The sequence below is a fragment of the Aegilops tauschii genome, chromosome 2, assembly GCF_002575655.3.
Source record: "Aegilops tauschii subsp. strangulata cultivar AL8/78 chromosome 2, Aet v6.0, whole genome shotgun sequence".
Classification (NCBI taxonomy): domain Eukaryota; kingdom Viridiplantae; phylum Streptophyta; class Magnoliopsida; order Poales; family Poaceae; genus Aegilops; species Aegilops tauschii.
This window is the reverse complement of record NC_053036.3, coordinates 60,326,191-60,398,279: the sequence shown is the minus strand read 5'-3', so window position 1 is coordinate 60,398,279 and position 72,089 is coordinate 60,326,191.

Genomic DNA, 72,089 nt, shown 5'->3' with positions numbered 1-72,089 from the left:
TGGTTTCGTTACTTGCCACCTGTTTTGGCCCAACGGAGAAAGTCCATCTGGCGGCGCACTGAGACCCAGATCCGGAGAGCTGGCAAAAAATAACATTGCCGATGGGAGGATTCGATCTCATAACCTGCGAACCGGCCACGCACAGTTTTTCCAACTAACCCAGCTAGAGATATGAGAGGATTTTTTTCTCCCGTTGCAACGCACGGGCCTTTTTGCTAGGAATATAAAAGTGTATAATAAAGCCCATAAACATCCAAAACACATAATATAATAGCATGGAACAATAAAAAATTATAGATACATTGGAGACGTATCAGATGCCCAGTCCCATGCTTTACGCAAATGAAATCAAAATAATAGCAAACAAAACTCCCCCGGGACTGTTGTTAGTTGGAGGCACTCGTTGTTTCGAGCAAGCCATGGATTGATGCTTGTTGGTGGACGGGGAGTAAAAACTTTACCATTATGTTTGGGAACCGCCTATAATGTGTGTAGCATGGAAGATATCGCCATCTCTTGGTTGTTATGTTGACAATGAAAGTATGCCGCTCAAAATATTATTTATCTCTATTTCAAAATCGAGCTCTGGCACCTCTACAAATCCCTGCTTCCCTCTGCGAAGGGCCTATCTATTTACTTTTATGTTGAGTCATCACCCTCTTATTAAAAACACCAGCTGGAGAGCACCGCTGTCATTTGCATGCATTACTGTTAGTTTATATTGGGTACGACTATGACTGGATCTCTTTTACCATGAATTACAATGTCTAGTCAGTCCTTGATCTTTAAAGGTGCTCTGCATTTATGTTTTGCGGTTTCAGAAAGGGCTAGCGAGATACCATCTTGTTATATCATATCATGATTGTTTTGATAAAGCGTTGTCATCCGAGATTTATTATTATTGCTCGCTAGTTGATTATGCCATTGATATGAGTAAACATGAGACCTAAGAGTTATTGTGAACATGGTTAGTTCATAATCTTTGCTGAAAACTTGAATGCTGGCTTTACATATTTACAACAACAAGAGCAAACAGAGTTTGTAAAAGTTTTTCTTTATCACTTTCAGTTTGTCAACTGAATTGCTTGAGGACAAGCAAAGGTCTAAGCTTGGGGGAGTTGATACGTCTCTGTCGTATCTACTTTTCCAAACACTTTTGCCCTTGATTTGGACTCTAACTTGCATGATTTGAATGGAACTAACTCGGACTGACGTTGTTTCAGCAGAATTGCCATGGTGTTATTTATGTGAGAAACAAAAGTTCTCGGAATGACCTGAAACTCCACGGAGCTTATTTTTGGAAAATATTAAAAATATTGGCGAAAGAATCAAGGCCAGGGGGGCCACCACCTGTTCACGAGGGTGGGGGGCACGCCTGCCCCCCCTGGGCGCGCCCTCTGCCTCGTGGCCCCCCCTGGAGCTCCACCGACCTCAACTCCAACTCCATATATTTGTGTTCGGGGAGAAAAAAATCAGAGAGAAAGATTCATCGCGTTTTACGATACAGAGCCACCGCCAAGCCCTAAACTCTCTCGGGAGGGCTGATCTGGAGTCTGTTCGGGGCTCCGGAGAGGGGAATCTGTCGCCATCGTCATCATCAACCATCCTCCATCACCAATTTCATGATGCTCACCGCCGTGCATGAGTAAGGCTTGCTGGACGGTGATGGGTTGGATGAGATTTATCATGTAATCGAGTTAGATTTGTTAGGGTTTGATCCCTAGTATCCACTATGTTCTGAGATTGATGTTGCTATGACTTTGCTATGCTTAATGCTTGTCACTAGGGCCCGAGTGCCATGATTTCAGATCTGAACCTATTATGTTTTCATGAATATATGTGAGTTCTTGATCCTATCTTGCAAGTCTATAGTCACCTACTATGTGTTATGATCCGGCAACCCCGAAGTGACAATAATCGGGACCACTCCCGGTGATGACCATAGTTTGAGGAGTTCATGTATTCACTATGTGTTAATGCTTTGGTCTGGTACTCTATTAAAAGGAGGCCTTAATATCCCTTAGTTTCCATTAGGACCCCGCTGCCATGGGAGGGTAGGACAAAAGATGTCATGCAAGTTCTTTTCCATAAGCACGTATGACTATATTCGGAATACATGCCTACATTACATTGATGAATTGGAGCTAGTACTGTGTCACCCTATGTTATGATTGTTACATGATGAACCGCATCCAGCATAATTCTCCATCACCGATCCAATGCCTATGAGCTTTTCACATATTGTTCTCCACTTATTTACTTTTCCGTTGCTACTGTTACAATCACTACAAAACCCAAAAATATTACTTTTGTTACCGTTACCGTTACTCCCATATTACTTTGCTACTAAATACTTTGCTGCAGATACTAAGTTATCCAGGTGTGGTTGAATTGACAACTCAACTTCTAATACTTGAGAATATTCTTTGGCTCCCCTTGTGTCGAATCAATAAATTTGGGTTGAATACTCTACCCTCGAAAACTGTTGCGATCCCCTATACTTGTGGGTTATCACCTCTCTCTGGGCCGGAACGGGTGGAGAAGCTGCGGACGCTAGCCATCTGGAATGGTTTCTCTTGAGCGGTCCTCGGGGATTTTCTCTGCGTGGTGCCCAATGGATCTAGGATCCAATCTCTTTAATAGGCACTCTTCCTTGCATGGATGGGGTGTTATCCGCAAAAGTACCCTGACCTTCCACCTTCGCTCGACGCGTGGAAGACGAAATTATTCAATGCGCAGAAGCCGAGGGGAGCCACATTGGATCAATGGCCGAGTACTTTACTTGGAGATCATTAAAGGAGGAACCCGCCTTGCAATGCCGAAGACAATTTATGTGCCGAACACCTCGCTATTGAAGACTGGTTCGGGGGCTAGTGAGGGAGTCCTGGACTAAGGGGTCCTCGGGCGTCCGGCCTGTTATCCATGGGCCGGACTGATGGGCTGCGAAGACATGAAGGCCGAAGACCGTACCCGTGTCCGGATTGGACTCTACTTGGCGTGGAAGGCAAGCTCTTGGCGACCGATTATGAAGATTCCTTCTTATGTAAGCGACTCTATGTAAACCCTAGATCCCCCCGGTGTCTATATAAACCGGAGGGGTTAGTTCGGAAAGGACAGACATTACCATAGTCATACAGGCTAGACTTCTAGGGTTTAGCCATTACGATCTCGCGGTAGATCAACTCTTGTAATACTCATATTCATCAAGATCAATCAAGCAGGAAGTAGGGTATTACCTCCATAGAGAGGGCTCGAACCTGGGTAAACATCGTGTCCCCCGTCTCCTGTTACCATCGATCCTAGACGCACAGTTCGGGACCCCCTACCCGAGATCCGCCGGTTTTGACACCGACAAGGGGGGCACGCCTACCCCCCCCCCCCCCGGCGCGCCCTCCACCCTCGTGGGCCCCTCGTAGCTCTCCTGACCGGCCTCTTTCTCCTATATATACTCATATACCCTGGAAACATCATATACGGAGCCAAAACCCTATTTCCACCGACGCAACCTTCTGTACCCGTGAGATCCCATCTTGGGGCCTTTTCCGACGCTCCGCCGGAGGGGGCATTGATCACGGAGGGCTTCTACATCAACACCATAGGCTCTCCGATGATGTGTGAGTAGTTTACCTCAGACCTTCGGGTCCATAGTTATTAGCTAGATGGCTTCTTCTCTCTCTCTCTTTGGATCTCAATACAAAGTTCTCCTCGATTCTCTTGGAGATCTATTTGATGTAACTCTTCTTTTGCGGTGTGTTTGTCGAGATCCGATGAATTGTGGGTTTATGATCAAGATTATCTATGAACAATATTTGAATATCCTCTGAATTCTTTTATGTATGATTGGTTATCTTTGCAAGTCTCTTCGAATTATCAGTTTGGTTTGGCCTACTAGATTGACCTTTCTTGCAATGGGAGAAGTGCTTAGCTTTGGGTTCAATCTTGCGGTGCTCTCTCCCTGTGACAGTAGGGGAAACGACACGTATTGTATTGTTGCCATCAAGGATAAAAAGATGGGGTTTATATCATATTGCATGAGTTTATCCCTCTACATCATGTCATGTTGCTTAAAGTGTTACTCCGTTCTTATGAACTTAATACTCTAGATGCATGCTGGATAGCGGTCGATGTGTGGAGTAATAGTAGTAGATGCAGGCAAGAGTCGGTCTACTTGTCATGGACGTGATGCCTATATACCTGATCATACCTAGATATTCTCATAACTATGCTCAATTCTATCAATTGCTCGACAGTAATTCGTTTACCCAACGTAATACTTATGCTATCTTGAGAGAAGCCACTAGTGAAATCTATGGCCCTCGGGTCTATTTTCCATCATATTAATCTCTCGTCAACAAGCTATTTCTGGCGCCATTTATTTTGCTTTCTTTACTTTTAGTCTTTATCATAAAAATACCAAAATATTATCTTATCATCTCTATCAGATCTAACTTTTGCAAGTGGCCGTCAAGGGATTGGCAACCCCTTTATTGCGTTGGTTGCAAGGTTCTTATTTTTTGTGTAGGTGCGTGGGACTTGAGCATGGTCTCCTACTGGATTCATACCTTGGTTCTCAAAAACTGAGGGAAATACTTACGCTACTTTGCCGCATCACCCTTTCCTCTTCAAGGGAAAAACCAACGCATGCTCAAGAGGTAGCAAAAAGGATTTCTGGCGCAGTTGCCGGGGAGTCTACACACAAGTCAAGACATACCAAGTACCCATCACAAACTCTTATCCCTCGCATTACATTATTTGCCATTTGCCTCTCGTTTTCCTCTCCCCCACTTCACCCTTGCCGTTTTATTCACCCTCTTTTTCCGTTCGCCTCTTTTTCGCTTGCCTCTTGTTTGCTTGTGTGTTGGATTGCTTGTTTGTCACGATGGATCAAGACAATACTAAATTGTGTGACTTTACCAATACCAACAACAATGATTTTCTTAGCACTCCGATTGCTCCTCTTACCGATGCTGAATCTTGTGAAATTAATGATGCTTTGTTGAATCTTGTCATGAAAGATTAATTCGCCGGCCTTCCTAGTGAAGATGCCGCTACCCATGTAAATAGCTTTGTTGATTTGTGCGATATGCAAAAGAAGAAAGATGTGGACAATGATACTGTTAAATTGAAGCTATTTCCTTTTTCGCTTAGAGATCGTGCTAAAACTTGGTTTTCGTCTTTGCCTAAAAATAGTATTGATTCTTGGAACAAGTGCAAAGAGGCTTTTATCTCTAAGTATTTTCCTCCCGCTAAAATCATCTCCCTTAGAAACGATATTATGAATTTTAAGCAACTTGATCATGAACATGTTGCACAAGCTTGGGAGAGGATGAAACTAATGATACTAATTGCCCTACTCATGGTTTGAATTTGTGGATGATTATACAAAAAATTTATGCCGGATTGAATTTTGCTTCTAGAAATCTTTTAGATTCGGCCGCGGAAGGCACTTTTATGGTAATCACTTTAGGGGAAGCTACTAAACTCCTAGATAATATTATGGTTAATTATTCTCAATGGCACACCGAAAGATCTACTAGTAAAAAGGTGTTGGGGAACGTAGTAATTTCAAAATTTTCCTACGCACACACAGGATCAGGTGATGCATAGCAACGAGAAGGGAGAGTGTTGTCTACGTACCCTCGTAGACCGAAAGCGGAAGCGTTAGCACAACGCGGTTGATGTAGTCGTACGTCTTCACGATCCGACCGATCCAAGTACCGAACGTACGCCACCTTCGAGTTCAGCACACGTTCAGCTCGATGACGTCCCGTGAACTCCGATCCAGCAGAGCTTCACGGGAGAGTTCCGTCAGCACGACGGCGTGATGACGGTGATGATGTTGCTACCGACGCAGGGCTTCGCCTAAGCATCGCTACGATATGATCGAGGTGGAATATGGTGGAGGGGGGCACCGCACACGGCTAAGAGATCAAGAGATCAATTGTTGTGTTCAGAGGTGCCCCACTGCCCCCGTATATAAAGGACCAGGGGGAGGAGGCGGCCGGCCAGGGGAGGGCGGGCCAGGGAGGGGGAAAGGAAGGGAAGGAGAGAGAAAGGAAAGGGGGGCGCCCCCCTCCTTGTCCAATTCGGACTAGAGGGGGAGGGGGCGTGCAGCCTGCCCTAGCCGCCCCTCCTCTTCTCCACTAAGGCCCATCTTGGCCCATTAAACTCCCAGGGGGTTCCGGTAACCCCCCCGGTACTCCAGTATATGTCCGAAACTCCCCGAAACCATTCCGGTGTCCGAACATAGTCGTCCAGTATATCGATCTTTATGTCTCGACCATTTCGAGACTCCTCGTCATGTCCGTGATCACATCCGGGACTCCGAACTACCTTCGGTACATCAAAACACAAAAACTCATAATACAATCGTCACCAAAACTTTAAGCGTGCGGACCTACGGGTTCAAGAACTATGTAGACATGACCGAGACATGTCTCCGGTCAATAACCAATAGCGGAACCTGGATGCTCATATTGGCTCCTACATATTCTACGAAGATCTTTATCGGTCAAACCGCATAACAACATACGTTGTTCCCTTTGTCATCGGTATGTTACTTGCCCGAGATTCGATCGTCGGTATCTCAATACCTAGTTCAATCTCGTTACCGGCAAGTCTCTTTACTCGTTCCGTAATACATCATCCCGCAACTAACTCATTAGTTACAATGCTTGCAAGGCTTATAGTGATGTGCATTACCGAGTGGGCCCAGAGATACCTCTCCGACAATCGGAGTGACAAATCCTAATCTCGAAATACGCCAACCCAACAAGTACGTTCGGAGACACCTATAGAGCACCTTTATAATCACCCAGTTACGTTGTGACGTTTGGTAGCACACAAAGTGTTCCTCCGGTAAACGGGAGTTGCATAATCTCATAGTCATAGGAACATGTATAAGTCATGAAGAAAGCAATAGCAACATACTAAACGATCAAGTGCTAAGCTAACGGAATGGGTCAAGTCAATCACATCATTCTCCTAATGATGTGATCCCGTTAATCAAATGACAACTCATGTCTATGGCTAAGAAACATAACCATCTTTGGTTAACGAGCTAGTCAAGTAGAAGCATACTAGTGACACTCTGTTTGTCTATGTATTCACACATGTATCATGTTTCCGGTTAATACAATTCTAGCATGAATAATAAACATTTATCATGATATAAGGAAATAAATAATAACTTTATTATTGCCTCTAAGGCATATTTCCTTCAGTCTCCCACTTGCACTAGAGTCAATAATCTAGATTACACAGTAATGATTCTAACACCCATGGAGTCTTGGTGTTGATCATGTTTTGCTCGTGAGAGAGGCTTAGTCAACGGGTCTGCAACATTCAGATCAGTATGTATCTTGCAAATCTCTATGTCTCCCACCTGGACTTGATCCCGGATGGAGTTGAAGCGTCTCTTGATGTGCTTGGTTCTCTTGTGAAATCTGGATTCCTTTGCCAAGGCAATTGCACCAGTATTGTCACAAAAGATTTTCATTGGACCCGATGCACTAGGTATGACACCTAGATCGGATATGAACTCCTTCATCCAGACTCCTTCATTTGCTGCTTCCGAAGCAGCAATGTACTCCGCTTCACACGTAGATCCCGCCACGATGCTTTGTTTAGAACTGCTCCAACTGATAGCTCCACCGTTTAATATAAACACGTATCCGGTTTGTGATTTAGAATCGTCCGGATCAGTGTCAAAGCTTGCATCAACGTAACCATTTACAATGAGCTCTTTGTCACCTCCATAAACGAGAAACATATCCTTAGTCCTTTGCAGGTATTTCAGGATGTTCTTGACCGCTGTCCAGTGATCCACTCCTGGATTACTTTGGTACCTCCCTACTAAACTAATAGCAAGGCACACATCAGGTCTGGTACACAACATTGCATACATGATAGAGCCTATGGCTGAAGCATAGGGAACAATTTTCATTTTCTCTCTATCTTCTGCAGTGGTCGGGCATTGAGTCTTACTCAATTTCACACCTTGTAACACAGGAAAGAACCCTTTCTTTGCTTGATCCATTTTGAACTTCTTCAAAACTTTGTCAAGGTATGTGCTTTGTGAAAGTCCAATTAAGCGTCTTGATCTATCTCTATAGATCTTGATGCCCAATATGTAAGCAGCTTCACCGAGGTCCTTCATTGAAAAACTCTTATTCAAGTATCCTTTTATGCTATCCAGAAATTCTATATCATTTCCAATCAACAATATGTCATCCACATATAAGATTAGAAATGCTACAGAGCTCCCACTCACTTTCTTGTAAATACAGGCTTCTCCAAAAGTCTGTATAAAACCATATGCTTTGATCACACTATCAAAGCGTTTATTCCAACTCCGAGAGGCTTGCACCAGTCCATAAATGGATCGCTGGAGCTTGCACACTTTGTTAGCACCCTTTGGATCGATAAAACCTTAAGGTTGCATCATATACAACTCTTCTTCCAGAAATCCATTCAGGAATGCAGTCTTTACATCCATTTGCCAAATTTCATAATCATAAAATGCGGCAATTGCTAACATGATTCGGACGGACTTAAGCATCGCTACGGGTGAGAAGGTCTCATCGTAGTCAACTCTTTGAACTTGTCGAAAACCTTTTGCAACAAGTTGAGCTTTGTAGACAGTAACATTACCGTCAGCGTCTGTCTTCTTCTTGAAGATCCATTTATTCTCGATGGCTTGCCGATCATCGGGCAAGTCAACCAAAGTCCACACTTTGTTCTCATACATGGATCCCATCTCAGATTTCATGGCCTCAAGCCATTTTGCGGAATCTGGGCTCATCATCGCTTCCTCATAGTTCGTAGGTTCGTCATGGTCTAGTAACATGACCTCCAGAACAGGATTACCATACCACTCTGGTGCGGATCTCACTCTGGTTGACCTAGGAGGTTTGGTAGTAACTTGATCTGAAGTTTCATGATCATCATCATTAGCTTCCTCACTAATCGGTGTAGGTGTCACAAGAACCGGTTTCTGTGATGAACTACTTTCCAATAAGGGAGCGGGTACAGTTACCTCATCAAGTTCTACTTTCCTCCCACTCAGTTCTTTCGAGAGAAACTCCTTCTCTAGAAAGGATCCAAATTTAGCAACAAAAGTCTTGCCTTCAGATCTATGATAGAAGGTGTACCCAACAGTTTCCTTTGGGTATCCTATGAAGACACATTTCTTTGATTTGGATTCGAGCTTATCAGGTTGAAGCTTTTTCACATAAGCATCGCAGCCCCAAACTTTAAGAAACGACAACTTTGGTTTCTTGCCAAACCATAGTTCATAAGGCGTCGTCTCAATGGATTTCGATGGTGCCCTATTTAACGTGAATGCAGCCGTCTCTAAAGCATAACCCCAAAATGATAGCGGTAAATCAGTAAGAGACATCATAGATCGCACCATATCTAGTAAAGTACGATTACGATGTTCGGACACACCATTACGCTGTGGCATTCCGGGTGGCGTGAGTTGCGAAACTATTCCGCATTGTTCCAAATGTAGACCAAACTCGTAACTCAAATATTCTCCTCCATGATCAGATCGTAGAAACTTTATTTTCTTGTTATGATGATTTTCCACTTCACTCTGAAATTCTTTGAACTTTTCAAAAGTTTCAGACTTATGTTTCATTGAGTAGATATACCCATATCTGCTCAAATCATCTGTGAAGGTGAGAAAATAACGATACCTGCCGTGAGCCTCAATATTCATCGGACCACATACATCAGTATGTATGATCTCCAACAAATCTGTTGCTCGCTCCATTGTTCCGGAGAATGGTGTTTTAGTCATCTTGCCCATGAGGCATGGTTCGCAAGTACCAAGTGATTCATAATCAAGTGATTCCAAAAGTCCATCAGTGGAGTTTCTTCATGCGCATTATACCAATATGACCTAAACAGCAGTGCCACAAATAAGTTGCACTATCATTATCAACTCTGCATCTTTTGGCTTCAATATTATGAATATGTGTATCACTACTATCGAGATTTAATATAAATAGACCACTCTTCAAGGGTGCATGACCATAAAAGATATTACTCATATAAATAGAACAACCATTATTCTCTGATTTAAATGAATAACCGTCTCGCATCAAACAAGATCCAGATATAATGTTCATGCTCAACGCTGGCACCAAATAACAATTATTTAGGTCTAAAACTAATCCCGAAGGTAGATGTAGAGGTAGCGTGCCGACCGCGATCACATCGACTTTGGAACCATTTCCCACGCGCATCGTCACCTCATCCTTAGCCAATCTTCGCTTAATCGGTAGCCCCTGTTTCGAGTTGCAAATATTAGCAACAGAACCAGTATCAAATACCCAGGTGCTACTGCGAGCATTAGTAAGGTACACATCAATAACATGTATATCACATATACCTTTGTTCACCTTGGCATCCTTCTTATCCGCCAAATACTTGGGGCAGTTCCGCTTCCAGTGACCAGTCTGCTTGCAGTAGAAGCACTCAGTCTCAGGCTTAGGTCCAGACTTGGGTTTCTTCTCCTGAGCAGCAACTTGTTTTCTGTTCTTCTTGAAGTTCCCCTTCTTCATCCCTTTGCCCTTTTTCTTGAAACTAGTGGTCTTGTTGACCATCAACACTTGATGCTCCTTCTTGATTTCTACTTCGGCAGCCTTTAGCATTGCGAAGAGCTCAGGAATTGTCTTATCCATCCCTTGCATATTATAGTTCATCACGAAGCTCTTGTAGCTTGGTGGCAGTGATTGATGAATTCTGTCAATGACACTATCATCCGGAAGATTAACTCCCAGTTGAATCAAGTGATTGTTATACCCAGACATTTTGAGTATATGTTCACTGACAGAACTATTCTCCTCCATCTTGCAGCTGTAGAACTTATTGGAGACTTCATATCTCTCAATCCGGGCATTTGCTTGAAATATTAACTTCAACTCCTGGAACATCTCATATGCTCCATGACGTTCAAAACGTCGTTGAAGTCTCGGTTCTAAGCCGTAAAGCATGGCACACTAAACTATCGAGTAGTCATCAGCTTTGCTCTGCCAGACATTCATAACATCTGGTGTTGCTCCTGCAGCAGGTTTGGCACCTAGTGGTGCTTCCAGGACATAATTCTTCTGTGCATCAATGAGGATAATCCTCAAGTTACGGACCCAGCCGTGTAATTGCTACCATCATCTCTCAACTTTGCTTTCTCAAGGAACGCGTTAAAATTCAACGGAACAACAGCATGGGCCATCTATCTACAACAACATAGACATGAAAAATACTATCAGGTACTAAGTTCATGATAAATTAAAGTTCAGTTAATCAAATTATTTAAAGAACTCCCACTTAGATAGACATCCCTCTAATCTTCTAAGTGATCACTTCATCCATATCAACTAAACCATGTCCGATCATCACGTGAGATGGAGTAGTTTCAATGGTGAACATCACTATGTTGATCATATCTACTATATGATTCATGCTCGACCTTTGGGTCTCAGTGTTCCGAGGCCATATCTGCATATGCTAGGCTCGTCAAGTTTAACCTGAGTATTCCGCGTGTGCAGCTGTTTTGCACCCGTTGTATTTGAACGCAGAGCTTATCACACCCAATCATCACGTGGTGTCTCAGCACGAAGAACTTTCGTAATGGTGCATACTCAGGGAGAACACTTATACCTTGAAATTTAGTGAGAGATCATCTTATAATGCTACCGTCGATCTAAGCAAAATAAGATGCATAAAAGATAAACATCACATGCAATCAATATAAGTGATATGATATGGCCATCATCATCTTGTGCTTGTGATCTCCATCTTCGAAGCACCGTCATGATCACCATCGTCACCGGTGCGACACCTTGATCTCCATCGTAGCATCGTTGCTGTCTCGCCAACTATTGCTTCTACGACTATCGCTACCGCTTAGTGATAAAGTAAAGCAATTACAGGGCGATTGCATTGCATACAATAAAACGACAACCATAGGGCTCCTGCCAGTTGCCGATAACTCGGTTACAAAACATGATCATCTCATACAATAAAATTTAGCATCATGCCTTGACCATATCACATCACAACATGCCCTGCAAAAACAAGTTAGACGTCCTCTACTTTGTTGTTGCAAGTTTTACGTGGCTGCTACGGGCTGAGCAAGAACCGTTCTTATCTACGCATCAAAACAACAATGATAGTTCGTCAAGTTAGTGTTGTTTTAACCTTCTCAAGGACCGGGCGTAGCCACACTCGGTTCAACTAAAGTTGGAGAAACTGACACCCGCCAGCCACCTGTGTGCAAAGCACGTCGGTAGAACCAGTCTCGCGTAAGTGTACGCGTAATGTCGGTCCGGGCCGCTTCATCCAACAATACCGCCAAACCAAAGTATGACATGATGGTAAGCAGTATGACTTGTATCGCCCACAACTCACTTGTGTTCTACTCGTGCATATAACATCTACGCATAAAACCAGGCTCGGATGCCACTGTTGGGGAACGTAGTAATTTCAAAATTTTCCTACGCACACACAGGATCATGGTGATGCATAGCAATGAGAGGGGAGAGTGTTGTCTACGGACCCTCGTAGACCGAAAGCGGAAGCGTTAGCACAACGCGGTTGATGTAGTCGTACGTCTTCACGATCCGACCGATCCAAGTACCGAACGTACGGCACCTCCGAGTTCAGCACACGTTCAGCTCGATGACGTCCCGTGAACTCCGATCCAGCAGAGCTTCACAGGAGAGTTCCGTCAGCACGACAGCGTGATAACGGTGATGATGTTGCTACCGACGCAGGGCTTCGCCTAAGCACCGCTACAATATGATCGAGGTGGAATATGGTGGAGGGGGGCACCGCACACGGCTAAGAGATCAAGAGATCAATTTTTGTGTTTAGAGGTGCCCCCCTACCCCCGTATATAAAGGACCAGGGGGACGAGGCGGCCGGCCAGGGGAGGGCGTGCCAGGGAGTAGTCCTACTCCCACCGGGAGTAGGACTCCCTCTTTTCCTAGTTGGAGTAGGAGGGGGAAAGGAAGGGAAGGAGAGAGAGGAAGGAAAGGGGGGCGCCCCCCCTCCTTGTCCAATTCGGACTAGAGGGGGAGGGGGCGTGCGGCCTGCCCTAGCCGCCCCTCCTCTTCTCCACTAAGGCCCATCTGGGCCCATTAAACTCCCCAGGGGTTCCAGTAACCCCCCGGTACTCCGGTATATGTCCGAAACTCCCCGAAACCATTCCGGTGTCCGAACATAGTCGTCCAGTATATCGATCTTTATGTCTCGACCATTTCGAGACTCCTCATCATGTCCATGATCACATCCGGGACTCTGAACTACCTTCGGTACATCAAAACACAAAAACTCATAATACAATCGTCACTGAAACTTTAAGCGTGCTGACCCTACGGGTTCGAGAACTATGTAGACATGACCGAGACATGTCTCCGGTCAATAACCAATAGCGGAACCTGGATGCTCGTATTGGCTCCGACATATTCTACGAAGATCTTTATCGGTCAAACCGCATAACAACATACGTTGTTCCCTTTGTCATCGGTATGTTACTTGCCCGAGATTCGATCGTCGGTATCTCAATACCTAGTTCAATCTCGTTACCGGCAAGTCTCTTTACTCATTCCGTAATACATCATCCCGCAACTAACTCATTAGTTACAATGCTTGCAAGGCTTATAGTGATGTGCATTACCGAGTGGGCCCAGAGATACCTCTTCGACAATCGGAGTGACAAATCCTAATGTCGAAATACGCCAACCCAACAAGTACCTTCGGAGACACCTGTAGAGCACCTTTATAATCACCCAGTTATGTTGTGACGTTTGGTAGCACACAAAGTGTTCCTCTGGTAAACGGGAGTTGCATAATCTCATAGTCATAGGAACATGTATAAGTCATGAAGAAAGCAATAGCAACATACTAAACGATCAAGTGCTAAGCTAACGGAATGGGTCAAGTCAATCACATCATTCTCCTAATGACGTGATCCCGTTAATCAAATGACAACTCATGTATATGGCTAGGAAACATAACCATCTTTGATTAACGAGCTAGTCAAGTAGAGGCATACTAGTGACACTCTGTTTGTCTATGTATTCACACATGTATCATGTTTCCGGTTAATAAAATTCTAGCATGAATAATAAATATTTATCATGATATAAGGAAATACATAATAACTTTATTATTGCCTCTAGGGCATATTTCCTTCAAAAGGTTCATGCGATTGAAGAAATTAATGTTTTGAGTGGAAAGATGGATGAACTTATGAATTGTTTGCTAATAAGAGTGTTTCTTCGGATCCTAATGATATGCCTTTGTCTACCTTGATTGAGAATAATAATGATTCTATGGATGTGAATTTTGTTGGTAGGAATAATTTTGGTAACAACACATATAGAGGAAACTTTAATCCTAGGCCGTATCCTAGTAATTCCTCTAATAATTATGGTAATTCCTACAACAACGCTTATGCAAATTTTAATAAGATGCCCTCTGATTTTGAGACTAGTGTTAAAGAATTTATGATTTCTCAAAAGAATTTCAATGCTTTGCTTGAAGAAAAATTGCCTAAGATTGATGAATTGGCTAGAAACGTGGATAGAATTTCTCTTGATGTTGATTCTTTGAAAATTAGATCTAATCCACCTAAGCATGATATCAATGAGTCTCTCAAAGCCATGAGAATTTCCATTGATGAGTGCAAAGAAAGAACCGCTAGGATGTGTGCTAAGAAAGATTGCTTTGTAAAAGCGTGTTCTTCTAATTTTTATGAGAATAAAGATGAAGATCTAAAAATTATTGATGTGTCCCCTATTAAATCTTTGTTTTGCAATATGAATCTTTATAATGATGGGACTGGAGATGAGTCAACTTTAGTTAGAAGGCGTCCCAAAAATTCGGAGTTTTTAGATCTTGATGCAAAAATTGGTAAAAGTGGGATTGAAGAGGTCAAAACTTTAGATATCAATGAACCCACTATCTTGGATTTTAAGGAATTTAATTATGATAATTTCTCTTTAATAGATTGTATTTCCTTGTTGCAATCCGTGCTAAATTCTTCTCATGCTTATAGTCAAAATAAAGCTTTTACTAAACATATCGTTGATGCTTTAATGCAATCTTATGAAGAAAAACTTGAGTTGGAAGTTTCTATCCCTAGAAAACTTTATGATGAGTGGGAGCCTACTATTAAAATTAAAATTAAAGATCATGAATGCTATGTTTTGTGTGATTTGGGTGCTAGTGTTTCCACGATCCCAAAAACGTTGTGTGATTTGCTAGGCTTCCATGAATTTGATTATTGTTCTTTAAACTTGCATCTTGCGGATTCCACTGTTAAGAAACCTATGGAAAGAATTAATGATGTTCTTATTGTTGCAAATAGGAATTATGTGCCGGTAGATTTCATTGTTCTTGATATAGATTGCAATCCTTCATGTCCTATTATTCTTGGTAGACCTTTCCTTAGAACGATTGGTGCAATTATGGATATGAAGGAAGGAAATATTAGATTCCAATTTCCGTTAAGGAAAGGCATGGAACACTTTCCTAGAAAGAAAATAAAATTACCTTATGAATCTATTATGAGAGCCACTTATGGATTGCCTACCAAAGATGGCAATACCTATATCTATCCTTGCTTTTATGCCTAGCTAAGGGCGTTAAACGATAGCGCTTGTTGGGAGGCAACCCAATTTTATTTTAGTTTTTTGCTTTTTGCTCCTGTTTAGGAATAAATCTTTGATCTAGCCTATGATTAGATTTGTTTTTGTGTTTTAATTAGTGTTTGTGCCAAGTAAAACCTATAGGATCTTCTTGGATGATAGTTATTTGATCTTGCTGAAAATTCCAGAAACTTTCTGTTCACGAAAACAATTGTTACAAATCACCAGAACGTGATAAAATACTGATTCCAATTGCAGTAGATCAATAAACAAATTATCTAGGTCGTCCTATTTTCGTAGATTTTTCTGAGTTTCCGAAGTTTGCGTTAGATACAGATTACTACAGACTGTTCTGTTTTTGACAGATTCTGTTTTTCGTGTGTTGTTTGCTTATTTTGATGAGTCTATGGTTAGTAAAATAGTTTATAAACCATAGAGAAGTTGGAATACAGTAGGTTTAACACCAATATAAATAAATAATGAGTTCAATACAGTCCCTTGAAGTGGTGTTTTGTTTTCTTTCGCTAACGGAGCTGATGAGATTTTCTGTTGAGTTTTTTGTTGTGAAGTTTTCAAGTTTTGGGTAAAGATTTGATGGATTATGGAACAAGGAGTGGAAAGAGACTAAGCTTGGGGATGCCCAAGGCACCCCAAGGTAAATTCAAGGACACCAAAAAGCCAAAGCTTGGGGATGCCCCGGAAGGCATCCCCTCTTTCGTCTTCGTCCATCGGTAACTTTACTTGGAGCTATATTTTTATTCACCACATGATATGTGTTTTGCTTGGAGCGTCTTGTATGATTTGAGTCTTTGCCTTTTAGTTACCACAATCATCCTCGCTGAATACACTTTTGAGAGAGAGACACATGATTCGGAATTTATTAGAATACTCTATGTGCTTCACTTATATCTTTTGAGCTATATAGTTTTTGCTCTAGTGCTTCACTTATATCTTTTAGAGCACGGTGGTGGTTTTGTTTTATAGAAACTATTGTCTCTCATGCTTCACTTATATCATTTTGAGAGTCCTACAAAACAGCATGGTAATTTGCTTAAATTGTGAAATTAGTCCTAATATGATAGGCGTCCAAGATTAGTAAAAACTTTCTTATAAGTGCGTTGAATACTAAGAAAAGTTTGATGCTTGATGATTGTTTTGAGATATGGAGGTAGTAATATTAAAGTTGTGCTAGTTGAGTAATTGTGAATTTGAGAAATACTTGTGTTGAAGTTTGCAAGTCCCGTAGCATGCACGTATGGTAAACGTTATGTAACAAATTTGAAACATGGGGTGTTCTTTGATTGTCCTCCTTATGAGTGGCAGTCGGGGACAAGCGATGGTCTTTTCCTACCAATCTATCCCCCTAGGAGCATGCGCGTAGTGCTTGGTTTTTGATGACTTGTAGATTTTTGCAGTAAGTATGTGAGTTCTTTATGACTAATGTTGAGTCCATGGATTATACGCACTCTCACCCTTCCATCATTGCTAGCCTCTTCGGTACCGTGCATTGCCCTTTCTCACCTTGGGAGTTGGTGCAAACTTCGCCGGTGCATCCAAACCCCGTGATACGATGCGCCATATCACACATAAACATCCTTATATCTTCCTCAAAACAGCCACCATACCTACCTATTATGGCATTTCCATAGCCATTCCGAGATATATTGCCATGCAACTTTCCACCGTTCTGTTTATCATGACACGCTTCATCATTGTCATATTGCCTTCCATGATCATGTAGTTGACATCGTACTTGTGGCAAAGCCACCATGCATATTATTTCATACATGTCACTCTTGATTCATTGCCCATCCCGGTACACCGCCGGAGGCATTCATATAGAGTCATACTTTGTTCTAGTATCGAGTTGTAATCATTGAGTTGTAAATAAATAGAAGTGTGATGATCATCATTCATAGAGCATTGTCCGAAATAAAAAAATAAAAAAGAGAGAAAGGCCAAATAAAAAAAGGAGGCCCAAAAAAAAGAAGAAGAAAAAGGGGCAATGCTACTATCTTTTTTTTCAAACTCGTGCTTCAAAGTAGCACCATGATCTTTATGATAGAGAGTCTCTTGTTTTGTCACTTTCATATACTAGTGGGAATTTTCCATTATAGAACTTGGCTTGTATATTCCAACAATGGGCTTCCTCAAATGCCATAGGTCTTCGTGAGCAAGCAAGTTGGATGCACACCCACTTAGTTTCTTTTGTTGAGCTTTCATGCATTTATAGCTCTAGTGCATCCGTTGCATGGCAATCCCTACTCCTTGCATTGACATTAATCGATGGGCATCTCCCTAGCTCGTTGATTAGCCGCGTCAATGTGAGACTTTCTCCTTTTTGTCTGCTCCACATAGCCCCCATCATCATATTATATTCCACCCATAGTGCTATATCCATGGCTCACGCTCATATATTGCATGAAAGTTGAAAAAAGTTTGAGATTACTAAAGTATGAAACAATTGCTTGGCTTGTCATCGGGGTTGTGCATGATGAGAGCATTCTTGTGTGACGAAAATGGAGCATGACCAAACTATATGATTTTGTAGGGATGAACTTTCTTTGGCCATGTTATTTTGAGAAGACATAATTGCTTAGTTAGTATGCTTGAAGTATTATTACTTTTATGTCAATATTAAACTTTTATCTTGAATCTTTCGGATCTGAATATTCATGCCACAAATAAGAGAATTACATTAAAAATTATGCCAAGTAGCATTGTAACGCCCACGATGCGGCTATATCTCCCACGTGTCGAGGCACGACTTAGAGGAATAACCGCATAGTGGTTTTGTCGCAAGAAGGGTCATCTTCACACAATCCCATGTAATGAACAAGAATGGGATAAAGAGTTGGCTTACAATCGCCACTTCACACAATTCATAAATATAAATCATACATCATCCAAAATACATACATATAGACCGACTACGGTCAAAATCCAGATGAAAATAAGACAACCCCAAATGCTAGATCCCCGATCGTCCCAACTGGGCTCCACTACTGATCATCAGTAAAAGACACATAGTAACGACCACGTTCCTCGTCGAACTCCCACTTGAGATCGACCCCATCATCTGCACTGGCATCGTCGGCACCTCCAACTGTTTTGGTAGAATCTGTGAGTCACGGGGACTCAGCAATCTCACACCCGCGAGATCAAGACTATTTAAGCTTATAGGAAAGGATGGTGTAGTGAGGTGGAGCTGCAGCGGCAATAGAATATATGGTGGCTAAACATACGCAGAAGAGAGCGAGAAGAGAAGCAACGGAACGGTCGTCATCTAGCAATGACCAAGAAGTGATCCTGAACTCCTACTTACGTCATTCATAACTCAAACTGTGTTCGCTTCCCGGACTCCGCCGAGAAGAGACCATCACGGCTACACACGCAGTTGATGTATTTTAATTGGGTCAAGTGACAAGTTCTCTACAACTGGACATTAACAAATTCCCATCTGCCTCATAACCGCGGGCACGGCTTTCGAAAGATAAAACCCTGCAGGGGTGTCCCAACTTAGCCCATCATAAGCTCTCACGGTCAACGAAGGATAATCCTTCTCCCGGAAAGACCCGATCAGTCTCGGAATCCCGGTTTACAAGACATTTCGACAATGGTAAAACAAGACCAGCAAAGCCGCCCGAATGTGCCGACAAATCCCGATAGGAGCTGCACACATCACGTTCTCAGGGCACACCGGATGAGCAGTCCGTACAACTAAAACCAATCCTCAAGTTTCCCCAAGGTGGCGCTGCAAAGGGCTCTAGTTTGGACCAGCACTCAGAGGAACACTGGCCCGGGGGTTTAAAATAAAGATGACCCTCGGGCTCTAGAAAACCCCGGGGAAAAAGGCTTAGGTGGCAAAAGGTAAAACCAAGGTTGGGCCTTGCTGGAGGAGTTTTATTCAAGGCGAACTGTCAAGGGCGTCCCATTAATCACCCGACCGCGTAAGGAACGCAAACTCAAGGAACATAATACCGGTATAACAGAAACTAGGGCGGCAAGAGTGGAACAAAACACCAGGCATAAGGCCGAGCCTTCCACCCTTTACCAAATATATAGATGCATTAATTAAATAAGAGATATTGTGATATCCCAACATATCCATGTTCCAACATGGAACCAACTTCAACTTCACCTGCAACTAGCAACGCTATAACAAGGGCTGAGCAAAAGCGGTAACTTAGCCAAACAACGGTTTGCTAGGAAAAGGATGGTTAGAGGCTGACATGGCAATATGGGAGGCATGATATAGCAAGTGATAGGTAGCGCAGCATGGCAATAGAGCGAATAACTAGCAAAGCAAAGATAGAAGTGATTTCAAGGGGTGGTCATCTTGCCTGCAAGGTTCTCAGAGTTGTCGAAAGCTTGATCCTCGTAAGAGTACTCAACAGGTTCCTCGTTCACGAACTTGTCTCCCGGCTCTACCCAAGACAAGAACACAAGCAACGGAACCACAATCAATCACGAGAAATGCACAAGCAACATGATGCAATACATGAATGATATGCAAGATATGATATGCGATGCATATGCGTGCTCCGGAAGGAAAATGATGAACAAGGCAGTAACTTGGCAAACCAAGCATGCCACTGGAAAGATGAGATGATTTCGGTCGAAATCGATATAAAGATCACCAGAAACGGATGCACGGTTTGCAAATGGCAAGCAAAACAAGAATGACACGAATCTGCGATTAACAGCATGATAGCACTTAAAATGCAACAAGCAACAATGCTACAACACTCCAACATAGCAACAAAGCATGTGACAGTAATCTACAGGAGATTCTTGACAAAAGATGAACACTGAGCTACGGCTAGTTCACAACATATCAAGCTCAAACAAGCATGGCAAAAGTGCAAAAGATATCAGGTTCACAGACTTAGTGAAATTACTGGACATGCCTGAAACAGTATCAAGTAGCAATGTTCAGAGCACAAAATCAACATGCTACATGAACTTAACATGGCAAAACAAGGCATGGAAGTATTCTACTTAATGCAGATGATAAAAGTCCCTTACTGACCATAAGCCAAAAAGATCAGAAGATATGATGGCAAGCATGTAAACATAGCAAGTTTCGTTAACAGGTTTCAGACTTAGCAGAAAACGGAGCATGGCAGAAACAATAATATGAGGACATGTTGGTGAGCTTTATGCACTCACCACAAGGCAATGCATGACAAAACAAGCATACCTACAGCAAGATGGCATGTTTATGAAGCTAACCATGGCAAGAACAAAAGCATATCATGTATGGATCAACTACAATAAGCTTGGCAAAAATGAATATCATGTTAAGAATCTGCCAGAAATATTTTATAGCAAAAGTAGAGCAAGATTGAGTCATGCTATGGCACTCCATAATTGCAAACAAGGGCAGGAATGGATCAATTACATCTATATATACAAATCATCCTTACTGAACATCTCCAAAATATGCATGGATCTCTCTGTAGCATCAAGTTTACATGGCAACAAAATAACAGCAGACAAAGACAGAAATTACTCTCTGAAATCAGAAACATTACGGGGCCTAGTTTGCATGCTTGTGCTCGTCACCACAGAGATCACAAAAATACATGTAATACACCACTGGAAAGATGGCATGGCATACAACAAAACACATGTAGAGCTCATGCCCATAAGATGCACAGATTAAATGATACAAAAATGACAAATCTCCAAGTTCTGATAAGAACCAGCAGATAACAGCAACTAGCCCTCTTGCAACAGAGATTTGGGCATCAAGATGGCCTCTAATGAACATGGTGCAATTGAAAAAAATGTAGAGCATCACGAGACGAACAATTTGACATATTACACGCGCGAAACGGAGCTATGTACAGAGAGTTATGCAATGTTGAACAGGGGCATATCATGTGAAAATGCAAAGACGGGGAAAATCGAGGGGGGTCTTGGGTCAACCTTGTTGACTGGATCCAGATCGAGATCGGGGCCGGCTCGGGCTCCCGAGCGGCGGCGCGGGCGGCTCGCCGGAGATGGCGGCCGGCGACGGAGGAAGGAGAGGACGAGGCCGACGGGCGCGGGGGGAGAGGCGGCGCCGGCCGGGGACGGCGGGAGGAGACGGCCGCGGCGGCGGAGCTCGGCCCGGCGATGGCGGCAGCGGCGGCGGGCCTCGGCGACATGGGCGAGGAAGCGGGGACGGCCGGCGGCGAGGCGGCGATGCAGACGGCGGGGCACGGCGGAGGCCGGGCGGCGGCTCGGGGCCCGGTCGCGCGCGGGCGGGCCGGCCTCGGGCCCGGCGAGCCGCGGCGGCGCGGGGCGCGGTGGCGTGCCACGTGGCGGGCGCTGGTTTGCCGGGCGCGGCGGCGGGGAGATGTCCGGAGGGCGCCGGACACGTCCGGCGGCGGCGGGGGAAGTTAGGGTTTCGGGGACTGCGAATGTTTTTCGGGAGGGTCACATATAAATAGGTAGAGGGAGCTAGGAGAGTCCAAATGAGGTGCGGTTTTCGCCCACACGATCGTGATCGAACGACCTACAGCATGGAAGAGAGTTTGGTGGGTTTTGGGCTGGTTTAGAGAGGGGGTTTTGCTGCAACACACAGAAGGCATCTACGGTTACCCGGTTAACCGTTGGAGTACCAAACGACCTCCAAATGGAACGAAACTTGACCGGTGGTCTACCGGTGGTATACCAAGGCCACTTGACAAGCCTCGGTCCATTCCGAGAACGTTTGGCACCCGCTCACGAAGGAAAACAAAAGGGGTGCGCCGGAGGAGATGGGAGCGCTGGATGGCAAAACGGACAACAGGGAAAATGCTCGGATGCATGAGACAAACACGTATGCAAATGCAATGCACATGATGACATGATATGGAATGCATGACATGAACAAAATACAAAACGAAAGACAAAAACCCGACCACGGAGGGAATATCATAACACATAGCCGAAAATGGCAAGAGTCGGAGTTACAAATATGGAAAGTTACATCCGGGGTGTTACAAGCATTCCACATCAAAAATTCTGTTTTTATCATTTACCTACTCGAGGACGAGCAGGAATTAAGCTTGGGGATGGTTGATACGTCTCCAACATATCTATAATTTTTGATTGTTCCATGCTATTATATATTCTGTTTTGGATGTTTAATGGGCTTTATTATACACTTCTATATTATTTTTGGGACTAACCTATTAACCGGAGGCCCAGCCCGAATTGCTGTTTTTTTCCTATTTCAGTTTTCGAAGGAAAAGGATATCAAACGGAGTCCAAACGGAATGAAACCTTCTGGAACGTGATTTTCGGAACAAACGTGATCCAGAGGACTTGGAGTGGACGTCAAGCAATCAATGAGGAGGCCACGAGGCAGGGGGCGTGCCTACCCCCCTGGGCGCACCCTCCACCCTCGTGGGCCCCTCATAGCTCTCCTGACCGACCTCTTTCGCCTATATATACTCATATACCCTAGAAACATCATATACGGAGCCAAAACCCTATTTCCACCGCCGCAACCTTCTGTACCCGTGAGATCCCATCTTGGGGCCTTTTCCGGCGCTCCGCCGGAGGGGGCATTGATCACGGAGGGCTTCTACATCAACACCATAGGCTCTCTGATGATGTGTGAGTAGTTTACCTCAGACCTTCGGGTCCATAGTTATTAGCTAGATGGCTTCTTCTCTCTCTTTGGATCTCAATACAAAGTTCTCCTCGACTCTCTTGGACATCTATTTGATGTAACTCTTCTTTTGCGGTGTGTTTGTCGAGATCCGATGAATTGTGGGTTTATGATCAAGATTATCTAAGAACAATATTTGAATCTCCTCTGAAGATCTTGCAATGGGAGAAGTGCTTAGCTTTGGGTTCAATCTTGCGGTGCTCGATCCCGGTGACAGTAGGGGAAACGACACGTATTGTATTGTTGCCATCGAGGATAAAAAGATGGGGTTTATATCATATTGCATGAGTTTATCCCTCTACATCATGTCATCTTGCTTAAAGCGTTACTCCGTTCTTATGAACTTAATACTCTAGATGCATGCTGGATAGCAGTCGATGTGTGGAGTAATAGTAGTAGATGCAGGCAGGAGTCGGTCTACTTGTCACAGATGTGATGCCTATATACATGATCATACCTAGATATTCTCGTAACTATGCTCAATTCTATCAATTGCTCGACAGTAATTCGTTTACCCACCGTAATACTTATGCTATCTTGAGAGAAGCCACTAGTGAAACCTATGGCCCCCGGGTCTATTTTCCATCATATTAATCTCCCGTCAACAAGCTATTTCTGCGTCGTTTATTTTGCTTTCTTTACTTTTAGTCTTTATCATAAAAATACCAAAAATATTATCTTATCATCTCTATCAGATCTCACTTTTGCAAGTGGCTGTGAAGGGATTGACAACCCCTTTATCGCATTGGTTGCAAGGTTCTTATTTGTTTGTGTAGGTGTGTGGGACTTGAGCGTGGTCTCCTACTGGATTGATACCTTGGTTCTCAAAAACTGAGGGAAATACTTACGCTACTTTGCTGCATCACCCTTTCCTCTTCAAGGGAAAAACCAACGCATGCTCAAGAGGTAGCAGTTCTATGTCCTAAGACCTGAGCTGGCGCATGTACTCGGGATGGTGATAGACTTGCTTTGGGCCGTCCAAACGCTACTTCGTGATTGGGTAGTTACAAAGGTAGGTTTCGGGCTTGTCCAGACCCATGCTGCGAGACATGGTCGAGCAAGATGGGATTTGCCCCTCCGATTAAGAGAGATATACTCTGGGCCCCTCGTGTGCTCCGACCAGGAGAAGCATGGCCATGCGACAAGTATTATGAGATAATCTGGATAGTGGTCGGCATCACTGGAACAAGAAAGAGGTCGGGCTAGCACAAGGATGACAATCTCGCCTTGAGCCCGACAACATATATCATGTGGCAAAGGGAACAGAAGTATGACATGTTGTACAGGTTCGCCTAACCAGCTTCATAGTCTGCTTGGTGTTCGGCATGCCGTGCTAGAGGCCGCTGCCAACCGTGCAGTTTGGAGGTGATCCGAACTGCGACCAAGCCGGCTTGAACCTAAGGGGTCGCGCGCTTAAGGGAAGGAACCTACGAGGTTGGATCCGAGGACACTGGTTGGATGTGATCCGAGCTGTATTCGGATTGTGGCCGAGTAGACTTGTGGGCTTTAGGATCTGTGCGAGGCCCAAGAGTTGAGCCCGCGACAGATGCCTATATATAGTGGAGGTGCGGCATACTTATTCGATTGATCGCTTCGGTGTTGTCACTAGGGTTTGCATGTGTTGCGAATAGACACCTCCACTCGCCGCCGGTTGTGTGATCGGACCTAGCAGTCCGCCGCACGATGTTCCTCCTAAACGCGCGGATACCGTTAGAGGCGGTGCACTTGCGTCGCTCCGACGAACCTGTACGAGGGATCCGACTACCGGCTGTTCGAGGGAGATCGGACGAGGAGGAGACGATCCACGTGGACGCGCTGCCCCAACTCTTGTTCCGCTACACGGCACCGCACGTGTAGTGGTAACGATCTGTGATCCATTCCCGAAGCATGTTCCTGGATGTTCTACGCGTAGGAAATTTTAATTTGAAGTCGACACACCCTACCATAGAACCCAACACGCAAATACCCCCACATCCGGAAAACCCTAGACACTAGTCAATCTGAACTCCACTTCACTCCCGTCTCTGTCCACTCCACTTCCGATCCCCTCCCCTCCGATCCGATGGCCTATGATGGAACCAGCGGCGGATCTGCTTCATAATCCGAGTGGTCGGCCATTGATGTCTACTACACAACCTTCTTCTTGTAGACGTTGTTGGGCCTCCAAGTGCAGAGGTTCGTAGAATAGTAGCAAATTTCCCTCAAGTGGATGACCTAAGGTTTATCAATCCATGGGAGGCGTAGGATGAAGATGGTCTCTCTCAAACAACCCTACAACCAAATAACAAAGAGTCTCTTGTGTCCCCAACACATCCAATACAATGGTAAATTGTATAGGTGCACTAGTTCGGCGAAGAGATGGTGATACAAGTGCAATATGGATGGTAGATATGGATTTTTGTAATCTGAAATTATAAAAACAGCAAGGTAACAAGCGATAAAAGTGAGCGTAAACGGTATTGCAATGCGTGGAAACAAGGCCTAGGGTTCATACTTTCACTAGTGCAAGTTCTCTCAACAATAATAACATAATTGGATCTTATAACTATCCCTCAACATGCAACAAAGAGTCACTCCAAAGTCACTAATAGCGGAGAACAAACGAATAGATTATTGTAGGGTACGAAACCACCTCAAAGTTATTCTTTCGGATCGATCTATTCAAGAGTGATCCGTAATAAAATGACATGAAGCTATTCTTTCCGTTCAATCTATCATAGAGTTCGTACTAGAATAACACCTTAAGACACAAATCAACCAAAACCCTATGTCACCTAGATACTCCAATGTCACCTCAAGTATCCATGGGTATGATTATACGATATGCGTCACACAATCTCATATTCATCTATTCAACCAACACATAGAACTTCAAAGAGTTCCCCAAAGTTTCTACCGGAGAGTCAAGACGAAAACATGTGCCAACCCGTATGCATAAGTTCACGAGCGGAATCCGCAAGTTGATCACCAAAACATACATCAAGTGGATCACGTGAATATCCCATTGTCACCACAGATAAGCACATGCAAGACATACATCAAGTGTTCTCAAATCCTTAAAGACTCAATCTGATCAGATAACTTCAAAGGGAAAACTCAATCCATTACAAGAGAGTAGAGGGGGCGAAACATCATAAGATCCAACTATAATAGCAAAGCTCGCAATACATTAAGATCATACCGAATCAAGAACACGAGAGAGAGAGAGAGAGAGAGAGATCAAACACATAGCTACTGGTACATACCCTCAGCCCCGAGGGTGAACTACTCCCTCCTCATCATGGAGAGAGCCGGGATGATGAAGATGGCCACCGGTGAGGGATCCCCCCACCTGCAGGGTGCCGGAATGGGTCTAGATTGGTTTTCGGTGGATGCAGAGGCTTGCGGCGGCAGAACTCCCGATCTATTGTGTTCCCCGATGTTTTTAGGGTATATGGATATATATATATATATATATGCGAAAGAAGTCGGTCAGGGGTGCCACGAGGGACCCACGAGGGTGGGGGCGCGCCTAGGTGGGTAGGGCGCGCCTCCCTGCCTCGTGGCTTCCTCTAAGCTTCCCTGACGTCTACTCCAAGTCTCCTGGATTGCTTCCGTTCCAAAAATAACGCTCCCGAAGGTTTCATTCCGTTTGTACTCCGTTTGATATTCCTTTTCTTCGAAACACTGAAATAGGCAAGGAAATAGCAATTTGGGCTGGGCCTCCGGTTAATAGGTTAGTCCCAAAAATAATATAGAAGTGTTTAGTAAAGCCCATAAACATCCAAAACAGATAATATAATAGCATGAATGCTTCATAAATTATAGATACGTTGGAGATGTATCAGCATCCCCAAGCTTAATTCCTGCTCGTCCTCGAGTAGGTAAATGATAAAAGAAATAATTTATAAAGTATGAATGCTAGCAGGTGCACAAGTTTGATCAATGATAATTTCAAGCACCTTTTCTAGCATCATTATATATCATAACAGTAGCTCAACTCGTAGAACTTCTCATGATCAAGTAACAATCTATTCACATGTTAAAGTATAGATCATAAACTTTCTTGAAAACTAACAAACCGTGTTATTAGTCATCAAACCATTACAATTCATCTTATTTTCAGGAAGTGTCTATGTCAGAGCTTTGATTCAGCAAACTTCACATACTCAACTATCATTTAGTCTTTCACAATTGCTAACACTCACATGATATTTATGGGTTCAAAGTTTTAATCAGACACAGAGAAAGATAGGGGCTTATAGATTCGCCTCCCAACCTTTTACCTCAAGGGTAATGTCAACAATAATAGTTCATGATGCCTTAGAGCATCTCCAGCCGCGCCCCCAACAGGCCCTCCCCAGGCGTTTTTGCCGCGCCGGCGCCGAAAAAACGACCCAGTCCCCCCCCCCCTAGAAGCCCGTTTTTCGCCGGCTCGGCCCGAATCTAGTGCCAGCGGACCCAGGCAGAACCCGGCGCCCTGGGGGGCGCCTGGGGCGCCAGCACAAGCGAAAAGGCGCGCGTGGGTCCGCCCTGTCGGCGAGTCGAGCGCCTTTTCCCGCTGTTTTTCCCCGCTTTTCCCCCAGTTCCCTCCCATTTTCTCCTTTCCTCCCGCCATTCTCTCTCCCGCTCGCCTCCCAGCCGGCCGCCATGGCACCGAAGAAGTACGTCGTCCCCTGCGCCGCGGCAATCGCGACCGCCTCCGTCGCCCAGCCGAAGCAGAGGAAGCCAAGGGCGCCGCCGTCCAAGCCGCCGGGCATGACAAACGCCGATTGAAGGGTAGAAGTACAGCGACGGGAGGCCGTCACCGCCGACCGGCGAAACAGGCGCGATGGTCGGCATTGATGTCGACAAGCGCCGTGAAGCTCGACCTACTCCGGACCAACGTCGCCGCGAAGAAGAGGAACACCGACCTGGCTTTCCGGCTGGGCGGGGCAGACATGCTCCAGAGCACCGACGAGGCGGTCAAGGCGTGGTACAGGGCGCATGTCGGCCTCATCCTGGACCAGCTTCCCTTGACGACGACGCCCACGCCCACAACGACGCCGCCCACGCGCACGTCGACGCCGCCAACAAGCCCGACCGATGATGCCGCCGAGACTGCCCGCAGCGCAGAAGCCACGCCGCCAAGCACAAAGACCCCGTAAAGCCCGCGCACGCCGACTCCGCCGACGCCGGAGGCCGACCTCGCCGTCTGATGCGCGTTTCTGTTCTAATTTTTGTACGCCGAACTTTTCATCGATCGCCGATCACCGCTTGATCGCCGGATTGTGGCGTTTATTTTTGGGCGCGGGAATGAACTACGTTTGAATTTGCCAAGGCTGGGAGGGCGCCTGGGGCCGTGGCTGGGAGCTAGGCCGCCCCCAGGGGCCGAACTAGCGCCGGCTCGCCCCCAGGGCACAGTTTTTCGGCGCCTGGGGGGGCCGAACGGCTGGAGATGCTCTTACATCCAATTGGATATATATATCAGGATCTTTCCAACACAACGTGCTTGCCAAAGGATAAAATGTAAAAAAGGAAAGGTGAAGATCACCATGACTCTTGCATAAGGTATAAGACAAGAATAAAAGATAGGCCCTTCGCAGAGGGAAGCAGAGGTTGTCATGCGCTTTTATAGTTGGATGCACAAAATCTTAATGCGAAAGAACGTCGCTTTATATTGCCACTTGTGATAGGGACCTTTATTATGCAGTCCGTCACTTTTATTGCTTCCACATCACAAGATCGTATAAAGCTTATTTTCTCCACACTAATAGATCATACATATTTAGAGAGCAATTTTTATTGCATGCACCGATGACAACTTACTTGAAGGATCTTACTCAATCCATAGGTAGGTATGGTGGACTCTCATGGCAATACTGGTTTAAGGGATGTTTGGAAGCACAAGTAGTATCTCTACTTGGTGCAAAGAATTTGGCTAGCATGAGGGGGAAAGGCAAGCTCAGCATGTTGGATGATCCATGACAATATACTTTATTTCGGATATAAGAAGACACAACCCATTACGTTGTCTTCCTTGTCCAACATCAACCTTTTAGCATGTCATATTTTAATGAGTGCTCACAATTGCAAAATATGTCCAAGATAGTATATTTATATGTGAAATCTCTCTACCCTCAATATTCTTTCATGAATTGTTCAATTGACCAATACAATGTTTGCTAACCTTCAATAAATTTACCACCTCTACTTCTTATATGTGAAGTCATTACTCCCCATGGGATAAGCATATGAAACATATATAATTCCAGATTTATGATATTCAAATCATTCAACTATTTACTCATAGGATATAAGTGAAGCACACGAGTAAATGACAAACTACTCCAAAAAGATATAAGTGAAGATCAATGGGTAGTTGAATAATTATTTAGCTATGTGAAGACTCTCCCATTCAATAATTTTAGATCTTGATATTTTATTCAAACAGCAAGCAAAACAAAATAAAATGACATTCTAAGAATGGAAAACATCACATGAAGAAGCAAAAACTTAGGATCAACCGAAACTAACCGATAGTTGTTGAAGAAGAAAGGTGGGATGCCAACCGGGGCATCCCTAAGCTTAGACGCTTGAGACTTCTTGAAATATTATCTTGTGATGCCTTGGGCATCCCTAAGCTTGAGCTTTAGTGTCTCCTTAATTCCTCTCCTATCACGGTCTCCCTAAATCTCAAAAGCTTCATCCACACAAAACTCAACAAGGACTCGTTGTTAGGGAACGAAGCAATAATTCAAAATTTTCCCACGTGTCACCAAGATCAATCTAGGAGATGCTAGCAATGAGAGAGAGGGAGTGCATCTTCATACCCTTGAAGATCGCTAAGCGGAAGCGTTACAAGAACGCGGTTGATGGAGTCGTACTCGCGGCGATTCAAATCCCGGAAGATCCGATCTAGCGCCGGACGGACGGCGCCTCCGCGTTCAACACACGTACAGCCTAGGGACGTCTCCTCCTTCTTGATCCAGCAAGGGGATAGGAGAGGTTGAGGGAGAACTCCAGCAGCATGACGGCATGGTGGCGATGGAGCTCGTGGTTCTCTGGCAGAGCTTCGCTCAGCACTACGGAGGAGGAGGAGGTGTTGGAGGAGGGAGGGGCTGCGCCAGGCAAGGGGTGCGGCTGTGACGCCCCCGATTTGACCGTACACTAATCATGCACGCAAATGTGTACGATCAAGATCAGGGACTCACGGGAAGATATCACAACACAACTCTACAACATAAATAAGTCATACAAGCATCATAATACAAGCCAGGGGCCTCGAGGGCTCGAATACAAGTGCTCGATCATAGACGAGTCAGCGGAAGCAACAATATCTGAGTACAGACATAAGTTAAACAAGTTTGCCTTAAGAAGGCTAGCACAAAAGTAGCAACGATCGAAAAGGCAAGGCCTCCTGCCTGGGACCTCCTAACTACTCCTCGAAGCCGAACTCCATGTAGAATCATCCTCGGGATCTCTAGCTCCTAGACTCCAGCATCTGGTTGCGACAATTAGGTATAGAAAGGGGAAAAGAGGGAGAAAAGCAACCGTGAGTACTCATCCAAAGTACTCGCAAGCAAGGAGCTACACTACATATGCATGGGTATATGTGTAAAGGGGCATATCAGTGGGCTGAACTGTAGAATGCCAGAATAAGAGGGGGATAGCTAATCCTGTCGAAGACTACGCTTCTGGCAGCCTCCATCTTGCAGCATGTAGAAGAGAGTAGATTGAAGTCCTCCAAGTAGCGTCACATAGCATAATCCTACCCGGCGATCCCCTCCTCGTCGCCCTGTTAGAGAGTGATCACCGGGTTATATCTGGCACTTGTAAGGGTGTGTTTTATTAAGTATCCAGTTCTAGTTGTCATAAGGTCAAGGTACAACTCCGGGTCGTCCTTTTACCGAGGGACACGGCTATTCGAATAGATAAACTTCCCTGCAGGGGTGCACCACATAACCCAACACGCTCGATCCCCTTTGGCCGGACACACTTTTCTGGGTCATGCCCGGCCTCGGAAGATCAACATGTCGCAGCCCCACCTAAGCACAACAAAAAGGTCAGCACGCCGGTCTAACCCTATGCGCGCAGGGGTCTGGGCCCATCGCCCTATGGACACCTGCACGTTGCGTACGCGGCCGGAAGCAGACCGAGCCTAGTGGCGTTCCAGTCCAATCCGGCGCGCGCCACTCAGTCGCTGACGTCACGAAGGCTTCGGCTGATACCACGACGCCGAGATACCCATAACTACTCCCGCGTAGATGGTTAGTGCGTATAGACCAAATGGCCAGACTCAGATCAAATACCAAGAACTCGTTAAGCGTGTTATGTCGAAGTAACCGCGGACGCCGTCCAGGGCCAGGCCCACCTCTCACCTAGGCGGTCTCAACCTGCCCTGTCGCTCCGCCAGAAAGATCCACTTGCGGGTACTCCTATGAGCCGACCCGACTTTATTTACCACATGTGTCATGTATAGAGTATATAAGTATATACCCGTGATCACCGCCCAGGTGATCACGGCCCGATAGTATAGCACAGCAGACGGACAAGAATGTAGGGCCACTGATGGAAAACTAGCATCCTATACTAAGCATGTAGGATTGCAGGTAAAGGTAACAATAGTAGAAGCAAGGGCAGGCTATGCATCAGTATAGGATTAACGGAAAGCAGTAACATGCTACACTACTCTAATGCAAGCAGTATAGAGAAGAATAGGCGATATCTGGTGATCAAGGGGGGGCCTTGTCTGGTTGCTCTGGCAAGTAGGAGGGGTCGTCAACTCCGTAGTCGAACTGGGCAGCAGCAGTGTCGGTCTCGTAGTCTACCAGAGAGAAGAGGGGGGAAGAAACAGTAAATACAATGCAAACATAAGCATGACGATGCGTGACATGACAATGAGCGGTGCTAGGTGTGTCCTAACGCGGCAGTAGATGATACCGACGAAGGGGGGAAACATCCGGGAAAGTATTCCCGATGTTTCGTGTTTTCAGACAGACGGACCGGAGGGGGAAAGTTCCATGTTCGCTATGCTAGGAACGTGTGGCTGACAAACGGACTGCGTATTCGGATTCGTCTCGTCGTTCTGAGCAACTTTCATGTACAAAGTTTTTTCATCCGAGCTACGGTTTATTTTCTACGATTTTTCAAAGGTTCAGCAATATTCTGAAATTTGTTTTAATTACTAAATTCGTCAGAAAATGAATTGTGACGTCATCCTGGCGTCAGCCCTGCATCAGCGGTCAACAGACCAGTTGACTGGTCAACAGGGCCCACGCAGGGCCCACATGCAGTGACTGGGCGCTGCCCAGTCAGCATCTGACTGGGTCAACGGGACCCATGGGACCCACAGGCAGTGGCTCTGGGGTGGCCCCAGGCCAGCCACGTCGGCGGCCGGCGCCGGAGTTGGCTCCGGCGAGCCAAAACGCGGCGGAGGGTGCGGCCGTGTGTCGGGATTCGCCGTTCGGCGGCCAAAATGGACGCGGCCGACGCCGTTCGAACGGGAGCGGCGAGCCGCAGCTAACCGCGGTGGTGGCCGGCCCCGGGGCGGCCGGAAACGGCGTCGGCGTGGAGCACGGGCGGTGGTGGCCTTCGGGCGCTCGACGGCGATGGGGCTTCGGGACACGGCTTGCCGCGCGGAGCGGCTCTACGGGCGGCTGGTGCTCGCGCGCATCCACTGCCGCAGTCGACAGTAGGCGGGAGGTGACGAGCTCACCGGAGACGAGCTCGCGGCGGCCGAAGCACTGGCCCGTCGAGGACGGCGCCAGGGGGAGCGGGAGGAGTAGCGGGCGCGTGCAGTGGGTGCGGGCGGAGGTGCTGAGCACGGCGGGGTGGTCGGCCGCGAGCTCTGCGAGCCGTGGCCATGGCGGCGAGCACCACCGCGGCGACGAGCTCGGGCACGAGGGTGGGAGAAGCTACGGGGCAAGAAGAGAAGCGCGAGGAGAGGGGGAAAGGGGGCGGGGCTCACAGTGCTCCTGCAGAGGTGCTCAAGCGTGCTCGAGGAGGGCTCGGTGCGGCGGAATCGGCGGCCAAGCTCGTCGGAGCAGAGGAGGAAGACGGCGACGTCGGGGGGGGCATTGTGGTGGCTCCGGTCTCCAACGGGCTGCACCAGTCGAAGCAGCGGGCGACGGCGGGCCTTGGAGACACCGTGGGGCGGCGAGGTGGGCACGGTGGCCGTGGCTAGGCCGGAGGCATGGCGCCGGTGGCGTTCGGATGCGAAGGGGAAGGAGAGGGCGAGGTGGATCCGAGGGAGGAGGGAGAGGCGCAGGAACCGAGGGCGAGAGTGGGGGCGAGTGGGAGGCGTGATCGAGGAGGCGGGGCGTGGCGGCCTTATCCTCCCCCGTCGCCGGCGAGGGGGTGCGGCGGGGACGTGCCCCTGTTCCGACCCTGGTCGGGGGAACAGGGAAGGGGAGGGAGCGACCGAGCGAGGTGGGCCAGGCCGGCTGGCCTGGGGGTTGGCCCAGTTGGGCCAGGGTCCAGTGGGGGGCTCCTTTTCCCTTTTTCTGTTCATTTTCTCTTTTGTATTTTCTTTCTTTATTTATTTTCTTTTCTGTTTTATTTCAATTTAAATTATTTAGGCATTTTATAAAAATGTGTTTACTACACCATATTTACTTATGCAAAATATGGCATCTCCCGAACATTTTTGTTTTAAATTTTGAAAAACTTTTATCATTGACATTAATTTGAATTTGAATTTTTAAACGGTTTGACCTAATGGTAGATTAGCAAAGTAACCGTGGTGACGTGGCACCGTTAGCATGGGATTACTGTAGCTTGATTATCCGGGCGTTACAAAACTCCTCCACTACAAGAATTCTCGCCCCGAGATTTAAGAGGGAAGTAAACGGGGAAGGTTCGGGTTACGAAATTCTAGGGAGTGTTCTTGGTCTTGGTTGTTCTTCTCGAAGAGGTTGATCCATTACATTGATGTCTTCATTCTGCTGTTTCAGGTCATCATGATAAAGTTGTCGTCCTTTCTTCGGGAACTCCATCGTACTTAGACAGAGTAAGGGGGGTATTCTGGAAGAACGGACCTCTGCAAGGTTTACTATCTGGTCAATATCATCGGGGAAGGTGGCGGAAAGTAACTCTCGAACTAAATCTTAAGAAAAGCCGAGAGCAAGTAAGAAAGTACCATGAGAAGTTTCAAACGGGTAGGCAATCGTTCGAAGCCTGAAACAAAGTGTGAAAGGGGTTCAAAGCAATCGGAATAAGTATTATGTCTGATGCCAGTATAGATCAGTAGGACGGTGGTCCGTGAATTACATACGAGGCCACGCGCGATGAATAAATTTGGGAACAGGGGGTGCACAGGAGAGTCAGGTTTCGATCCTGTGGAACTGTGGGTTATGGGCCCACCATGTGGGTTAAAAGTAGGAAGGGCGGTGACATCTTGCACGATCATGATAGCAAGGCATGTCAGAGGGTAGCCTGTCAGTTATATGTCAGCAACATCGTCGGTACCAAGGGCGAGGGACGAAGAGAACCATTTTCCTGCTCGTTGAAACGAGGCGGACCATTAGGCAAAGTTCTCGTCCATCGGTGGTTACCGAAATGTCACCAACAATAGTAACAGGGTCTTACTGACAGAGTTGTACACCGAGGTGTTTACATAAGCAGGAGAATATTACTGCTTAGATCATATAGATCACCAGAAAGGTTAAACCAAACAATGGAAAGGAAAATATGATTATCAGATTAAACAGAAGAATGGAAAGGAAAATGTGTTTAAACACATATTTCAAGGGTATATCCTTCCCAAGGACAAGCAGAGCATGATATCCATGACATGATATAATGTAGAAAAATCTTTAGGTACGGGAGAGAATTCATGACATTACCCATACAGCGGTGTTTGGATAATTGCGCAGGAAATATTTAGCATTGTGCTTCAAATGTTCCCGTTGAAAATCGGAGTACCATAGACATGCTTCGAGATAGCATTGACATGGTCAACAGGTGAAGATCAGACTTTGGAAACAAAAAGGATCCATCAGGAACAACTTATAGAATAAGTCTTACAATTTCCTCATGGAAGAATAGCTAACCTTGCTAAAAGGGAAAACTTATAACAATAGGTCCTCCGGCCAGGTGTGCTAGGCATGTCATCACCCTACCGGGCCATATAAAGACCAATGTTGTGACTCTTGGAAAATGTTCCAACCATCATATCTAACCGAGATTCAGATCTGATTGGTGTCAGGATACCTCAGACTTAGGATGCCTGAGAAGAAAAAGGTGCGGCACAATTTGATGAGATGACATTGTAAGATTCTCGGGAAATGAACTATGGAAGCGAGTTCGGAAACAAGAGTCCCTCAGTAAACCAATGAGAGGATGAGGAGGTGGCTGATGGAACCAGCGACAATTCATCGAGATTAACAAAAGATGGATTTCCACAACTATGTGAACAAGGAGATAACATTTGTCAGATCAAATGGTATAATGATGTATGCTCGAGGAAAACATACACAATTAAACATTGGTTGAAAGGGGCACCCGAAATATGGGCTGGGTTGCACGACCAACGTCGGAATGGAAATTTAGCAACCAGCACACTACATTGGAATTATTATCCATTAACTCTGAAGTAACAAGGTTGCTAGAGATATTAAATTCTCATAACAGAGTTCACTCAACACGGGGACCAAGAGAAGAATGATGATGGTGAGAAGCATCACTGTATCAAGAATTTCTTAAGAGGTGGTGAAACTCTCACGACATTCTTGACATAAAAGATGGTAATACTCCAGTGTAAAGAAGAACAATTGCTGGATTACAAGGAACTCAAGGTATAACACAAAACAAGAACAAGTTTGTGTTGGAGGAAAGGTAGTAGAGTGGTCGATGATAATACTAATCATCGAGGGCAAGGATGGTCTTTCTCATCATGAATTCCATTGATATCCTGGAAGAGCTCGGAATGCTGATGATGATCACGACACATTTGTCGAGAGAATTCATGAAGATGTAATCGATTGGCGATGACATCAAGTCAAGGGAATGATGAAGCAAAAAGTTATTGGAACCAGGGGTACGACACAAACTCGAAATCAAGTTTGTTGTTCAAGGCTAAATGATATGGCAAGGAAAATCGACGTAAGATTAGCTCACTGTCAAAATTTGTGCGCTGGGAAGGACCAGGTAGCACAGTTAAAATCGGCACGATAATGACATAGCTGAGCAGGCTAGGGATGACGTGATTGAGTATGAACTCATAAGCAAAGGAGATTACTAAGAGTTGTTTAATCGTGTTGTGGACTCGATTCAGTTATCGATGTCCTTGAGTGTTTAATAACTCGGAGTCCGTGAACAATTGGAATCAATGAGAATGTAATACTTGATGGAGAACTCATAAGAAGTTATGCAGTTCCGTGATAATCTCGAGATACCAGGGGGTAATACTCGACGACAGATTAAAATAGAGGTTGGATTGGGTATTGCTCTACAGAAGTCAAGTGCTTAAAATTGCACGAGAAATGGTGTTTAAAGGAGAACATGGTCGGAACCACGATTGCAAAAGGCCAGATCCCAGATATAAGATGAACTTATACCAAGGTAATAATTAATTTAAGAGAAGCTTTTAATGATAAGAACTACATCGTGCCCATGGGCATGCACACAAAGTTCAAGGTCGACTCCCACTTCTGCAATGCATAACCTTTCATTCACTGCTCTATTAAAAATAATTTGAGTGCGAAGACCTACCTGGTGAATTACTAGAGGAGTATGAACCTTGGAAAACTTTCGGGTTCACACAGATTAAGAAAGGCATAGGTTCAACCCATTAGGGCATCTTAGGAACATATACCACAAACTTCGGAGTAAATATTACAAGCTCGAAAGAAGATCATTGTTCAAAAGCAGATGATACAATTTACCAAAGGCATTATATACCCATGGAAAGGCTCACAAGGTTATTCAATAGGAAGGACACTGTCGGATAAAATCCAACAAAGGAACCGATGGTCCACAAGGGATCTGATGTGAGCATCGGTACTCAACCAGAGGAAGAAGAATGCCAGGAGATCTGATTATAGAAACAACTGACTAACTCAAAGTTCAAATGCAAAAGAATTATGATTTCCAAATCAGGGGGTCAGAAGCAACGCTCTGATCAAGGATGGATAAGTTGAGTAGGCTTAGGGGTACAATCGATGGCAATTTGATAGGTCGAGATCCAGCTCATGTTTAAAACGACGTCTGAGCCGGAAGGATGAATTCTAGGATATGATTGAGGATTGCGAGCATTCGCAACAAATTGAATCAAGGGACTCAAAATGATAATGACAAGAGACGCCAATAAGATTACGAGACTTATGGGATTAACTATAATGAAAGCAAACAAGAATTTTAAGAGCAATAGGCTCCTCAGGATTTTCGGAAGATCGAATAGTATTTTGAAGACTATTGTGAAATACTTGAATCAACTGGGGATGAGCGGATACTCGGTAAGTGCGAGAATTATCCGTAGGGGTATTCAGGTGACAAAGAACAGCAAGGCAGTAAGCTCAAAGGATTCTCGTAACAACAGAGAGAATTACGGGGTATCTTGTAGTAACAAGATCAACCGGGAAACGTTGTATGAATAGCGAGTATACGTGGTTATCCATAGGGGTTTACCGATGAAAGGGAATTGCAAAAGTGATGAACACAAGTTCTCGGGTTATCAGCGGAGAGTATCTTCAGGGTCTTCACGTGCAGCAGACGATCATCAGCAATAAGGGGCTCTCCGGGTGAAAGTGATAACGAGACCCTAATGTTAGATTTAGCAAAAATTCACTTACCCGAATAGAAGAGAGATCAGAGTCCCAGAGTAAAGGTCGAGGAGTAAAAGATCCTAGTACCACCCAATGGCGACGTGGGCCCGTAAGCCACACAGCCATGTTAGTAAAACAGTTTTCACTGACTAGACTCGACTTCGGCCAAGGAGTGTGGAAGGGGGATTCCTACAGGCAGTCGGCTCTGATACCAACTTGTGACGCCCCCGATTTGACCGTACACTAATCATGCACGCAAATGTGTACGATCAAGATCAGGGACTCACGGGAAGATATCACAACACAACTCTACAACATAAATAAGTCATACAAGCATCATAATACAAGCCAGGGGCCTCGAGGGCTCGAATACAAGTGCTCGATCATAGACGAGTCAGCGGAAGCAACAATATCTGAGTACAGACATAAGTTAAACAAGTTTGCCTTAAGAAGGCTAGCACAAAAGTAGCAACGATCGAAAAGGCAAGGCCTCCTGCCTGGGACCTCCTAACTACTCCTCGAAGCCGAACTCCATGTAGAATCATCCTCGGGATCTCTAGCTCCTGGACTCCAGCATCTGGTTGCGACAATTAGGTATAGAAAGGGGAAAAGAGGGAGAAAAGCAACCGTGAGTACTCATCCAAAGTACTCGCAAGCAAGGAGCTACACTACATATGCATGGGTATATGTGTAAAGGGGCATATCAGTGGGCTGAACTGCAGAATGCCAGAATAAGAGGGGGATAGCTAATCCTGTCGAAGACTACGCTTCTGGCAGCCTCCATCTTGCAGCATGTAGAAGAGAGTAGATTGAAGTCCTCCAAGTAGCATCGCATAGCATAATCCTACCCGGCGATCCCCTCCTCGTCGCCCTGTTAGAGAGCGATCACCGGGTTATATCTGGCACTTGTAAGGGTGTGTTTTATTAAGTATCCAGTTCTAGTTGTCATAAGGTCAAGGTACAACTCCGGGTCGTCCTTTTACCGAGGGACACGGCTATTCGAATAGATAAACTTCCCTGCAGGGGTGCACCACATAACCCAACACGCTCGATCCCCTTTGGCCGGACACACTTTTCTGGGTCATGCCCGGCCTCGGAAGATCAACACGTCGCAGCCCCACCTAAGCACAACAGAGAGGTCAGCATGCCGCTCTAACCCTATGCGCGCAGGGGTCTGGGCCCATCGCCCTATGCACACCTGCACGTTGTGTACGCGGCAGGAAGTAGACCTAGCCTAGTGGCGTTCCAGTCCAATCCGGCGCGCGCCACTCAGTCGCTGACGTCACGAAGGCTTCGGCTGATACCACGACGCCGGGATACCCATAACTACTCCCGCGTAGATGGTTAGTGCATATAGACCAAATGGCCAGACTCAGATCAAATACCAAGAACTCGTTAAGCATGTTATGTCGAAGTAACCGCGGACGCCGTCCAGGGCCAGGCCCACCTCTCACCTAGGCGGTCTCAACCTGCCCTGTCGCTCCGCCAGAAAGATCCACTTGCGGGTACTCCTACGAGCCGACCCGACTTTATTTACCACATGTGTCATGTATAGAGTATATAAGTATATACCCGTGATCACCGCCCAGGTGATCACGGCCCGATAGTATAGCACAGCAGACGGACAAGAATGTAGGGCCACTGATGGAAAACTAGCATCCTATACTAAGCATGTAGGATTGCAGGTAAAGGTAACAATAGTAGAAGCAAGGGCAGGCTATGCATCAGTATAGGATTAACGGAAAGCAGTAACATGCTACACTACTCTAATGCAAGCAGTATAGAGAAGAATAGGCGATATCTAGTGATCAAGGGGGGGTCTTGCCATGTTGCTCTAGCAAGTAGGAGGGGTCGTCAACTCCGTAGTCGAACTGGGCAGCAACAGTGTCGGTCTCGTAGTCTACCGGAGAGAAGAGGGGGGAAGAAACAGTAAATACAATGCAAACATAGGCATGACGATGCATGACATGACAATGAGCGGTGCTAGGTGTGTCCTAACGCGGTAGTAGATGATACCGACGAAGGGGGGAAACATCCGGGAAAGTATTCCCGATGTTTCGCGTTTTCGGACAGACGGACCGGAGGGGGAAAGTTCCATGTTCGCTATGCTAGGAACGTGTGGCTGACAAACGGACTGCGTATTCGGACTCGTCTCGTCGTTCTGAGCAACTTTCATGTACAAAGTTTTTTCATCCGAGCTACGGTTTATTTTCTATGATTTTTCAAAGGTTCAGCAATATTCTGAAATTTGTTTTAATTACTAAATTCGTCAGAACATGAATTGTGACGTCATCCTGGCGTCAGCCCTGCATCAGCGGTCAACAGACCAGTTGACTGGTCAACAGGGCCCATGCGGGGCCCACATGCAGTGACTGGGCGCTGCCTAGTCAGCATCTGACTGGGTCAACGGGACCCATGGGGCCCACTGGCAGTGGCTCGGGGGTGGCCCCAGGCCAGCCACGTCGGCGGCCGGCGCCGGAGTTGGCTCCGGCGAGCCAAAACGCGGCGGAGGGTGCGGCCGTGCGTCGGGATTCGCCGTTCGGCGGCCAAAATGGACGCGGCCGACGCCGTTCGAACAGGAGCGGCGAGCCGCAGCTAACCGCGGTGGTGGCCGGCCCCGGGGCGGCCGGAAACGGCGTCGACGTGGAGCACGGGCGGCAGTGGCCTTCGGGCGCTCGACGGCGATGGGGCTTCGGGACACGGCTTGCCGCGCGGAGCGGCTCTACGGGCGGCTGGTGCTCGCGCGCATCCACTGCCACAGTCGACAGTAGGCGGGAGGCGACGAGCTCACCGGAGACGAGCTCGCGGCGGCAGCCGAAGCACTGGCCCGTCGAGGACGGCGCCAGGGGGAGCGGGAGGAGTAGCGGGCGCGTGCAGTGGGTCCGGGCGGAGGTGCTGAGCACGGCGGGGTGGTCGGCCGCGAGCTCTGCGAGCCGTGGCCATGGCGGCGAGCACCACCGCGGCGACGAGCTCGGGCACGACGGTGGGAGAAGCTACGGGGAAGAAGAGAAGCGCGAGGAGAGGGGGAAAGGGGGCGGGGCTCACAGTGCTCCAGCATAGGTGCTCAAGCGTGCTCGAGGAGGGCTCAGTGCGGCGGAATCGGCGGCGAAGCTCGTCAGAGCAGAGGAGGAAGACGGCGGCGTCGAAGGGGGGGGCGTTGCGGCGGCTCCGGTCTCCAACGGGCTGCACCAGTCGAAGCAGCGGGCGACGGCGGGCCTTGGAGACACCGTGGGGCGGCGAGGTGGGCACGGTGGCCGTGGCTAGGTCGGAGGCATGGCGGCGGTGGCGTTCGGATGCGAAGGGGAAGGAGAGGGCGAGGTGGATCCGAGGGAGGAGGGAGAGGCGCAGGAACTGAGGGCGAGAGTGGGGGCGAGTGGGAGGCGTGATCGAGGAGGCGGGGCGTGGCGGCCTTATCCTCCCCCGTCGCCGGCGAGGGGGTGCGGCGGGGACGTGCCCCTGGTCGGGGGAACAGGGAAGGGGAGGGAGCGACCGAGCAAGGTGGGCCAGGCCGGCTGGGCCTGGGGGTTGGCCCAGTTGGGCCAGGGTCCAGTGGGGGCTCCTTTTCCCTTTTTTCTGTTCGTTTTCTCTTTTGTATTTTCTTTCTTTTATTTATTTCCTTTTCTGTTTTATTTCAATTTAAATTATTTAGGCATTTTATAAAAATGTGTTTACTACACCATATTTACTTATGCAAAATATGGCATCTCCCGAACATTTTTGTTTTAAATTTTGAAAAACTTTTATCATTGACATTAATTTGAATTTGAATTTTTAAACGGTTTGACCTAACGGTAGATTAGCAAAGTAACCGTGGTGACGTGGCACCGTTAGCGTGGGATTACTGTAGCTTGATTATCCGGGCGTTACAGCGGCTGCCCTCTCTCTCCCTCACTATATATAGGGGGAAGGGGTGGAGGAGGCGCCCTAGGGTTCCCTAGGGGAGGGGTGGCGGCCACAGGGGAAACCCTAGATGGGTTTGGGCGCCCCCACCCCTAGGAAACTTGCCCCCCAAGCCGGGAGGGGCGGCTGCCCTAGGGGAGGCGCCCCCACCTCTCCACGTTATGTGAGATGGGGTGGGAGGGGCGCACAGCCCCTTAGTGGGCTGATGGGCCCCCTCCCCTTGGCCCATAAGGCCCCCCAACACTTGTCGGGGCCTCCGAAACACCTTTCGGTCACGCTGGTCGTCACCCGGTACTCCCAGAACAATTCCGGACTCCAATACCCTTCGTCCAATATATCGATCTTCACCTCCGGACCATTCCGGAGTTCCTTGTCACGTCCGGATCTCATCCGGGACTCCGAACAACCTTTGGTAACCACATACTATTTCCCATAACAACTCTAGCGTCACCGAACCTTAAGTGTGTAGACCCTACGGGTTCGGGAACCATGCAGACATGACAGAGACACCTCTCCAGCCAATAACCAATAGCGGGATCTGGATACCCATATTGGCTCCCACATGTTCCACGATGATCTCATCGGATGAACCACGATGTCAGGGATTCAATCAATCCCGTATTCAATTCCCTTTGTCTATCGGTATGTTACTTGCCCGAGATTCAATCGTCGGTATCCCCATACCTCATTCAATCTCGTTACCGGCAAGTCTCTTTACTCGTTCTGTAATGCATGGTCCCGTGGCTAACTCCTTAGTCACATTGAGCTCATTATGATGATGCATTACCGAGTGGGCCCAGAGATACCTCTCCGTCATACAGAGTGACAAATCCCAGTCTCGATTCGTGCCAACCCAACAGACACTTTCGGAGATACCTGTAGTGCACCTTTATAGCCACCCAGTTACGTTGTGACGTTTGGTACACCCAAAGCATTCCTATGGTATCCGGGAGTTGCACAATCTCATGGTCTAAGGAAACGATACTTGACATTAGAAAAGCTCTAGCAAACGAACTACACGATCTTGTGCTATGCTTAGGATTGGGTCTTGTCCATCACATCATTCTCCTAATGATGTGATCCCGTTATCAATGACATCCAATGTCCATGGTCAGGAAACCATAACCATCTATTGATCAACGAGCTAGTCAACTAGAGGCTTACTAGGGACATGTTGTGGTCTATGTATTCACAAATGTATTACGGTTTCCAGTTAATACAATTATAGCATGAACAATAGACAATTATCATGAACAATGAAATACAATAATAACCATTTTATTATTGCCTCTAGGGCATATTTCCAACAGTCTCCCACTTGCACTAGAGTCAATAATCTAGTTCACATCACTATGTGATTGTAATGAATCCAACACCCATGGGGTTTGTTCATATCTCGCTTGTGAGAGAGGTTATTAGTCAACGGGTCTGAACCTTTCAGATCCGTGTGTGCTTTACAAATCTCTATGTCATCTTGTAGATGCAGCTACCACGCGCTACTTGGAGCTATTCCAAATAACTGCTCTACTATACGAATCCAGATTACTACTCAGAGTCATCCGGATTAGTGTCAAAGTTTGCATCGACGTAACCCTTTACGACGATCTCCATAATCGAGAAAATTCCTTAGTCCACTAGTTACTAAGGACAAGTTCGACCGCTGTCATGTGATCCATTCCTGGATCACTCTTGTACCCCTTGACTAACTCATGGCAAGGCACACTTCAGGTGCGGTACACAGCATAGCATACTGTAGAGCCTACGTCTAAAGCATAGGGGACGACCTTCGTCCTTTCTCTCTCTTCTGCCGTGGTCAGGTCTTGAGTCTTACTCAATACTCACACCTTCTAACACAGCCAAGAACTCCTTCTTTGCTGATCTATTTTGAACTCCTTCAAAATCTTGTCACGGTATGTATTCATTTGAAAGTACTATTAAGCGTTTTTGATCTATCCTTATAGATCTTGATGCTCAATGTTCAAGTAGCTTAATCCAGGTTTTCCATTGAAAAACACTTTTCAAATAACCCTGTATGCTTTCCAGGAATTCTACATCATTTCTGATCAACAATATGTTAACAACATATACTCATCAAAAATTCTATAGTGCTCCCACTCACTTCTTTGGAAATACAAGTTTCTCATAAACTTTGTATAAACCCAAAATCTTTGATCATCTCATCAAAGCGTACATTCCAACTCCGAGATGCTTACTCCAGTCCTCAGAAGGATTGCTGGAGCTTTGCATACTTGTTAGCATATTTCAGGATTGCAAAACCTTCTGGTTGTATCACATACAACCTTTCCTCAAGAAAATCGTCGAGGAAACAATGTTTTGACATCCTATCTGCAAGATTTCATAAATAATGCAGTAACTGCTAATATAATTCCAACAGACTCTTAGCATCGCTACGAGTGAGAAAGTCTCATCGTAGTCAACTCCTTGAACTTGTCGGAAAACATCTTAACGACAAGTTGAGCTTTCTTAATGGTGACATTTACCATCATTGTCCGTCTTCCTTTTAAATCCATCTGCACCCAACAGCCTTACGACCATCAAGTAGTTCTTCCAAAGTCTATACTTTGCTTTTATACATGGATCCTCTCTCGGATTTTATGGCCTTGAGCCATTCGTCGGAATCCGGGCCCACCATCGCTTCTTCATAGCTCGTAGGTTCATTGTTGTCTAGCAACATGACTTCCAAGACAGGATTACCGTACCACTCTGAAGTAGTACGCATCCTTGTCAACCTACGAGGTTTGGTAGTGACTTGATCCGAAGTTTCATGATCACTATCATAAGCTTCCACTTCAATTGGTGAAGGTGCCACAGGAACAACTTCATGTGCCCTGCTACACACTAGTTGAAGTGACGGTTCAATAACCTCGTCAAGTCTCCACCATCCTCCCACTCAATTTTTTCGAGAGAAACTTTTCCTCGAGAAAGGACCCGTTTCTAGAAACAATCACTTTTGCTTCCGGATCTGAAATAGGAGGTATACCCAACTGTTTTGGGTATTCTATGAAGATGCATTTATCCTCTTTGGGTTCGAGCTTATCAGCCTGAAACTTTTTCACATAAGCGTCGCAGCCCCAAACTTTTAAGAAACGACAGCTTAGGTTTCTCTAAACCATAGTTCATACGGTGTCATCTCAACGGAATTGCGTGGTGCCCTATTTAAAGTGAATGCGGTTGTCTCTAATGCCTAACCCATACACGATAGTCGTAATTCGATAAGAGACATCATGGTATGCACCATATCCAATAGGGTCCAGTTATGATGTTCGGACACACCATCACACTATGGTGTTCCAGGCGGTATTAGTTGTGAAACAATTTCCACAATGTCTTAACTGTGTGCCAAACTCGTAACTCAGATATTCATCTCTATGATCATATCATAGACATTTTATCCTCTTGTCACGACGATCTTCAACTTCACTATGAAATTACTTGAACCTTTCAATAATCAGACTTGTGTTTCATCAAGTAAATATACTCAGCATCTACTCAAATCATCTGTGAAGTAAGAACATAACGATATCCACAGCGTGCCTCAGCACTCATTGGACTGCACACATCAAAATGTATTACTTCCAACAAGTTGCTTTCTTGTTCCATCTTACTGAAAACGATGCCTTTCAGTCATCTTGCCCATGTGGTATGATTTGCATGTCTCAAGTGATTCAAAATCAAGTGAGTCCAAACGATCCATCTGTATGGAGTTTCTTCATGCATATATACCAATAGACATGGTTCGCATGTCTCAATCTTTTCAAAAACGAGTGAATCCAAAGATCCATCAACATGGAGCTTCTTCATGCGTTTTATACCAATATGACACAAATGGCAGTGCCACAAGTATGTGGTACTATCATTACTAACTTATATCTTTTGGCATGAACATGTGTATCACTACGATCGAGATTCAATAAACCATTCATTTTAGGTGCAAGACCATTGAAGGTATTATTCAAATAAACAGAGTAACCATTATTCTCCTTAAATGAATAACCGTATTGCGATAAACATAATCCAATCATGTCTATGCTCAACGCAAACACCAAATAAAAATTATTTAGGTTTAACACCAATCCCGATGGTAGAGGGAGCGTGCGATGTTTGATCACATCAACTTTGGAAACACTTCCAACACTTATCGTCATCTCACCTTTAGCTAGTTTCCGTAGCCTTTTATTTCGAGTTACTAACACTTAGCAACCGAACCAGTATTTATTACCCTAGTGCTACTAGGAGTACTAGTAAAGTACACATTAATATAACGTATATCCAAAATACTTCTGTCGACCTTGCCAGCCTTCTCATCTACCAAGTATCTAGGGTAGTTCTGCTTCAGTGACCGTTCCCCTCAATACAGAAGCACTTAGTCTCGGGTTTGGGTTCAACCTTGGGTTTCTTCACTAGAGCAGCAACTGATTTGCCGTTTCATGATGTATCCCTTCTTTCCCTTGCCCTTCTTGAAACTAGTGGTTTTACTAACCATCAACAATTGATGCTCCTACTTGATTTCTACTTTCGCGGTGTCAAACATCGCGAATTTCTCAAGGATCATCATGTCTATCCCTGATATGTTATAGTTCATCACGAAGCTCTAATAGCTTGGTGGCAGTGACTATGGAGAACCATCACTATCTCATCTGGAAGATTAACTCCCACTTGATTCAAGCGATTGTAGTACTCAGACAATCTGAGCACATGCTCAACGATTGAGCTTTTCTCCCTTAGTTTGCAGGCTTAAGAAACTTGTCAGAGGTCTCATACCTCTTGACGTGGGCACTAGTCTGAAATCCCAATTTCGGTCTTTGGAACATCTCATATGTTCTGCGACGTTTCAAAAACGTCTTTGGTGCCTCAATTCTAAACCGTTAGCATTACGCACTGAACTATCACGTAGTCATCAAAACGTGTATGTCAGATGTTCGCCGCATCCACAGACGACGCTCGAGGTTCAGCACACCGAGCGGTGCATTAAGGACATAAGCCTTCTGCGCAGCAATCAGGATAATCCTCAGTGTACGGACCCAGTCCGCATAATTTCTACTATCAACTTTCAACTACATTTTCTCTAGGAACATATCTTAAACAGTAGAACCAAAGCGTAAGATATGACATAATTTGCAAAGACCTTTTGACTACGTTCATGATAATTAAGTTCATCTGATTATTTAATGAACTCCCACTTAGATAGACATCCCTCTAGTCATCTAAGTGATACATGATCCGAGTCAACTAGGCCGTGTCCGATCATCACGTGAGACGGACTAGTCATCATCGGTGAACATCTTCATGTTGATCGTATCTACTATACGACTCATGTTCGACCTTTCAGTCTCTTGTGTTCCGAGGCCATGTCTGTACATGCTAGGCTCGTCAAGTCAACCTAAGTGTTTCGCATGTGTAAATCTGGCTTACACCCGTTGTATGCGAACGTTAGAATCTATCACACCTGATCATCACGTGGTGCTTCGAAACAACGAGCCTTCGCAACGGTGCACAGTTAGGGGGAACACTTTCTTGAAATTTTAGTGAGGGATCATCTTTATTTATGCTACCGTCCTTCTAAGAAAATAAGATGTAAACATGACAAACATCACATGCAAATCATAAAGTGACATGATATGGCCAATATCATCTTGCGCCTTTTGATCTCCATCTTCGAGGCGCGGCATGATCACCTTCGTCACCGGCATGACACCATGATCTCCATCATCATGATCTCCATCGTCGTGTCTCCATGAAGTTGTCTCGCCAACTATTACTTCTACTACTATGGCTAACGGTTAGCAATAAAGTAAAGTAATTACATGGCGTTTTTCATTGACACGCAGGTCATACAATAAATTAAGACAACTCCTATGGCTCCTGCCAGTTGTCATACTCATCGACATGCAAGTCGTGATTCCTATTACAAGAACATGATCAATCTCATACATCACTTATATATAATTCATCACATCCTTTTGGCCATATCACATCACATAGCATACCCTGCAAAAACAATTTAGACGTCCTCTAATTGTTGTTGCATGTTTTACGTGGCTGCTATGGGTTTCTAGCAAGAACGTTTCTTACCTACGCAAAAGCCACAACGGTGATATGCCAATTGCTATTTACCCTTCATAAGGACCCTCTTCATCGAATCCGATCCGACTAAAGTGGGAGAGACAGACACCCGCTAGCCACCTTATGCATCAAGTGCATGTCAGTCGGTGGAACCTGTCTCACGTAAGTGTACGTGTAAGGTCGGTCCGGTCTGCTTCATACCACAATGCCGCCGAATCAAGATAAGACTAGTAACGACAAGCAAATTGAACAAATCATCGCCCACAACTACTTTGTGTTCTACTCGTGCATAGAATCTACGCATAAACCTGGCTCATGATGCCACTGTTAGGGAACGTAGGAATAGTTCAAAATTTTCCTACTTGTCACCAAGATCAATCTAGGAGATGCTACCAATGAGAGAGAGAGGGAGTGCATCTTCATACCCTTGAAGATCGCTAAGCGGAAGCGTTACAAGAATGCAGTTGATGGAGTCGTACTCGCGGCGATTCAAATTGCGGAAGATCCGATCTAGCGCCGAACGGACGGCGCCTCCGCGTTCAACACACGTACAGCCCGGGGATGTCTCCTCCTTCTTGATCCAGAAGGGGATAGGAGAAGTAGAGGGAGAACTCTAGCAGCACGATGGCATGGTGGCGATGGAGCTCGTGGTTCTCTGGCAGAGCTTCGCTAAGCACTACGGAGGAGGAGGAGGTGTTGGAGGAGGGAGGGGCTGCGCCAGGCAAGGGGTGCGGCTGCCCTCTCTCTCCCTCACTATATATAGGGGGAAGGGGGTGGAGGAGGCGCCCTAGGGTTCCCTAGGGGAGGGGTGGCGGCCACAGGGGAAACCCTAGATGGGTTTGGGCGCCCCCACCCCTAGGAAACTTGCCCCCCAAGCCGGAAGGGGCGGCTGCCCTAGGGGAGGCGCCCCCACCTCTCCACGTTACGTGAGATGGGGTGGGAGGGGCGCACAGCCCCTTAGTGGGCTGATGTGCCCCCTCCCCTTGGCCCATAAGGCCCCCCAACACTTGCCCGGGCCTCCGAAACACCTTTCGGTCACGCTGGTCATCACCCGGTACTCCCAGAAAATTCCGGACTCCAATACCCTTCGTCCAATATATCGATCTTCACCTCCGGACCATTCCGGAGTTCCTTGTCACGTACGGGATCTCATCCGGGACTCCGAACAACCTTCGGTAACCACATACTATTTCCCATAACAACTCTAGCATCACCGAACCTTAAGTGCGTAGACCCTATGGGTTCGGGAACCATGCAGACATGATAGAGACACCTCTCCGGCCAATAACCAATAGCGGGATCTGGATACCCATATTGGCTCCCACATGTTCCACGATGATCTCATCGGATGAACCACGATGTCGGGGATTCAATCAATCCCGTATTCAATTCCCTTTGTTTATCGGTATGTTACTTGCCCGAGATTCAATCGCCGGTATCCCCATACCTCGTCAATCTCGTTACCGGCAAGTCTCTTTACTCGTTCCGTAACGCATGATCCCGTGGCTAACTCCTTAGTCACATTGAGCTCATTATGATGATGCATTACCAAGTGGGCCCAGAGATACCTCTCCGTCATACGGAGTGACAAATCCCAGTCTCGATTTGTGCCAACCCAACAGACACTTTCAGAGATACCTATAGTGCACCTTTATAGCCACCCAGTTACGTTGTGACATTTGGTACACCCAAAGCATTCCTACGGTATCCGGGAGTTGTACAATCTCATGGTCTAAGGAAACGATACTTGACATTAGAAAAGCTCTAGCAAAACGAATTACACGATCTTGTGCTATGCTTAGGATTGGGTCTTGTCCATCACATCATTCTCCTAATGATGTGATCCCGTTATCAATGACATCCAATGTCCATGGTCAGGAAACCATAACCATCTATTGATCAACGAGCTAGTCAACTAGAGGCTTGCTAGGGACTTGTTGTGGTCTATGTATTCACACATGTATTATGGTTTCCAGTTAATACAATTATAGCATGAAAAATAGACAATTATCATGAACAATGAAATACAATAATAACCATTTTATTATTGCCTCTAGGGCATATTTCCAACACTCGTGAGATAAGTTAGTATAAACCAATGCAAAAACCTTATCATACTCTACTGTAGCAAATCACTAAAATTATTATTCAACATTGCATACTAAATGCCTCTGCATATTTAATAGTCCTATCCTCAAATAGAATCATTAAAGAAGCAAACATATGCAAACAATGCAAACATAACAGCAATCTGCCTAAACAGGACAGTCTGTAAAGAATGCAGCAAGATCCATACTTCCCTAGCTCCAAAAATTATGAAAGAGAATTCCCACTTTAGTAAATTTATCAGAGCTTATTATGCAAAAGGTTTCAACATTTTATCACATTTTGACTTTTCTAGGGAATTTTTGCAACAGTGGTAAACTTTCTGTTTTCAAACAGCAACATGTAGACTTGTAAAATAGGCATAGTAAAGGCTATCAATGCCACTTTTATTGAAATAAAAGATGCAAAACATTGTTCTAAATAACAGCAAGCAAATACTAACAAAATAAATTGACGCTCCAAGCAAAACACATATCATGTGGTGAATAAAAATATAGCTCCAAGTAAAGTTACCGATGAACGAAGGTGAAAGAGGGGATGCCTTCCGGGGCATCCCCAAGCTTAGGATCTTGGTTTTCCTTGAATATTACCTTGGGGTGCCTTTGGCATCCCCAAGCTTAGGCTCTTGCCACTCCTTATTCCATAGTCCATCGAATCTTTACCCAAAACTTGAAAACTTCACAACACAAAACTTAACAGAAAACTCGTAAGCTCCGTTAGTATAAGAAAATAAATCACCACTTAGGTACTGTTGTGAACTCATTCTAAATTCTTATTGGTGTAAATCTACTGTATTCCAACTTCTCTATGGTTCATACCCTCCGATACTACTCAAGACTCATCAAAATAAGCAAACAACACATAGAAAACAGAATCTGTCAAAAACAGAACAGTCTGTAGTAATCAATATCAAACGTATACTTATGGAACTCCAAAAATTCTAAAATAAGTTGGTTGGCCTGAGCAATTTGTCTATTAATCATCTGCAAAAAGAATCAACCTAAAAGCACTCTCCAGTAAAACAATGGCAGCACATCTCGTGAGCGCTAAAGTTTCTGTTTTTTTACAGCATTATCATAAAGACTTCACCCAAGTCTTCCCAAAGGTTCTACTTGGCACAAACACTAATTAAAACATAAAACCAAATCTAACCAGAGGCTAGATGATTTATTTATTACTAAACAGGAGCAAGAAGCAAAGAACAAAAATAAGACTGGGTTGTCTCCCAACAAGCGCTAACGTTTAACGCCCCTAGCTAGGCATGATGCTTTCAATGATGCTCACATAAAAGATAAGAATTGAAACATAAAGGGAGCATCATGAAGAATATGACTAGCACATTTAAGTATAGCCCACTTCCTATGCATAGGGATTTTGTGAGCAAACAAATTATGGGAACAATAATCAACTAGCATAGAAAGCCAAAACAAGCATAACTTCAAAACTTTAAGCATGTAGAGAGGAAACTTGGTATTATTGCAATTCCTACAATCATATATTCCTCCCTCATAATAATTTTCAGTAGAATCATGAATGAATTCAACAATATAACCAGCACCTAAAGCATTCTTTTCATGATCTACAAGCATAGAAATTTTATTACTCTCCACATAAGCAAAATTCTTCTCATTCAGAATAGTGGGAGTATCATAAGAAACTCGAATACTATAAATTTTTTCCACATTAAAAGAGTAATGTTCAGAAAAAGGGTAATCATAATCATGACAAGTTTTTTAAATATTATCATCACTACTTTTTATAGCATAAGTGTCATCACAATAATCATCATAAGTAGCAACTTTGTTCTCATCATAATCAATTGAAACCTCTTCCAAGATAGTGGAATCATTACTAAATAAAGTCATGACCTCTCCAGATCCACTTTCATAATTATCACAATAAGATTCAACACCCTCCAAAATAGTGGGATCATTACTTCCTAAAGTTGACACTCTTCCAAACCCACTTTCATCAATATAACCATCATAAATAGGAGGCATGCTATCATCATAATAAATTTTCTCATCAAAACTTGGGAGGCTAAAAATGTCATCTTCATTAAACATAGCATCCCCAAGCTTGGGACAAACATTAATTGCAGCAAATAAATTCTCAAACATGTCATTCTCATCAAACATAGCATCCCCAAGCTTGGGCCTTTTCATATCATAAGCATAATCACTCTCATCATTAATAGTATGGATAGCACCAATAGTATAGCAGTTATCATCATCACAATGAGTAATAGGAGCAACATCATTTGGGAGGGATACCTTTCTACCTTTGCTTCTCCATCTTTTCTTTTTCTTCTTCACATCATGTGTGGGTTTAACCCTCTTTTTTGAGCTCCTTATTAATGAGATTGGTTGAATAGAAAGCTCCTCCTCGTTACCTGATTCATCGTAAGAAATAATAGGAGGATATTGGGAAGTCTCTTCCCTTTCATTAATATTCTCTTCATCTTCTATTTGTTTTCTTTTCTTTATGTAATTGGCAATATAAGGATTTTCAATGCAATTCACCGCACAATACATAAAAATTTCTTCTAGATCAAAATCAAGAACTTTATCAAGATTAAATTTTGGAATACCCTCAGTTATACGTTTCATTTCTTCATACCCCAAAAGAAGACTAAACACTTTATGATGCTCAAGGGTAATCAAGTTATCACAATTTTTGGACACGATTTGATCATGAAACAAATAGCATTGGAGCTTTAAATGACCATGTTCATTGCAAAGTTCACAAGGATCGTGATAAATATTGAATCTTTCAGCACAATCATCTAGCCTTTCTTGCAACCATTTAGTTTCCAAATACTTATGCCTCTTGCAAAATCTATTTTCCCTAATTGGTGTGTACTTGCAAACTCTATGCACTCCACAAAAGTTGACATGCTTATAAGAGACATTTTCATCATGACTAGTGCAATCATCATTAGTACTATGGATATTCAAGGAGCTCATACTAACAACATTGCAATCATGCTCATCATTCAAAGATTTAGTGCCAAACATTCTAATGCATTCTTCCTCTAGCAATTGAGCACAATTATCGGAATCCTTATTTTCATGAAAGATATTAAAAAGATGAAGCATATGAGGCACCCTCAATTCCATTTTTTGTAGTTTTTTTTATAAATTAAACTAGTGATAAAAGAAGAAACTAAAAGATTCGATTGCAAGATCTAAAGATATACCTTCAAGCACTCACCTCCCCGGCAACGGCGCCAGAAACTGCTTGATGTCTACTACACAACCTTCTTCTTGTAGACGTTGTTGGGCCTCCAAGTGCAGAGGTTCGTAGGACAGTAGCAAATTTCCCTCAAGTGGATGACCTAAGGTTTATCAATCTGTGGGAGGTGTAGGATGAAGATGGTCTCTCTCAAACAACCCTGCAACCAAATAACAAAGAGTCTCTTGTGTCCCCAACACATCCAATACAATGGTAAATTGTATAGGTGCACTAGTTCGGCGAAGATATGGTGATACAAGTGCAATATGGATGGTAGATATAGATTTTTGTAATATGAAATTATAAAAACAGCAAGGTAACAAGGGATAAAAGTGAGCGTAAACGGCATTGCAATGCGTGGAAACAAGGCCTAGAGTTCATACTTTCACTAGTGCAAGTTCTCTCAACAATAATAACATAATTGGATCTTATAACTATCCCTCAACATGCAACAAAGAGTCACTCCAAAGTCACTAATAGCGGAGAACAAACGAAGAGATTATTGTAGGGTACGAACCCACCTCAAAGTTATTCTTTCGGATCGATCTATTCAAGAGTCTGTAATAAAATAACACGAAGCTATTCTTTCCGTTCAATCTATCATAGAGTTCGTACTAGAATAAAACCTTAAGACACAAATCAACCAAAACCCTATGTCACCTAGATACTCCAATGTCACCTCAAGTATCCGTGGGTATGATTATACGATATGCGTCACACAATCTCAGATTCATCTATTCAACCAACACATAGAACTTCAAAGAGTGCCCAAAAGTTTCTACCGGAGAGTCAAGATGAGAACGTGTGCCAACCCCTATGCATAAGTTCACGAGCGGAACCCGCAAGTTGATCACCAAAACATACATCAAGTGGATCACGTGAATATCCCATTGTCACCACAGATAAGCACATGCAAGACATACATCAAGTGTTCTCAAATCCTTAAAGACACAATCCGATAAGATAACTTCAAAGGGAAAACTCAATCCATTACAAGAGAGTAGAGGGGGAGAAACATCATAAGATCCAACTATAATAGCAAAGCTCGCGATACATCAAGATCATGCCGAATCAAGAACACGAGAGAGAGAGAGAGAGAGAGAGAGAGAGAGAGATCAAACACATAGCTACTGGTACATACCCTCAGCCCCGAGGGTGAACTACTCCCTCCTCGTCATGGAGAGCGCCGAGATGATGAATATGGCCACCGATGAGGGATCCCCCCTCCGGCAGGGTGCCGGAACGGGTCTAGATTGGTTTTCGGTGGATACAGAGGCTTGCGGCGGCGGAACTCCCGATCTATTGTGTTCCCCGATGTTTTTATGGTATATGGATATATATAGGCGAAAGAAGTCGGTCAGGGGAGCCACGAGGGTGGGGGCGCGCCCAGGGGGTAGGGCGCACCTCCCTGCCTCGTGGCTTCCTCGAAGCTTCCCTGACGTCTACTCCAAGTCTCCTGGATTGCTTCCGTTCCAAAAATAACGCTCCCGAAGGTTTCATTCCGTTTGGACTCCGTTTGATATTCCTTTTCTTCGAAACACTGAAATAGGCAAGAAAACAACAATTTGGGCTGGGCCTCCGGTTAATAGGTTAGTCCCAAAAATAATATAAAAGTGTTTAGTAAAGCCCATAAACATCCAAAATAGATAATATAATAGCATGAATACTTCATAAATTATAGATACGTTGGAGACGTATCAACCATCGACGTGGAGGAGGTGGCCCTCCGCATCGCATTGCGGAGGCCGCTGCTCGAGCAAGGCGGCCTCAGCAACGACGAATCTTCTTCCTCAACGCCCGTCGACGCAGCACCGGCGATGTCGCCGGCCCTTCCCGCCCGCCGCATCACCGGCAGCTTTGCACCGGTAGCTCCCCTTGGGAATGTGAGGCATGACCCAAAGAAAATTTGGGAATTTATTGGGAATTTTCTGAGCAAGGAAAATGATGGTTGCTTCATAGCATATTGAAGAAACATTCATTTTCAGAATGAAAATGAATATTATGCCATTAAATAAAATTATTCCATGGCATTATTTTTAGAGTGATGAGGTCAAGAGAGAGTGGAGGGATGATAGAACCCACTTGGAAGAAAATCAAAATGATTTCCAAGTGGTAAGTCCAAAAGAAGTTGACTGAAAATCCAAATGCAAATCAAATATTCAATAAATCCAAGAAAAAGAAAATTTGGCTAAATCCAGGGTGTCAAAACACATACATGAAACCATCAAAATAATGAAATGACAACTACTAATAAGCATAATAATATGAGTAGGACACTACACCGTCTCGTCTCCCCTTCATTGCTTTTCCTTCTTATTAGCTTCCACAGATTTTTTTTAAAAGTGAATTAGCTTCCACAGATTTGTTTGGTCCTTTCGCTAAGCTTGCACAATTCAGCCATAGTAGGCCCACCCAAGACAGGAGGCCCACCCAGGCCAGGATTAAACTTCATGTAGTTACAAAGGCACCTGTTTCCCCTGGACCGCTCAAGACCTTTGCCTACCGCCTGGCAGCACTCTTTCTCCGCAACGGGATTTGAACCAGGTTTTGTTGATGGATTGAAAGCAAGCAAGCATTTGTCCCTCATGGTGGTCACCAATCGGTTGCCTATCATTTCAACACATGATTTTGAGTCCGCTGGCAGCGGGAGACTCACGAAGATCAACGCCAGCATGATCATCGACAAACCTATGGGAGCCCATGGTTTTGGTGCCATGCCGGCAGAGAATACCCCTCCTGGTGGGGATGTCTGAACTGGCGTCGTAGGTGATTGGTTGCTTCCATTGTTACCCCCCTGGCCTTTTATAGATCTTTGGTGTTGCATGCATTAGATAATGAACCTGGACGATTGCAAATACGACAAGGGCTCGTGATTGCATACCGATTGTTTAGATTTAAAGAAATTCCTATATTTATCACATCAAAAAATATCCAAAAATGCTTTAATTGCATGGTTCATTTGCCCGTGCTTTTCTTTCTTGTTCCCCTTTGTGTTATCATTACGTTCATTGCCTTTCATTATATAAGGACAATCTCTAGTATTAAAGGGGGAGTTGGTGGTCGTACATTCATTGGGCAAGCATCCCCTCCCATGTCGTGCATTAACTCAATCAAATCAAATCAAATCAAATCTTTTGCAACGCCGTGGGTGTAAGGTAATTGCATTAACTCGATCAAATCAAATGCGAACATTCTAGATATAGATTGGATACGGGCAACCAAATCAAATCAAATATTTTGCATTAACTCCATCAAATCAAATGCTGACATTCTAGATATAGGCCGGATATGGGAAACCTAATCAAATCAAATATTTTGCACTATCTCAATCAAATTAAATCAAATCACTTCCTACATTATAAACATGACTAGCAAAAGAGTCCATGCGTTGCAACAGAAAAAAATCACACGCCTTTAACCCAATAACCATGATTCAATACCCCCAATAGGTCTATGTCCTTTATTTCCACACATGACATCCATCTATGTTGCCACTTATTCTCCTTCCCACACTCACTGACGGTGGCCTTAGTGCTCACACAATCACAAATGTGGTTGAATATGGTCAATCATAAGGCATCTCTCTCTCTCTCCATAAGATGAGAAATCTGCTCTTTTTCCCGCGAGGTTTTGACGAGGCGTGCATGTGTCGTTATAGATAGTTTCTTTCGTCTCCAATTTGGTTTTGCTGAGGCATTCATTTTTAGTCTGGATCGGCACCGGTACGAAAGAAAGGTGGATCATGCGATATTGATTAAACTAGCACTACTAGAATTAGCTAATTTGCCGTCAGTCAAGTCTTTGTCGTCCGCTGGCTGACGGCAAAGAAGGTCTTTGCCGTCCGCTTATAGAAAACGGACGGCAATGAACTGGCTGATGGCAAAGAACGGTCTTTGCCATCAGCCTACTCTTCGCCGTCAGCTAGCGGACGGCAAAGAATCTTAGCCGTCAGCTAGCAGACGACAAAGAGAGTGATGGTCCCCACTAACGAGCTGATTAAAAAACTTAACGCCCCCCCTCCCTCTTTGCCGTCAGCTAGCGGACGGCAAAGAGAAAAAAAAGCTGACGGCAAAGGTTTGGCAGACGGCAAAGAACTAACCTAACTAACGGCGAGACCCACCCCGCCCTGGATCCATCTCTCTGTTTCTCTCCCTCTCTCCTCCCCGAGCCACCACGCCGCCGCCCCCGCCGCCTGCCGCCGCCCCCACCACCTGTCGCCGCCCCCGCCACCCGCCGCCGCCCCCACCCCGTGCCGCTGCCCCCGCCACCCCCACCAGCCGTCCCCACCACCTGCCGCCGCCCCCGCCACCCACCAGCCGCCCCCGCCACCCGCCGCCACCCCCACCACCCGCCACCCGCCGCCGCCCCCACCCCGTGTCGTCGCCCCACCACCCCGCCGCCCCGGCGCCCCACCACCCCGGCGTCGCCCCCGCCCCCGCCACCCGCCACCGCGGCCCCATCGCCTCCGCCTCCCTGCTGGCTCGGGGCCGCCGCTCACCGCCCCTCCCCCTTGATGAGCTCCACCGCCCCTCCACCATGATGAGCTCCACCGCCCCGGCCGGAGCCCTGCGGCCCCCGTCGCCACCGCCACCCTTCCGTTGCGAAGCCCCAGCCCCCGTCGGGTCCGGTGAGTTTTTTTCTTTTTTCTTTTTTTGCTGTTTAATTGTTAGTGTTTGGTTTAGTGCTAGATATATATGTGTTAGTGTTAGATTTAGTGCATGGGTTTTAGATAATTAGTCATATACTTAAAAGAAGTAGAAAAAGATGAAAAAGAAGAAGAAGAAGAAGAAGAAAACAAGAATATGTAGAAGGGGAAGAAGAAGAAGAAGAAGAAGAATAAGAAGAGGAGGAGAGAAGAAGAAGAAGAAGAAAGTGTAGGAGAAGAAGAGGAGGGGAGAAGAAGAAGAAGAAGAAGAAGAAGAAGAAGAAGAAGAAGAAGAAGAAGAAGAAAGTGTAGGAGAAGAAGAGGAGGGGAGAAGAAGAAGAAGAAGAAGAAGAAGAAAGTGTAGGAGAAAAAGAGGAGGGGAGAAGAAGAAGAAGAAGAAGAAGAAGAAGAAGAAGAAAAGAAGAATATGTAGAAGGTGCTCTTTGGCCTTCCAGAGGCCGGCGGGGTCATATATTTGTGAATTATGAGTTAGGTCGTATATTTTTCGATTTTGTTATGCAAAACATCATACATATTTGTGTTTATCGGGTGGATTCAAATGTGTAGTTGTTTCGTCGCTGCGAGGGTGTGGTGTTTGACGACCTTCCCGTGCATTCAACGAGCTCCGCCCCTGCATTCGTTGGTGAGCACAAATGACATCTCCTCCCCCCCTTCATTTGCTCTGTTCCGGTCTTCGTGCCGATGAAACTTGCTAGCTATAGGTGTCAATCATCAGTATGCATAACCACTATGCGTCTCCCATTCGAAAGGGTTACATCTATAAATATGCATGCATTTGCATATTTATAACCGTGATTCTTTCGAATTGCCCAATGCTATCCATGGACAGCCCGAGTATGTGTAGATTGGGTTCGTTTTCCCTTATGCTTTGCTCCGGATCCGACGCATAAATTTCGTCAGTGTCTCCCCTGTTGTTCTCCGGGTACATATCCTCTCTGTTTATTGCAGAGACGTGTATCAAGAGAACAGCGGGGAGGTGCTGCCGAAATTTTGCGTCGGATCCGGAGCATAGCATGGGAAAAGGAACCCAATCTACACATACTCGGGTGGGATTAGGACCTATCATTACCTATTAGAGTGTAGGTTGCATGGACGTAATAAAATTGACAAACTAGATCAACTGATGAATACAGACATGGTGAATTATATATATATATATATATTTGTTGTGTGTCCAGTAGCTCTGAAAGTCAAGATGAGTGATCGTGCGTGGATGTACACCGGTCACACTGGTCAGAACAAATGGAGCACTGAATGGTTCACAAAAACCAAGGCGTTTGTGCAAAGCCGCATTTGCAAATGGCCAGAGGAAAACCTGGTGCCCCTATTCCCGGTGCGACAATTGGGAAAAGAGGACAGAGGCTGAAATGGGCAAACACCTGCAGAAGAGTGGTTTTACGCCCAATTATACGGTGTGGACATTTCATGGTGAGTCTGCCCAACGTGATCGAGCTGAGGTGGTTCATCGTCGCACCGATGAGCATGGTACCGGGATGGAAAACATGGTGCAAGACTTGGATGATGCTCGGGATTCGGACGAGGAGATGGAGGAATCTGCAAAGGCCTTCAATGAAATGTTGGAGTCTTCAAAACGTCCGCTCCACGAGCACACTGAGCTTTGTTAGTTGGATGCCATCTCACAAGTAATGGCTCTAAAGGCTCAGTTCAACTTGGGCAGAGAATGCTACGACGCAATTATGACAGTAGTTGGACGCTTTCTACCCAAAGGCCATGTAATGCCTGCAAACCTGTACCAGTCGGACAAAATCCTCCGTGCACTGAAGATGCCCTATGAGAAGATACATGCATTTGAGAAAGGATGTGCCTTATTTAGGCTTGAATATGCGGACTTGAACTATTGTCCCATTTGCAAGTCTTCCAGGTATGTTGTGGTAGACAACGGTATGGGTGAGAAGACGCAGACCAAAATCCCCGTTAGTGTTCTTCGGTATATGCCAATCGTACCAAGACTTCAACGTCTTTTCATGGTTGAGGAGACGGCCAGACAGATGACATGGCACAAAACGGGCAAAAGAACCAAACTAGATGCAGATGGGAATCTGATGATGGTACACACATCGGATGGTGTTGCGTGGAAGAAGTTTGATGAATTACATGCTGACAAAGTGGCAGATCCGAGGCATCCTCGAGTCGGCGTCAGCACGGATGGGTTCAGTGTGTTTGGTCTGACGGCAACCCAATGCAGTTGTTGGCCCGTATTTGTCTTTCCACTCAATCCCCCCCGGACAGATTATGCAAAGAAAGAACATTTTCCTAACGTTGATAATTCCAGGGCCCAACTATCCAGGGAAAAATATGAATGTGTACATGCAGCCGCTTAAGGACGAATTGCAAGAAGCCTGGGATAATGGGTTCAAGACATACGACGCCTGTAGCAAACGGAACTTCATAATGCGTGTCTAGTACATGTACTCGACGCATGACTTGCCGGCGTATGCGCTATTCGTTGGCTAGTGTGTGCATGGAAGGTTCCCGTGCCCCACATGCAAGGGAGCTCTTGAGTTTCGTTGGCTTCAGGCCGGTTGCAAGTTTTCTTGCTTCGACATGCATAGACAGTTCCTGGATCCTCGCCATAAGTTCAGGAAAGACAAGAAGAATTTCATCAGAGGTAGAGTTGTCAAAAACTCTGCACTAGCTGCGTTGACAGGCCAACAAAACCTGGATCAGTTAAATGCTCTCGAGCCAGATCCAGAGCGTCCAGGGTACTTCAAGGGGTATAATTCTAAACACGCCTGGACTCACAAGACATGCTTATGGGATCTGCCTTACTTCAAAGACCTCCTTTGCCCACACAACATCGACGTGATGCACACTGAGAAGAATATCGTCGAGGCACTTTTTGGTACATCGTTCGGCATAGATGGGAAGTCAAAGGATAATACGTACTAAGGCTAGAGTCGATCTGGAGGCGCTATGTGATAGGCCGTTACAAAACATGAAAGAACCGAAAGGAAAGCAGAATTGGACGAAGCCAAAGGCATGGTTCAATCTTGGAAGGCCAGTTATGAGGGAAATTATCTTGTGGGTGCAACAACAGTTGATGTTCCCCGATGGGTATGCAGCGAATCTAAAGAGGGGAGCGAATCTTGATAAATTGAAGATATTTGGTCTCAAGAGTCATGATTGGCACATATGGATTGAGCGGGTAATGCCGGTGATGTTGCGTGGCTTCATCCCTGAGGATGAATGGCTAGTACTGGCAGAACTCAGCTATTTCTTCCGTGTTCTTTGTGCGAAAGAACTATTGCCTGGCGTGCTAGAAGAAATGGAAGAGTTGGCGCCGGAGTTGATCTACAAGTTAGAGAAGATCTTTCCACCGGGCTTCTTTAATCCAATGCAGCATTTGATTTTGCATCTCCCGACCGAGGCAAGATTGGGGGGGCCCGTGCAAAATCGTTGGTGCTACCCAACTGAGAGGATGCAGAAGACACTTCGACAAAAATGTAAAAATAAACGTAGAATTGAAGCATCGATGGCTGAGGCATTCATCACTGAGGAGGCGGCAAACTTCGTGACAGCACACTACGAAGCCAAAAATCGTCATTTGCATAATCCGAAGCCTCAGTACAATGCTGACGAACCTCAAAAGGGTGGATCCAACCTCAGCCTATTCAAAGGGAATCTTGCACCAGCCAGTGGTTCGAAACCAGTATCTTTGGATAACGAAGAATGGCGGACCATTACGTTGTATATCTTCAACAACCTGACAGAAGTGTGTCCGTACATCGAGTAAGTTCTCGGTACATTGTTTCGCAACTTCTATTTCCTTTGAACTGCTCTTATTCCTGGATATTTCATACAGTCGATACGTGGCCATATTCTCGTATGGAGCGGTAATCCAAAAGGATTCCGTCGAAGAGTATGAGCTTCTCGCAAAGCAAGGAGGCGGCTATCCCGGTTTCATCTCTTGGTTCAAACAAACGGTAATTTCTATTAGACCATTTCATTTCATTCGCTAATTTGTGCCTAATGCAACAATCCTTTCGTATTAAACTTGTAGGCTAATTCAGAGTCTATGGACGCCGAATTGAGACAAGTTGCTAATGGTTTTGACTATAAGGTCCGTTCATTTGACAAATACGACATCAACGGGTATCACTTTCGTACCTATGGCAAAGAGCTATCTATGGCCGACCGAAAGTCTACAAATTGTTGTGTATCTGCTATCGGCGAAGGAGGTACCGAGTATTATGGGAGAGTTGAAGCAATTTATGAACTTCTATTCTATGGTGAAAACCCACCGAATGTCGTACTATTCAAATGTTATTGGTTTCAGCCGAAGGAGACTAGAAGGACTCATGAACATATAGGGCTAGTTGAAATCAAACAAAGCACCCATTTAGATGTTCCTGATGTCTATATTACGGCTCAACAGGCGACCCAGGTATTCTATCTACCGTGGGCCTGCCAAACTAATCCAAATCTGAAAGGTTGGGATGTCGTTTATGAAGTGCCGCCACGTGCTAGACTATCTCCCCCAAAGGAAGGGGATTATGAACCTCACATTAACCCAGACACATATGAAGGAGAATTCTTCCAAGAGACACGTCTTTCCAAAAAAGTTTCAAGAACCGCTATACTTCACCCCAAAACATTGAAGTAGACAGCGATAGTGAATCCAGCATCACCCCAGAGGAGGAACAAGAAGAGCCAGAACAAGAAGAGGTTACTGCTGCGGATGACCTGTCAATGCTTGACCGATTACGTCAAGGTGGTCTTCCACATTTTGATGCCGCTGAACCCTATGAGCACGTCATTGATGATAGTGATGATGATGATTATGCATTTATTGATGATAGTGATCGAGATTATTAGTAGCCCGCTCCTACACCTCCATGATCACGGTAAGTTTCTCTAGTGTTTTGCTTAACAAATGCATAAAGACCTAGACTTAGCTTTATTTCCTCCAAAATGACTTAATAAGCTTACTGACCTCCAAAACCATCCATTTTACCTAAGTTAGCTCTAAAACGATCTATACTTAGCTTTGTTTCCTCCAAAATGACATGTACTTAGCTTACTTATGTCAAAAATGGCATAATTAGCTTAGTTAGCTCATAAACGACCCATTTTACCCAAGTTAGCTCTAAAATGACCCATTTTACCTAAGTTAGCTCCAAAATGACCCATCTTATCTAGGTTAGCTCTAAAATGATGCATTTTACCTAGGTTAGCTCATAAACGATCCATTTCACCTAGGTTAGCTCATTGTAACATCCCAAATTTTCAATTTGGAATGTTATACATAGATCATTCTTGCATGACATATTTTATTGCATTTTGTTTTGCGATCCTAGAAATTCTATGCAACTCAAGGACCCACGGAGAGAGTTGGGGATTTCATTATTTTCATATTTGGGTTTTCTCAAATTTTGAAAATAGCATCAATTGTTTTAATTATTTTTCTCTCCGAAAATATTTCATATCAAAATATCTGAGAGGGGATAAAATGACTTCTCCACAAATAATGGAATATTGGAGGAAAAATATTAAAAACAAATATTTGATTTTATTTGGATTTTATTTGATTTTATTTGAATTAGGAAAAATACGCGTTTTTCAAAATTGCATTTTAGGCCCAAATAAATGTTCATCTTGTCCGGCTTATTTTTCTAAGTCGGAGAAATTTATTTCGGGATTTTTGGAGTCCATTTAGTATTTCTTTTCTTACTTTTTCTGCACGTCCGAATTTTTTTAAAAAAATAATCACAAACCGCCTTATGGGCCGTGTCCGACCCGGACACCTCAGCCAGGCCGGCCTTATAAGCCGCGGCCCGACCCCGCCCCAGCCCAAGTCGCCGCCGCCCCACAAACCCTAACCCTAACCGATCCGCGCCGCCGCCGTCGCCGACCCCGCAGCCGACGCCCGACGCCGCCGCCCCGCCGTCGCCCGTCGCCGACCCCGCCGCCCGACGCCGCCGCCACCGCCGCCCGTCCCGCCGCCGCCCCGCCGGAGTTGCTCGCCGCCGCCGCGGTCACTCGAAACGAGGTAGCCGCCGGTTTTCTCGAAAAAACCGTTCGGTTTTATTTCGAAACCGAGATGCGTTTTTTTATAGATCGGTTTAGTTTTTTTTCCGGTTTATTTATTTTGCGGACGTTCGTCCGTATGTTCGTTTTAACGAACGGTTTTCGCCCGATAGTTACAGACAACGAATGTTCGTTCGTTAGCCTGTTCGTCAGTTTTTCTTTTTCTTGGATTTTCCGCGATTATTTTCGATCGCGATTTCCGATCTGTTTTTCGTTTTAGTATAACTTTTCGCTCGTTTATCGGAATCAGGCGATTCAAGCGCCTAGAGTTTCATCTCGAAACCCTCTTTCTGTTTAACCAACTTGAACAAAATTTTGGTACTGTAAAATTTGACTTAGGTCCAGATTAGTAAACGAAGCTTGTTTCCTTCGTCGTTTGAGTTTCGTTGCTTCGTTCGATTTGATTCTTTTTGCACACCAGAGTTCTTAAGTTGAACTTTCTGGTTAGATATCTTATTTTGAGTTTTATCCGTGCACCCTTGCTTGATTGCTTATGTATGTATTGTTTGCTTGCGATAGAGTACCCGGAGTGCGAAGCGTGCTACTACGAGTCTCTAGGTTTCACGGATCATCAGCAAGGCAAGTAACACTTTGATCATACCTCTTTACCACCCAGTTTTATTGCAGTAGATCAATCCTCAAACTATTGCATGATTAGGATCTGATTAATATGTGGGTTTTGGGAAGTAGATGAGGTAGTACCTATTGCCCTGTTTACTATCAAACCTTTGGGAGTTACTTCTACGTTTGCTTATATTGCTATGCTATGCTCGTAGACGTGGATTGGGTTTGAGTGTATTTCATGACAGATGTGAGATTGTTAATTAATGGATCAACTTAAGGTGGCTACTTTAATTTACATCTGGGTGGATTGAGGCACCTGGAGAACCCAGTGTTGCCTGTATTTTTGGATATCCCGGAGTACCCGTGTGATCATCCTATGGACCGCCACCCAGGCTCAAAGGGATCATGAGATTATTCATGCTAGAAACTTCCGTGTGCAGCCACAAGCTATTATGGGCTCTAGCATAGTTGAGTAGGTTACATGATCTCTTGAAGAGGTGGGCTAGCAGATGTAGGGGAAAGTAGGTGTAACTGTCCACCCGGAGTAAAGAGTATTGTTTCTGAAAGACTGTGTCTCGGTCATCCGTTTCTCAAACACCATGTAGTGCGAGAAATCAAGCGGAGGCGATCGATTCTTGTGGGGAAAAGTGCACAAACCTCTGCAGAGTGTACAAACTAATCATGGTTAGCCGTGTCCCCAGTTATGGACGTCTTGAGTATCTAGTTCTTGGATTATCATGTGAATCTCATCATCATGCTACTTAATTTAATTTGATTGGGTTAATCACGTTCTTAATTGGGATTGAGTTGGAGGTACCTTCTCAATGTTTAACAACCACCATGATAGTTAAATAAAATTTATTCCTTTGTGGTAGGGAAAAAATGGCTTTTCGCAAAACTGTAACCATAGAGCTTTCCACCAGCCAAATATGCATGTAGTGATAGCATTATTCTGTTCATTACTCTCTATGTGTTACATTGCCAGCATATTCCATGTGCTGACCCGTTTTCGGGCTGCAACATATCATGTTGCAGACTTTTCAGACGACGAGTAAGGAGCCTTAGGTCGTGGTCTTATACTCAGTGATGCCGTTGGAGTTGATGGACTCACTTTATCTTCCAAGCCTTGCGTTGTTATCGTTTTTAGATGGCCTTAAGCCATATTTATTTGTATTGAGTTCTCTTGAACTATTTGATGTAATAACTGTGTGATTGCTACTCTGTTATAAATCCTTCAAGTACTGTGCGTGTCAGCATTACCGATCCAGGGATGACACTGATGCATATAAACTGGACTGTTTGAGGTCTGGTCGCTACAAAGATGGTATCAGAGCACACGTTGACTGTAGGACATGACCACTAAGCTAAAGCCCTAGATCACTACTCTCTTCTCATTTCTGACTCCTCTCCTTCTCTTCCACTCTTTTAGGATGGCGAATGCAAGGAACAAGTTCGCGCAACTGGATGAGGATACACCTTTTGGACGACACTTGAAGGAAATCACTAAGTACCTGAACATCGGAATACCAAGCTTCACCGGAACCTACAACGCCACACTACCAGAAGAGGAGCGCTGGATGATTCAAGTTCAAGTTCCAGGAAGGACGTTCATGCCAGTCACTGAGCCCATAGAGTTTTCCTTTGATGCACCAACCTGGAGTCTAGGAAAGAGCATGGCAGCCCACATCACCATGGGATGCATTGGAGAAGTATACCACAATGATCTCAAGGATACTATCTATCAGATTTGTGGGCGCCGAGACGAGCAATGGGAGATGATCAGCACCAGGAAGGATAGATCTATTGCAGCTTTCATTCAGAAGTTAAACCAGCACATTCGTCGCCAGGAGAACCAGATGTGCGCAGACATGATAGATCTGAAGAAGGCAAAGACTAGGATCATGGAACTGGAGGAAGAACTCAACGCTAGACGCGATGGATATGAGGAGGAAATCGCAACATTGTTGGAGAAGAATGACGACCTGACAAAGAAGCTAGGAGTTTTCAAGGGAGACCCAGCACCAGGAGGAGATGATGACGATTCTACTTGCCCGGATAACTACATCATCATCAACGACACTGACTCGGACCCCAGTGATGATGATTGGGAGGATGAAGCCGGAGCAGATATCATGGAGTCTTCGACTGAGCATTTTTTCTAGTAGACCACCAAAATTAGTAGTAGTATTCCACCATGTATATAGTATAGTCCAAGCACTTTGTAACGATAGTTAGATCGATTGTATGCCTTGTTTGAATTGATTGGAGTGATATGATTGTGATTGTCTCATGTGCATATGGGTAGTGTTTTCCCTCTAGACCTCATTCTATCCTATTTTCTCATCTTTTCTAAAACCCATCAGATGCCTCCGAGACGCGACACCGGATTTGTTTTCCCACCGGAGATCACTCAGTTGATTCGGCAGCAGAATGCCCTGATGCAAGTGCTAGTTCAGAACCAAGACAACAACAACAACAACCCACCACCACCACCTGTTGATCACTTAGCCCGATTTCTTAGGCTGAATCCGCCGGTGTTCTCCAGTAGCACCGAGCCGATTGTGGCAGATGATTGGCTCCGCAAGGTTGGAAGGGAGCTGACCACTACAGGATGCACAGATGCGGAGAGAGTGCGTTTTGCCGCACATCAGCTTGATGGACCCACAGCATCATGGTGGGAGAATTACACAGCCACTCACCCCATTGACACTGTCACATGGGACCAGTTTCAGCAAGCTTTCCGTACTGCCCATGTTTCAGCAGGAGTTATGGCCATGAAGAAGCGTGAGTTTTGCAAGTTACGCCAAGGAGGACGTACCATTGGCCAGTACGTGGAGGATTTCAGTAAGTTAGCACGTTATGCCCCAGATGACGTTGCTACGGATGCAGCTAAGCAGGAGAAGTTTCTGGAAGGACTGAATGATGAGCTGGGCATGCAGTTGATGGTGGCAACTTTTAACAACTACCAGGAGTTGGTAGATAGAGCTCTCATGATTGAAGGGAAGCAGCAGCAGATTGAGAGTCGTAAGAGGAAGTATGGACAAGGAAAGTACAGTACAGGAGCTCACCAGAAGCCTCGTTTTACCCCGAACTCGGGAGGACACCTTCAGCATAACCATGGAGGACACAATCACAATGGAGGGAGCTCGCACAATCATAGTGGCCCAAGAATGGCAATGGAAACGGAGGAAGCAATGGACAGAACCGTACCAACCCATCAACCCCAGCCAAGAGGGATCTAAGCCACGTTACTTGTTTCAAGTGCCAGAAGACTGGACATTATGCAACTGAATGTCCGGAAGCTAAGAATGGAAATGGCAATGGAAGCTCGGGGAATAAGCCGAACCCTTTCAACAGGGGACAGGTGAACCACGTTAATGTGGAGGAGGTTGAAGCACAGCCTGATGTAGTAATAGGTAAGTTTTTGGTTAAGTCATTTACTACAATCGTTCTTTTTGATACTGGTGCATCGCATTCATACATATCAAGGGGATTTGTGGATAAGTTTAAGTTGCCCACCAAAGTTCTTAGAACACCTATGTTAGTAACCTCGCCAGGAGCAGAGTATATGGCAAGCCAAGGATGTTTTCAGATGCCATTGGCCATAGGTAGGCATGTTTTCCCCTCAGACCTAATAGTTTTGGAGTCGCAAGGTTTGGATGTGATTTTGGGAATGGATTGGCTATCGATGTATGGAGGAAACATCGATTGCGCCAGTAAGACGATTTTGCTTACTACCCCAGAAGGAAGAAGGATTAAGTATGTATCCCGGCATGTGCCGAAGAGGACTCAAGTAAATTCCTTATCAGGAGTTGTACAGGAGGAAGTACCAGTGGTGAAGGATTTCCCTGACGTATTTCCAGAGGAGTTGCCAGGCATGCCACCGGATAGAGATATTGAGTTTTTGATTGAGCTTTTGCCAGGCACTGGGCCAATATCTAAGAGACCGTACAGGATGCCCGCTAAGGATTTGGAAGAAATTAAGAAGCAGATTAAGGAGTTACTGGATAAAGGATATATTCGCCCAAGTTCGTCACCTTGGGGATCACCAGTACTTCTAGTGGAGAAGAAAGATGGATCGTTGAGGATGGTTGTTGATTATCGTGGATTGAATGAAGTAACAATCAAGAACAAGTACCCACTGCCGATGATCAATGATCTGTTTGACCGACTACAAGGAGCTAAAGTATTTTCCAAGATTGATTTGCGATCAGGATAGCACCAGTTGAAGATTCGAGAGCAGGATATACCCAAGACAGCTTTTACCACAAGGTATGGGCTATATGAGTACACCGTTATGTCATTTGGCCTGACTAACGCACCCGCCTATTTCATGAACATGATGAACAAAGTGTTTATGGAGTTTTTGGATAAGTTCGTCGTAGTGTTCATTGATGATATTCTGGTCTATTCAAAGAATGAAGAAGAGCATAACGAGCATTTGCGTTTGGTACTTGGAAAGCTCAGAGAACATCAGTTATATGCCAAGTTCAGCAAGTGCGAGTTTTGGTTAAAGGAAGTTGGATTCCTTGGACATGTTATATCCAGAGAAGGAATAGCAGTAGATCCCATCAAGGTTAACACTGTGACAAATTGGGAGTCACCCACGACAGTTGGAGAAATCCGGAGTTTTCTGGGACTCGCAGGATATTACCGGAGATTCATCGAGAATTTCTCGAAGACTGCAAAGCCTATGATGGAGTTGTTGAAGAAGGACACCAAATTCAATTGGACTGAGGAATGTGAGGCTAGTTTCCAGGAGTTGAAGAAACGTTTGGTTACAGCGCCAGTGTTGATTTTGCCAGATCAACGCAAGGATTATGTAATATATTGTGACGCTTCTCGTCGAGGACTTGGAGCAGTGCTAATGCAGGAGGGAAGAGTTGTTTCATATGCCTCACGACAGCTTAAACCCCATGAGTTGAATTATGCTACACATGATTTGGAGTTAGCAGCCGTAGTGCATGCGTTGAAGACGTGGAAACATTTTCTCATCGGAAACCATTATGAGGTGTACACGGATCACAAGAGTTTGAAGTACATTTTCACGCAGAAGGAGTCGAATCTCAGGCAAAGGAAGATGGTTGGAGCTCATTAAGGATTATGATATGAGATTGCATTATCACCCAGGGAAGGCTAACGTAGTAGCCGATGCGTTGAGCCGCAAGAGCCATGTCAACACACTCATGACCAGAGAGTTACCCAAGGAGTTAGCAGAGGATCTTCGTGAACTATGTTTGGAAATAGTTCCGAGAGGCTATGTAGCAGCATTGGAGATTCAGTCTACTTTGATGGATAAGATTAGAGAAGCCCAGAAGACAGACAAGGAAATTGCTGAGATAAAGGAAAGGATGAGTAAAGGAAAAGCCAAGGGATTTCGTGAGGATGAGCATGATACCTTATGGTTTGAGGACCGCATTTATGTGCGCAATGATCCGGAGATCAGGAAGTTGATCTTGCAAGAGGCCCATGATTCACCATATTAGATTCACCCAGGAAATACCAAGATGTACCTGGATTTAAGGGACAGTTTCTGGTGGACCGGAATGAAGAAGGATATTGCAGAGTATGTAGCAGTTTGTGAGGTATGTCAGAGAGTAAAGGCAGAGCATCAGAAACCAGCAGGATTGTTACAACCATTGCCGATACCCGAATGGAAGTGGGATAAGCTAGGCATGGATTTTATCACAGGATTGCCCAGGACTCGTTCAGGCTATGACTCGATATGGGTTGTAGTCGATCGTTTGACGAAGGTAGCTCATTTCATCCCAGTAAAGACCACTTATACAAGTGCTAAGTTGGCAAAGATATACATGACCAGGATCGTATGTCTGCATGGAGTTCCGAGGACCATTGTATCAGATAGAGGAACCCAGTTTACTTCAAAGTTTTGGAATCAATTGCACGAAATTTTGGGTACCAGGCTAGAGTTCAGTATAGCCTTTCATCCACAAACAGACGGACAGACCGAGAGAGTCAATCAGATTCTGGAGGACATGCTGAGAGCTTGTGCGCTAGATTATGGATCTAGTTGGGACGACAATTTGCCATATGCAGAGTTCTCTTATAACAACAGTTATCAATCCAGTTTGAAGATGGCCCCTTTCGAAGCTCTGTACGGAAGGAGGTGCATGACACAGTTGTTGTGGGACGAAGTTGGAGACCGCCAGTTGTTTGGACCAGATTTGATTAAAGAGTCTGAACAGAAAGTGAAGTTGATTCGCGATAGGCTCAAGGTAGCCCAGTCCAGGCAGAAGAGTTATGCGGATTCTAAACGCAAGGAGACAGTTTACGAAGTCAGAGACAGAGTTTATCTTCGAGTATCACCACTTCGAGGAGTGAAGCGCTTTGGAGTTAAGGGAAAGTTAGCGCCACGTTTTGTAGGACCATACAAAGTTTTGGAGCGTATGGGTGAAGTTGCTTACAAGTTGGAATTGCCCGGAGGATTGTCGGGAGTTCACGATGTGTTCCATGTTTCTCAGCTGAAGAAGTGCCACGCAGAGATGGCTGAGATACCATTGAGAGATACAGTGCCACTGGAAGCGATTCAGCTGGATAGTGATTTGACCTATGAGGAGAAACCAGTCAAGATTCTCGAATATGCCAGCCGAGTCACCCGCAGTAAGGTTATCAAGTTTTGCAAAGTTCAGTGGAGTCACCATAACGAGGAGGAAGCCACCTGGGAGCGAGAGGAAGATCTACGGAAGGACCACTCTCACCTATTTTCTAGCCAACCCGAATCTCGAGGGCGAGATTCATCTTAAGGGGGGGTAGGTTTGTAACATCCCAAATTTTCAATTTGGAATGTTATACATAGATCATTCTTGCATGACATATTTTATTGCATTTTGTTTTGCGATCCTAGACATTCTATGCAACTCAAGGACCCACGGAGAGAGTTGGGGATTTCATTATTTTCATATTTGGGTTTTCTCAAATTTTGAAAATAGGATCAATTGTTTTAATTATTTTTCTCTCCGAAAATATTTCATATCAAAATATATGAGAGGGGATAAAATGACTTCTCCACAAATAATGAAATATTGGAGGAAAAATATTAAAAACAAATATTTGATTTTATTTGAATTAGGAAAAATACGCGTTTTTCAAAATTGCATTTTAGGCCCAAATAAATGTTCATCTTGTCCGGCTTATTTTTAGAAGTCGGGGAAATTTATTTCGGGATTTTTGGAGTCCGTTTAGTATTTCTTTTCTTACTTTTTCTGCACGTTTGAATTTTTTTAAAATAAAAAATAAAAAATCGCGAACCGCCTTACGGGCCGTGTCCGACACGGACACCTCAGCCCGGCCGGTCTTATAAGCTGCGGCCCGACCCCGCCCCAGCCCAAGTCGCCGCCGCCCGGCAAACCCTAACCCTAACCGATCCGCGCCGCCGTCGCCGTCGCCGACCCCGCAGCCGACGCCCGACGCCGCCGCCCCGCCGTCGCCCGTCG